The sequence below is a fragment of the Oryzias latipes genome, chromosome 13 (genome assembly GCF_053564925.1).
Source record: "Oryzias latipes strain Hd-rR chromosome 13, Olatipes_Hd-rR_3.1".
Lineage (NCBI taxonomy): Eukaryota > Metazoa > Chordata > Actinopteri > Beloniformes > Adrianichthyidae > Oryzias > Oryzias latipes.
In genome coordinates this window covers 18547629-18619717 of record NC_136249.1, presented here as the reverse complement: position 1 = coordinate 18619717, position 72089 = coordinate 18547629, and the positions used below count along the sequence as shown (strand labels likewise).

The 72089-nt window shown below is 40.8% G+C and overlaps 1 protein-coding gene and 2 long non-coding RNA genes across 4 annotated transcripts; 2 read left to right on the top strand and 1 right to left on the bottom strand.

Annotated features, from left to right (window-relative positions):
* The first annotated feature begins 3075 nt into the window (after positions 1 to 3075).
* Positions 3076 to 4537, top strand: LOC111948442 (uncharacterized). The gene is made up of 3 exons (XR_002874454.2): positions 3076 to 3202; positions 3878 to 3989; positions 4400 to 4537. It is a non-coding gene; the product is annotated as an uncharacterized LOC111948442 (long non-coding RNA).
* Positions 4538 to 18903: 14366 nt separating this feature from the next.
* LOC105355439 (uncharacterized) lies at positions 18904 to 28484 on the top strand. Its single transcript, XR_909855.4, has 5 exons — positions 18904 to 19230; positions 20325 to 21497; positions 23587 to 23657; positions 24208 to 24294; positions 26724 to 28484. It is a non-coding gene; the product is annotated as an uncharacterized LOC105355439 (long non-coding RNA).
* Positions 28485 to 29900: 1416 nt separating this feature from the next.
* sgsm2 (small G protein signaling modulator 2) lies at positions 29901 to 71441 on the bottom strand. Of its 2 annotated transcripts, XM_023961627.2 has the most exons (24): positions 70976 to 71441; positions 65418 to 65493; positions 57965 to 58133; positions 55571 to 55738; positions 53865 to 53932; positions 52348 to 52496; positions 52111 to 52245; positions 50813 to 50937; positions 50656 to 50723; positions 50405 to 50568; positions 48390 to 48522; positions 45301 to 45435; positions 40845 to 41019; positions 40525 to 40589; positions 39443 to 39588; positions 38234 to 38362; positions 37906 to 38088; positions 35687 to 36043; positions 35448 to 35572; positions 34221 to 34303; positions 32900 to 33009; positions 32715 to 32811; positions 32325 to 32492; positions 29901 to 31900 (listed from the first exon to the last, which is right to left on the bottom strand). In XM_023961627.2, exons 1-24 carry the CDS (start codon positions 71024 to 71026, stop codon positions 31812 to 31814), a joined length of 3168 nt encoding a protein of 1055 aa, XP_023817395.1. In that variant the 5' UTR covers positions 71027 to 71441; the 3' UTR covers positions 29901 to 31811. The 2 variants fall into 2 exon arrangements, with proteins under 2 accessions (XP_023817395.1, XP_023817396.1); XM_023961628.2 differs by lacking the exon at positions 45301 to 45435.
* Positions 71442 to 72089: the final 648 nt, after the last annotated feature.

Here is a 72089-nt window from a genome sequence, read left to right as displayed (position 1 = left end):
GCTGAGCTTAATGAAACGAATGTTTCGTGTCTTTTTAACTACATCGATTGACATTGATGTAGTAAAAAATTGTTTATTTTAGTAAAATAAATTTTAATATAACTCAACTGTATTCATGTGGGAATGCAGAAGCATTGAGTTTTTGTAAGTATTAGAGAATTGTAAATGAATTACAATAAGCACATCCTAAAATGACCAGTTAAAAAACATTTCCTTATACAAAGCAAACAAAACTCTAATGAATCCGAGTACAGTTAGAGGATATATAAACATAATTAGATTCAGCACTGAATTGAGTTTGGACTCAGACTGGATGAAACATCAGTATGTTTTGTTCTCAGGTGTCTCCACATGCTGGACTCTTTCTACTTCCTTCCATTATTTTTCTCCAAAGTGCTTTATTTCTAAAACCTAATTACAAGAGGCAAGACTTCACAAATACAGTGGTTTTCACTGGAGTTACAATCTCAAAATGACCCGCACTAAGTGAAATCTGTGAAGTAATAAACCTTATTTTGTACAATATTTATAAATGTTTAAGGCTGCAAAACCTCTCACACTTCTCTCTCTTGTTTAAACTCTCAAAGTTCAAACCTTAATAGAAAACCAGTCCAGAATTATTGAACAAAAACAAAGATCACCTTTGCAAGCTGAAAACATTTTGTGGCGTAGACATGTTACAGATGAGATTGATTGAACCAGTCAAAATAAATAAAAAATATAGCAAAAAGCATGAAAAATTGCACAAAAACATCTATGAAGCAGCAAAAAAGGAACTGTGTTTTAGTGATACACCATTGTAAACATCAGAAATGCTCTGCCAGTAACAAGTGTTCATGAGCCAGCCATTAGAAAAAACAGAGAGGAAAAAAAGAATCCCCCGCTGGAAATAATTTCCATTTTGTAAAACCGTGGATTTTCAAATCAACAGGATTACCACATTGCTTCCTTTCATTAAACTATAATTCTGGGGAGTATGAAAACAACCGAGACGATTCGGAACAGTTGCTGACGTAATGGAACGTGAAATGAAAGTCACGTGACCTCCTCTGTTTGATCAGAGCTCGGAAAAACGTTTCGAAACAGAAGTTCCACTGAAGTTTCAAAACTTTCCGGAACAGGAGCTCAATCTTGCCATTACTGTAATGGTTATTAAAGTATTCTAAAGATCTTCTCTCCATCTTGCCATCTTGTCCTGCGTCTGGGTCATCCTGATACACCGTGACAAAGAATTGGGGTGAGGACGGGGGAATTTGGAGAAGGCAGAATCACTGCCTTTTGCAGGTGTGATTTAAAAGCTGCTCTGATTCCTTCTATGGCTTCTGATTTCAGTAGATGTATTTTTTGGCATGGGGGAAAATCTGACTTTGGTGTTATAACCACAGAAGGGGGCATTCTTTACATCATGTGGTAAAGATGCCAAGAGATCTGAAGGGCCAGTAGCCAAGTCAGAAGCCACTGAAGATGGCAAAAGAGGTGTTTAGGAGACATGGATTAAAACGTTATCAGCTATCAGCCGGACGGTTCTCTGGCAGGGAGTTACCGGTTTGCTAAAACCCTCCTAGCAAGGCGAACAGGATTGCAGTGTCAAAAGGTGACTGCCAATTTTTGTATTTGTATTTATTTATTTAAGGGACAATGCATACAACAAACAGTGTAGAATACTCTAAAGGTAATGAGACACTGTAAATATGCAGGATTGTAGCAATCATGTGCCTGCAGCTCTTTGGTGACAAAGGGTCCTAAATCCTTACTCTCAGCAGAGGGGAATTTAGAAAATGACACATGAGGGGAAGTTTGGGGGCTAAACACTTCCTTCTGAGCGAGTGTTATGCATTTTAAAGTCCGTTTTCAAATATTTCCTTGAAAAACGTTTACCTGAACTACAAATTAGGCTTATCACGACAAAAGTAAGAAGTGCAGTGCACATCCTCATCCATCATTACATCTGACCCAGGCTGGACTCTGGTCTGGGCAAAGATCAAGCCAGTGCAATGAGATGGGGGAACTTCCAATCTGTGTATTTAGCAAGTGTTTGTGTGAACTTGAAGCCTGCTTGTTTGTGTGTCTGCTTCTACATGTGGGTTTCCACGTAGTAGATCTAAAAATTAAAAAAAGCAAAACAAAACACTACCTGTTGTGTTATCTGTAGAGACAAATATCCCCTCTATTTTATAAAAATGTTAAAAGTTGAAACTTGTGTCTTTAAAGTTGTGGGTGTGCTATGCATGCAGACCTCTGGATGGCGCTGTTGGCACCCCTGTGGACGGTGCAGTAACGAGGTAAGCACAGCTTCAGAATTACAGGAAATTGTTACTCATGCTTTTGTGTTTTACACTCTAAATTATTATTAATTGAAAAGATTTTACTAGAACATTTTGACACTCAACGATACAGATTCTAAAAACGGAATTTCTAATTGGAAAATATTATGTTAAACAGATAAATTTAGTGTCAGACCTGTAGTGAGAAAGCTATGAACCCCCCATAAATGTTCTTCACTCATCATGAACTTTCCCTAGAGTTTACTTTTGAACTTGGCACCTACCTTCCTGTCTCTGCATGATCAGGCCTGTGTTGAATTGATGCACTGTGCTTAGATGTCTGGCTAGAGTGAAAAGTGACTTCTTGACTAATACAGATCATTTCTTCCAAAATATGATCCATATCTATGCTTGTTGGATCAGTGGACGTTGACTACTTAGACCAGAACTCACAGGTAGAAGTTGCTTCACTGTCCTGTAGTCTCATGGCCGGCCCTCCCTATACGCGAATTACGCAGCCGCGTAGGGCCCCCGTCACCAGCAGGGCCCCGAAGTGGCGACAAAAATTAAATTAAAAAAGACCCAAATCTGGCAACCCATTTCATAGAACATCTTTTCCAACGTGTGCTCTCAATGTTGTGCAAAAGAAAGTTGCCTGCACTTTAATGATCCCCCCTGTCAGCACACATGAACCAATTTGGCAACCCAAATAATGACGTTACACCATTTAGCAACGATTGGTCAACATAATTGCATCTGAGTCTGGCACGGTGTGCATTTACGAGCGCATTTTGTTTCAATAAGGTTGGGGAAAAGAAAAAAAAACAGCACATTTTGTCACGCTGATCAAAGCGACAACAAGAAAACGTCATGCCTCAGAGACTTTATCCACCACCAGGAGCTAAAAAAAGATAAAGAACTTCAACATCAATCACAAGGTAAGTTTGGAGGATGTTGGGGCTTTATTTTTACATTATCCAGCATTTCTGTGCAGCTGCGCAATTTACGTAAAATACGAAGCGATCTGAGGTGAAGTTTGCACATAAACGACCCCCTTTGTCGTAATTTCCCATGGAAAACTCGAAAATAATTTTGATACCCAAGTTTCCAAGATGAGGTTGGACATGACCTTCTAAAACGGCGGAAAGTAAAGAAAAGTAAATAATGACAACGATATGATGGCTGAAAAATGTTTTAACTCACGTTATCGTTTTGTTTCATTGTTTTGCTAACACATATTTAGTGCGTTCTGCATTCTCCGGTTTATTACAGCATAAAAACTGCTGTTTATCTGTTATAGACAGGTAGTCAGGTAGTCTGAGTTTTACAACAATGAGTGTGTCATAAATCTTGCATTGGCATGAAATATGGAGAATAAAAACTACCAAATACATAGGAAATAAAGGTTCTCATCTATAAATGACAAACAAAATAAATGTACTAATTTTAAAATTATGAACATACAAAATAATACAAAAAGAAGTGTATAAAAGGCTTATATTTCCACTTATTCTCAAATTAGTGTTCACGTTTTATTATTTATAAGTAGGTACATTTATTTCTTATTTGTATTTTGCAGTTTTGATTCTACATAATGATGATGTTTTGCACAGTTCCGTCTCAGCCGACAGTTTCTTCTGCTCTCAAAAAGCATCAAAAGTATTGGAGGTGGTGCAGCGTCCACATCCCAAGATGTTCCTGACTTCATTGAAGATTTCATCTCAGGTAATTTTAAAAGCATGTAAAGTAATAAAAAAAAACAGTGTCTGCATAAACCCTTTTTTTCATAAACAGCAGCTGAAGAGTATGGAGCTCCAAACTGTTCATAATTAAATTAATGAAATATGACCTTATGCAAATATACAATCAAACAATAAACCTCTCATAAATATATCAAAAGATCATGAAATTGTGAAAAACCTGCACACAGATTTTAAATGAGCCACTAAAGTATTATTAGTATTCTGCTAAAGATATTTTATTAGCTTTATCATTGATTATTGTATAATAATAATTCTTGTTTTTTAGCTGCAGAAGAAACTGCTGTCACCACATCTACTGTTGAAAGGGGAAACATTTGACTGTTTGACTTTTCACTGTTTGCTTTTATTGAAGTTCTGTCTTTTATGTTCCAGGGGCTCCAAGAGAGGCGTATATGGAAGAGGAGCCGACTGGATCCAAAATTCCACCTACCTCAAATCCAGTTGGTCCAGCTGAATGTCTAACCACACTCTCTGATCCAGTAAGAATGGATTTGGTGCAAAGAGGTCCTTTTCAGACTGAGAAAGACTCTGACTTTCCAAACTCCCCCTCATTGAGCTGTTGTTTTCTTTATGTTGGATTGTTTTATTGTCATTTGATTTGCTATTAAGTTGCTGTTTTTAATAAGTTGGAGTTTTGTGAATGTCATTTGTTGACTGCCTAATAATACATTAAAAAATATATATCTATATATCTATATACATTTGTCATTGATTTTTTTTCTTTGCATTTAAAATTTGTTTGGCACCACTTAATGTGCATCCAACATCCAGGCAATATACTGTATTCAATTATTTGGCAGCAACCATAATTCACAAATGTATTAATAGAGAGATCTCATTTATATTACAACAACAGTTGCGTTTTTTGGTGCTGCTGACCAGTTAGAGGGCCCACAAATTAAATTTCGCTTAGGGCCCCCAGAAGACCAGGGCCGGCCCTGTGTAGTCTCATCAGTTCTTTGTTGGGCAGCAGCTTCTCTCTCTGTCCCCTGTTGTCCCCAACTCTCTCTCTCTCTCTGGTGGCTCTGAGTCCGAGTGGAGCTGCAAAGACGGAAGCAGCTCAGAACCTCTGATTACAAGAAAATCGTTTTGATACAATACTGAGGGAATTTGTAACCACATTTTTTCTTGTATCTCTTAACAGAGATTTATTAATGTCGATACCAAAAACAGAAAAAGAAAAAAAGGGCAGGTGCTCAATAAGGGTGCACGTGTCTGGTTCTACTGGTTCCAAGAACCAAATGCAAGTTTTGGTGATGAGCGTGTGTTTGCTGTGCTGGCTTCTAAACATTGACTGTAAATACCAACTGGACATGCCGACCCCTCCCCCATCGTGTACCAAATAGGAAGTACCTGCTGGCTTTAAGAAGCTAAAAACACGTAGATATGGATTAGATCGACTAAATCACGGTCACGGTTGTGAAAAAATGGCAACTTAATTGGCTTCATTTGTCTGGAATCGGTACCGTCGATCTACGGTCTATGCTTCTAAACTTTGAACTTCCACCAAAGAAGCCTTAATCCGCTATACACTCCGGGCAATTACTCTCACGCACACTCGCACATGCACACCTGAGGACACTAAGAGTAACCAATTAACCTATAAAACGTGTTTTTGGACTGTGGAAGGATGAGAAAACGAGTTTTTTTTTCAATGGAATTATTGAAATGAAAACACTTCCATGTGATTCTAATTTTTGGAAAAGGTCTGGATATGCCTCAGACTTCAAGGGAAATGATAGCTTCAGATGTCCCCCTGGTGGCCTGAAGAGGTAAAACCATTGGGATAAAACCTGATGCACTAATTGTTTGCAAATAAATCTCCCAAGTGAATCAAGTTTTTTTTTAATAGTTCATTTTTAAATATCTTATGTTTTGAACACTTTTTTACAGAAATTTTGCATTGATTAATCTAACCCTTATACTCTGAAAAATTTAATCAATTTAATCAATTTTTTTTAATAAAGCAAAAAAAAAAACACATACAGTGGTGGACAAAATTGTATATACCCCTCAGTTAAAAAAAGAAAGTCTAAAAAACTCAATGAAATGACTTTAACTGCTCAAAAGTAACAAGTTACTTGATGGTACCCATAACTTAACATTTTGTTTCACAACCTTTTGAGGCAATCACTGCAAGGAAACGGTTTCTGTATTTGTCAATGAGCCTTCTGCACCTGTCCACAGGTATCTTGCCCCACTCCTCATGAGCAAACTGCTCCAGTTGTCTCAGGTTTGACGGGTGTCTTCTCCAAATGGCATGTTTCAGCTACTTCCACAGATGTTCAATGGGATTCAGATCTGGGCTCATAGAATCCACTTCAGAATAGTCCAACGCTTTTCTCTTGGTCATTCTTTGGTGTTTTTTTGGTTGTGTATTTTCCATCGTTGTCCTGTTGGAAGATCCATGACCTGCGACTGAGACCAAGCTTTCTGACACTAGGCAGCACATTTCTATCCAGAATGCCTTGATAATTTTGAGATTTCATTTTACCTTGCACAACTTCAAGACACCCTGTGCCAGATGCAGCAAAGCAGCCCCAAAACAGAATGAGCCTCCTCCATGTTTCACAGTAGGGACAGTGTTCTTTTCGTTCTATGCTTCATTTTTGAGTCTACAAACATAGAGCTGATGTGCCTTACCAAAAGGCTCCAGTTTTGTCTCATATGTCCAAAGGACATTTTCCCAGAAGCTTTGTGGCTTGTCAACATGCATTTTTGCAAATTCCAGTCTCGCTTTTTTATGATTTCCTTTCAACAGTGGTGTCTTCCTTGGTCGTCTCCCATGAAGTCCACTCTGGCTCAAACACCGACGAATGGTGCGATCTGACACTGATGTACATTGATCTAGGAGTTCACCTTTAACCTCTTTGGAGGTTGTTCTGGGCTCTTTGGATACAGTTCCAACTATTGGATACAGTTCGAACTATCCTCAATTTGTCATCAATTTTCCTCTTCCGGCCACGTCCAGGGAGGTTGCCTACTGTCCCGTGGGTCTTAAACTTCTGAATAATATGTGCCACTGTTGTCACAGGAGCTTCAAGCTGCCTAGAGATGGTTTTATAGCCTTTACCTTTACAATATTTGTCTATGATTTTGTTTCTAATGTCCTGGGACAATTCTCTCCTTCGCTTTGTGTTATCCATGTTCAATGTGGTACACACCTTTACACCAAACAGCAACGTGACTATTTGTCTCCCTTTAAATAGTCAGACTGACTGATTATGGGTTTGAAAACAGCTGTGATGTCAATGAAAGGGACATACCTGAGCTCATCATGACCCCCTGGGTAATTAGTTCTCAGTCTTTAATGGAGGTACCAACATTTTTGTCCAGCCCTATTTCATTAGTTTGTTTTTTAAAATAACTCTGTTAATCAAAAACTCAAAAGTAATGGCTGATTTTGATTATTTCATTTTCAATAAGTTTTAATTTATTACTTTTGAATGTTTCAAGTCATTTTAGTGAGCATTGTGGACTTTCTTTCTTTAACTGAGGCATACCAACAATTTTGTCCACCACTTTATAATTCATATGTATTATGAAAATGAATGAATGCAAAGCAGTATCAAATTTTCCTAAAGAATAGACTTTGTGGCACCTACCAGATTTTGACTTGGAAGAAACTAAATAGCTCTTTTACTGTTAAATATTGCAGATCCCTGAGTTAGGTAATATTGCAAACATGACACACAAACACCGTTAAACATTTGGAAAAGTGACAGTAGATGAAAATTCCTATGAGGACGTTAAATTATTACTAAAAGTGATTTTTTTTTTTAAGAAAATTTGGACTCCTCCCGAGGTTAAAAGTCAACAAAGCTATGAATGGGGTTTTAAAATTAACAATGTTCAGATCGCTCCAAAACGTCTTTTGGAAATCGCCTAACTCAGACCACCAGAGAGAGAGAGGGGGCTCTTTACCAAAACAAAACACCACAAAGCACATCAAAATGAGCAACCCCCCCCCCCCCAAAAAAACATGATGCAGGAGCTCCGTGAATTCTGTATAATTGTTGGGGATTTCTATAAGAAAACAACCGAGAACTACCGAGCCCAGGGCTGAGCCCTGACCTCAGTGCAGGCTTTGCCAGCATATTTTTTTTGATCTTTGGATTTGGAGAATACGGCCAAATCTTTCAAGTCAGAGGGGCTAAAGTCCAAGTCACTTTAATTTAGTTACTGCTGTTGAAGTCCAATTCGAGTCTAAGGTCGCCATATTCATGACTCGAGTCTCCCTCCCTCCCTCCTTCACCTCCACACCTCTGCCACTCACCCATTAAGGGCGGGTAGAAAGAGGGCTTTGTTGGGGAGGCGGGGGCAGTCATGTAGAAGCCTCTCAAGTAGAGAGGGGGCTGCGATGTTGGGGCAGGTAGCTATATAACGTCACTTGTGGCTTTCTTTACAAATTGTATCTAATCTGCTAATTGGCTCCTCTGTTCGACACCTATAGTGTTGAATGCTTTGATGTATACGTTTGATCACAAAATCATGACATAGTTAAGGGCAAGCCTCATTGGATACTCTTTTAGATGGAATGTTGTATAAGGAAGAAAAGAATATCCTTACAAAACTCTTTCCAACTCACAACCCTTTTGAAGACCAAAGTGGGATGACAGACTTCACAGGGGCTAAAGCTCAAGTTAAAAGTCAGTGAAATGCATGTGCAAACACACATGTACAACCACATGCCTGCAGCAGAGGTCACTAGTTAATAATCTGTTCGGACCAGACTGGGTTAAAGTTACATAAAGCGCGTGTCCTGAAAAATCACTAAAGACAGCTTTTAATAAGCCTCACAAGTTCACTTAATTTATCACATAACTTTCTGAGAAGTCTTTACTCATTATTCTTAATGCCTCTCTGTCTCCATTTTTATTCCCATTAGCAGAGTGAAAGCTCACTGTCTAACTAAAAATCTTTTTTAGACCTAAAATTAAAAGAACATTGCCAGTGATTTAACCTTTTGTAATTTTAGTTCACACAAACATTGATTATGAACCTGCATTCAAGGTTTTGTTCAACTGCTTCCAGGCTTATGAGGAGTCCGGCCGTTCTCCTCTGACCTCTGACATCAACAAGTAATTTCCACCCACAGAACTGCCGCTCACTCTTTTTTTTGGACCATTCTCTGTAAACCCTACAGATGGTTGGGGGTGAAAATTCCTCTAGATCAGCAGTTTCTGAAATACTCAGACCAGCCCATCTGGCACCAACAACCATGCCACATTCATCTTTCTTCCCCATTCTAATGCTCGGTTTGAACTGCAGCAGATTGTCTTGACCATGTCTACAGGTGTGTGTTATGAAGCAGCCAGAAAGTGTATACAGACAAACACACATACTCACACACTACTACTACGATATACATGTTTTGCATACTTCTTTATTTTGCTGACATTTTTACTCACAGGCTTTCTGCAAAATGTCACACACTTTTATTTTAATGTTTATGATTTCAGTAGATGTGTTACTAGGGAAAATGAAGGTTCGAGAAGCTTTGGACTGGACTGAACCAACTGGATGGAAGGCTTCAATGCTTAATGAAACTTCATGCACCCATCACTTATCAATTTTGTACTCTGTAGGAAACTTCTGAATCATCCTAACCATCTGGAACAGCAGAGAAATAGGGAGTAACATTATTTCAAGAGGGGGTTGCAGAAACACAATGGAGCATTTGACACATACGTTGAAATGTAGAACTCTAATCTAGGACATCTAATACAAATATGCCAGCCAAAAATCAAATCCAAGGTAGAGATGTTGGGAAAACAACAGTTCAGAATTCCAGGCAAGCAATGGGGACAAGGATATGTGCTGGAGGCAAGACATACAACCCTCACACTCTGGCAACATGATTGAACAAGATATTCTTAAAAGAGAGGAACAAAAAGGTGAAGTGAATTAAATAATCAGAAAAAGGTGCATAGAGCAAAGAAAGACTGAGTGAGGGAGCAAAGCCGCCAACCAAGACAAAAAGACTGAGATAATTTCAATAAAATAACTTTTTAATTTTTCATGATGCATTACTCAACATTCAGTTAGCATATCAACTAGTACAAAACTGTTTGGTTGTTCATTTCCTGTTGACAATTTTGATTATGTCAAAGTGTATTTTTAAGTTTTAGTTGTACTTCAAGTTAGCTTTAGTTGCTGTTCTTATTGATTGCACACATTAATTGTTTTTCTTTTTTACAATTGTTTTAAATAAGATATTCCCATATCTGCTCCACCTCACTATCTCCTTGAGATGTTTAGACAAAAACATAGGAATTGGCACACAAAAAAATGTAACAAATTTTAATTAATTAAAATTTTTACTTGGCCAAAAAAGGGTTTTTAGGATGTAGAAGATCGTGTCTTCACTCTCCTGCTTCATCAGAATGCACAGGCACAAACCACAGCCACCACCAGTATGTTGCCAATGGTTGCTAGCACAGCAATCCACAGCCAAATGGTGTCACTGGAAACTTTTCCGTCATCTTCAGGTTCTGAGGGTCGGGAATAGCTGGCACTGAGGTTAGACATGGATGTCTGCAGGGATGTGTTTCCATTGTATGGAGAATCCATGAAAGCCACTGCTGGAGTTTCTACCATTGAGAGAAAAGAGAAACAATTCAGAGGCTTTAGTATTTGTACATTTATTTCTATTACACAGATATTGTGGTAGCAAAGACAAACAAAAGCTTTTCAATTGAATTTCTTTCATTTGAGAAAAAAAAAACTGCTCCCATAATAGATAATAAAACACCAGACGGAGGACACAAATACAGTATTCCCCCTTTATTCGCGGGGGTTAGGAAGAATTCCATACACGCCATGGAATTCAGGAGCAACTGGTGACAGATTTCCATTCTCTGGAGATATTTTGCAGAGTTTGCACAATTTCATGGCTTTTATCACTTCACCAGCAGCCCAAAACATCCACAAAGTAATAGTGAAGCTGAAAGAGCCGTCAAGATCATTACATGGGGGTATTCCAGAAAGCAGGTTATGCTAGTTACCACAGTAAGTTTGATGGTAAGGAAGCAGATAACCTCAGCTTTCGGATCCAAAAACAGAGGTATGTTTCAGGGTATGTCAAGTTGCTATAGCAACTCATGCTCTGAACATAACCTGGTCTGGAGCAGGTTTAGTTGAAGGTTAGTTTATGTTCAGAGAGGGGAAGCAGCATGGCGTGTCCATTTGAAGATCATTTAGTGGATGAAAAAGCTCAGATAATCCTTTTTCCACAATGAGAGAGTGATAAGACCACATATGGATGTTGGAAAAATAAACTTTTTTACATTAATCTAACTTAATTATTTGCTTCAGTTAAGATAAATCATTTTTTTTAGTTCAGTCAACCTAAAAATAACACGTAGTTATCAGACATTTATATTACTTTCATTCAAATTAATTCAATTAAGTAGGTGTAACTGTGGTGCTGCTGTTAGATTGGCAGTGCAAGGAATTGTGGGATACCATTCCCTTTGCCTGTCTGGACGGATTTGGGTTTAAGTGTGGGTTTTTGACCAAATGTGTTTAGTTTTTTAGCTATTTTACTGTGTTTTGCTGGGTTATTTTATCATGTTTAATCCTTCCTGCGCCATGAGTGAGAGGGAGGGAGAGAATGATGAAATTATTTGGCACCACTAGTGATTCTCTGAATTTCAAGAACTTGAGTTAAAGTCAGTCATGTTTGATAGATACCTTTTTCATGTTGGAAATCCGCATTGAATCATTCATTTTAATGTTATAAAACTGAGAAGTAGACATTTGAGAGTCCAAGAAGTGGAATAAATTAAAATGGAAAAATACATAATTGAACTGGAGTAATATTACATTGAATTTGATAAATATGTAAATTTGAGTCATATAAACAAGTATTGAGTTGGATAGACATAAGAAATTTGGTTGAATAAATTTATCTCAATCACTTGTTCCCAATTGAAGAAATTCATTTAAGTTGGATAATATATATATATATATATATATATATATATATATATATATATACACACAAGCGTCACAATGAAAATAGAAATGAGATAGAAACTCATGCGTTTACTTTGTCCGTTATTTTTCTCCAAGCAGAAACGTTTTCTTTTGCTGATAATGTAGCCGTTTTCCTTTTTTATGGGTGTATACTCTTCATACACCGTCATTTAAATCTCTGACTCCGTCTCACTAAGGTATAGCACTCTCTTTTTTCCATGGTGACTAGGGATATCGGCGATCCATTGAGAATGTCTTCATTTACTTGCCGTGCACGCGCATTAGCCCAGGGTTACCAAGTCGATCGTAATTAAGCTAAATCATATCCGGTCTTTTGGAACCGACATACCCAGAGTAAGCAAGTTTAGGCGGATTTCAGCCAGAGTTCAGGGTTAAAGTCAGGGTAGTTTAAACACGCTTTCTGGAATACCCCCCAGGTCTCATAAAGAAAGCTGCTGATCCCTATTTTGTAATGCTTGCATACAGATCTAGTCTACTGCAGGATGGTTACAGGCCTGCTGAGCTTCTCATTGGTAGGAGGCTTCGCACCACAGTGCCAACTTTCCAGCCTGACAGAAGTTGTGATGCAGAAACTGGAATGGGTGGGCCAAAGTCTTCCTACCCTGCATCAACTCAGAGACAAATTTCTATTAAACTACTTCCGCCCTGCACAAACTTTGTCCTAGGAAATGACAGGTTGTTTGACCACAGGGAACGCTTTTACAGCAGATCCAAATATGATTGGTGGAGACTTTAAAAGGTGAGTTTCAATACCTTTTAAGTCTCTAAGTTTACTGACTTCTTAGGTTGTCAACAGCAATTAGTGAATGTCAGCAAAAAAAAATTCCAGTCTCATCCTTACAAGCACAGGGGCTCCTCAAATATCTGTGCAAGGTTCCCTCCTCTTCACCTTGCTGATACCTGACTGCATCACACAGCTCCACTGTTCTAGTTTTGTTTGCAGAAGACTCAAATGGTAGGTCTTTTCAACAATGACATCGCACATCGCAAAGTCAGCTGCCTTGTCAAGTGGGGCAGTGCAATAATGTCTTTCTGAACATGGAGAAAATAAAGGAATTTGTTGTGGATTTCAAGATAAAACACACCCTGAATGCCCCTCTAACCATCAAATACTGTTTGAAACTGATGGTGTTTGACCCAAAATGCAGGAGACCGGGCTTGTGGCATAAAACTCAAAGGTTTGAGGAAAAAAAACTTGAACATGACAAAACCATGAACTAAGGGAGCAAAAAAGAGTGATAAAACAAATGACTTGAAGCCGTCTCCTGAGGTTTGTTGTAAGGAAAGTCAATGACAAAAAAGTAAACCTCTCCTTAGGACAAATCACTAATCATGCGACTCACCTGGGGGACCAAAACATATTCTAACAGTGGCTCAAGCCTCCCTCTATAGGGGGTTCCTGCCTTAAGTCTTATTTGCAAAAAAAGGGCATCAACAAGATTAAGAATGCATAAATATTTATCAACGTATCCCTGGAAGGCATCTGTATTTAGGAAGCTGAAAAAAATCCAGCTGGCCCTTGGTTTAGCCAGCAAAGTGACCCTTTAGAATCTCCAGATTAAAATATGTGGCCTTTTTCTGCAACTCTAATAGAGCAAAATCCTGCTTTTTTTCTCCTTTAATGGCATCCCTTTGACCTCTACCCCACTATGACTCCACAAGGCAACTTCTGCATGACAAGTGTTCTTTTTAAAAAGCACAACTTAAAGGCTACATTTGAATTATCAAGTGAGGAGCAGACAAAATCTAAAATAGGCATACAAACCGCAGTACATCAAAAGAGTAAATTGGAGCAGAAAAAAAGCAACCTTTCCAATCTGTTCACACAGATTGCATTCTGGTTAGCATTTTTTTCTTCTGATTTAATCTTTTGTGTTCTCATTGTTTTCTTTATAAGGCATTAAATTCATAATTAATGATTTCTAAAATAAAAGTAGTCTAAATAGAAAAACTGTTAATACCCATTCAACACAAATAATTAAAAAACTTTTTATATAGAAATTTTAGACTATATAAGAAATAGATCAATTTTTTGTATAATAAAAAAAATCACTTGCCTCCATGTTTGGGTTTGCAATTTTGAATAAACTTATAAGAAGTTTAGTTATCTATTTTCAAAATCCTTTGTTAATACTTTAGTATAGTTGTATTTATATTTATATAAAAAGTCCAAATCTTAACCGTTTAGGACATTACAAAGTTATAAAGTTAGGTCAAAGGATCAGTGGAAATACCAGTTATGAGCCACTTTATCTTAAATCTCATTTGAACTGATTTTTCTAATATGGTAAAAGGTCCTTCAAACGAACAGTAATTACTTAAATCTGATCTATGTGATTCTCATTTCTGCTTTAATTTTCAGTTGTTTGGTAAGTCAGAGCTTAAAATTGTTTCTATTATCTGGAAATGTATTCCTAAATAAACAAAACAAAAGTATCTATTTACACACAGATACAGAATACAATTCTAATTATTTGAACAGAGATCTACAAGGAACACAGCTTAAGGGAGGACAACTTACACCCAGCAGTATGAAGAAAAAGATGAGTTGTTGAATGGCTCCGTGCTACAACTCGTGTGAGCGTAATCAAAGACAGAAAAGCGCAGGCAGGGCTTACAGAGAAAGAAACTCAACTCTGCTTAACAGACGGAGGGAGATGAGGGAGTGTTTGCTAAGAGCAAGAGACATCTCTCTGAGCCAGAGCCAGAGCTGTGACGTGGTGGTTGGGGCAGATTTATAGCTGCATTAGTATGTCTGCAAACAAGGGGGAATAAGAGCAAAAATTGTTAAATCAGCCATGATCCATTGCACCCCTACTAAATGTGCAAATAATTGTTTTGTTTTGATTTGTTTTTTTGTTTTTCTTCTTTTTTAACTTGTTCTGTCCAACAGCTGAGCAAACAGATTAGAGCTAAAGGCTTTTTGTGTTGGACAGGTTTTACTATCACAAAAAGAGGTTATATAGCTTTGAGAAACCAGGGTGTAGATCTGTACAAACCCCTTTTTGTTGTATTATTTTTTATTTATTTGTTACATTTAGTGTGTGGGGGGAGGAAGAGGGGAAGAATGTGAGGGGGGGGGATGGTGAAAGGAGAAGAGGTGAGAAGGTGGGGGATACAAGTACTGATTTGAATAAGTTATTATTTTAAGTTGTAACAATTATACCAGATCTGCTGGAAAGACAAATATTACATCAAAGGTGAAATTCTGACACTTAGATGAGTGGAAAACATCTGTCCATCAATACACTGTGGGTTAGGAGGAGAGATGAAGCAGACAGGGAGCAGTGTGGCAGTGTGCACGTGCACGTGGGGGTGGAGATACATGCATGCTGCCGAAGTGAACCGTGTGTTCATAAGGGGAACCAGATCCCACCCAGCCAGACCAGCCAGACCAGGAGAGGGGAGGAGAGACCCCCAGGCCAGGAACCCCCCCGGCACCGGACCCAGGTAGCCCGGGAGGGGGGGGAGGAGGGGATCGCCCACCCACCCAGCCAGGCACAGAGAGTGCCCCCCTACAGGGGCCCCCCCGAACGCCCAAAGGCATAAGCGAACCCGGCGTCCGGCCCCAAGACCACAGGACAGGAGCGCTTGGCCGTACCAGGCGCCAGCCATGGGGGCCACCGGGCACCGGACACCGAGACAAGGGCCAGGGACGACGCCAGGGCCCCGAGAACCCATGAGCCGCCAAACACCCAACCGGCACCCCGCCTCCGCGAGCCAGCCCCAGCACCCGGCCCGAGCATCCCAGAGATCGCCGCGCACCCACAGCCACCCCCCATAAACCTACCCTCTACAACCCTCCTCCCCCGCCATATTATCTAAGCCCCCCTCCCCAACCCCCTTAGTGCCCTCCCCCCTCTGTGATGGGGAGGGAGAGCCCCAGAGGATCCCAGCGAGCCAGCCCCCAGGTCCGTCCCACCCATGCACTCTCGCACACATACTCACAATCTTCTGGTTACCCCCCACCGCCACGCAGTAACCCCCTCCGGCCGACCGACCCCCCAGCGCCGCACACCCGACCAATTACCGCAGCCGACAGGATACCCACAAGCCCGGCCGCCCTGAGAGAACCAGGCGGGTGAAGACCGCCAACCCCCCCCCCCCCCCCGACCCCACCTATGTATGGAGGTGTGGGTGTGCTGTGTGTGTGCTGCAGGAAAAATACGAGGTGTCCAGTGTGGGGGGCCCCAACGCTGCCAAGCCACAGAGCCCCCCCACTCCGGGATCCCTCTGTGTGTGGTGGGTATTTGCTGTGTGTGTGCTGCTAACATGCAGTGTGTGTGTCTAAAGTGGAAGTTAAAATTGTGGGGGGGGGGACCAGTGAAAGATGAGCACGGATGTTTCACCGTGACCCCTCCACCCAATGTGCAAATTATTAACTGTAAAAATGGGTGTTTACATTTGCCTAGACAGCTCATGTCGTTATTTTGCAAGTAATTTGGAGTTAAATATCATTCAATATATCTAGATTAAAAAGATGAAATTGATTGACAGCTCTTCCTATTCAAGGGTTAAAGTATAAAAGAATAATACTTAGTTATACATAAACAGTAGGAACAGAAAAATGACATAGCATGTAGTAGTGTGTTGATTTCATTTGCAGTTGATTTTCATTTGCAGTTCATTTGCATAATTACAACCAAGACAAGCCTGAGGCTTCCTTGTCCCATCTGTCTGCAGTATTTTCTACTGTGCTGACTTAAGTCTCAGGGGGAGCTTGTATAAATCTTATTTACCTTGGCAAGGTTAGTGAGCATGCTTTTGTCTCAGGAAGGAGTATCACAGATGTCCAAAGTCATGCACACCTGAGCATTACTGCCTTAAATTTTTCATCTTAGAGTTGCAGAGGTCAGAATCTGCAAATAAAGCCTCATTGTGAAACCAAAGCCCAGTGCAATGGTATAAATGAAAAAATAACAAGTTAAAGGCTGATCGTAGATACTATCCACAAACAATTTTTACATCAGCTTCCCATAACTACTTTATTCCGTTTAACCTGTTAAACCTATTATAAAGTAACTAACGTGAAAAGATTTCAAAGAAAATGAGCACTGGATCTGTGGACATTACCAAATCATTTTAATGAACCTCTGTTTTTTTAATAGCCATGCACTGGCTAATCATTTTTTAAACTTTGAGTGATTATCTTAAATATGACTCCTTTTTCAGCTTGAGCTCATTCTTGTCAGAACTTCTTTACTGTGAATGAAGGAGCCAATTAAAATGAGCCAATGCATTCCAGAGAGACTTGAGGGCAATAATGAATTACATTAAAGCTTGGGTGGTTTTTGCCAGCAGATGACTTAGCGGTGGTATTATTGTCCAATTTTAACAATTTAAGACAGTCTTGACCTTAAAAAGGCAGGATGGGGTTTTGAATTAATCTTTTGTTCACATTTTCTAAATAAAAAAATAAAGATGGCCTATCATTGACATGAAAACAAACCAGTTAAGTTCAGAATGTAAAAGTGATCGCCCAAAATCTCTTTTTTGTTCCCCTACATTTATTATTGTTTGTTGTATGTTTTAGAAGCTCATTGCACCCGCAAAATAAAAGAAAGACAAGTCCTAAAGAATTGTGATTGAATCAAATAGACTGAAGTTTTACTCTGGTTTAAAAAAATGTGATAATGTTCCTCTATACTATTGCTAGATAAATCTTAATATCTATATATAACTGATCTGTAATTAAAAAGAATATCTGAAGAAAAGGTTGTTTTCCTGCAAAATACGTAACCCTTGTGCTATCCTAGGCACTTTAACATTGGGAGTTGGGTCATCTAGACCCACTAGACAGTGCTCTGAACCTTTTTTCTTCAATGATTTGTGATCTTCACTGGTGTCCATGGATTACATGAAATCTTTCCATCTTTATCCACCTTTGTCATAGTAGGGAGAACACATCAAAGTAAGGGTGGGGTCATCTTAGATAGCACAAGGGTTAAAATAGTAAATGACTAAATTATTTCTACTAATGTATCAAATGAACACTGCCAAAAATGCACCAAAATAAATTATTTCGCTTTAATATTATCAATGATTTTTTTTTTCATTGAATGTGTTTTTGTTTTTTTTCGTTTGTTAATGTTCTGGGTTACTGTTGCAGTTCTTGTTCGACAGAGTCCTGGAGTCTCATGAAGCCCCATGGGCATCTGTGAAACATCAATTTCCTAAAATACATAAAGATATGTCATAGATCAGTGTCCAGACAGCAGTTAACATGGGACACATGGGCCAAAGCAATGCTGTTGCTGGAACTGAAGATAGGTGGGTGATCTTGTCCTCTAACACACCTCCAAAGAATGGTTGAAGTGTATAAATATGTAAATATGCATTATGCACATATTGTACACATGTGTGAAGCTGAAAAAAGTATACTAAAATTATTCAAAGAAAGTGTATATTATTGTGCATTCTTGAACCTGAAATTGGGATGACTACTCAGGCAATCATTGAAGCACAAAGATGATGACTTTGCTGACTTTTCCATACATGCATTGGAATGCAAAACGTTTTCCTTATTAAATGCAGAAAAGATGTGTTTCATGTTGTCTCTATCATTTCAGTATTATTCATTTGGAAATCAATTTTGGAATGTTGCTTATAGGCTTGCAAGCATTCAAATACCATTGATGGGTGTTTCTTTTACACAGAGATGTTTCATTTTTTGTCAGCCTAAAGGTGCAGAGAGTAGGCTGTGTGTGTTTCTACGTGCTTTCATCAGTGAGGATAGGAATGACTTTGCGAGTGCATTATTTATGTTGTAGCATTATGTGTGGTGTTAACATGTCCCCTTAGACTACTGCATTCTGGTAGATTCTCTCAGAGAGGGAGGGGTGGAAAATCCAAATGTAAGATGGAGAATGGGAGACTGGGAGGAGAAATGGTGATGGAGAGAGCAGAAACCTAGCATGGGGTAGGGATATGTGGAAAGATAGAAGAAAAAGAAGTGGGGAAGAGCGAACATATGAGAAAGAGGGAAACGTTAGGCAGAGGAAGGCAAATGTAAGAGAGAAAGCGAGTGTGGTGGGTGGAAAGGGGTCGAGCGAGAGATGAGGAGGGAAGTATGATGCTGCCTTTTTGTGGTAGCACAAAGTGTGGCACCAGCAGCAAGACAGGGAGCGATGAGAAAGGTAGAATTAAGCAGGAAAGAGCTTTGACTGATTTGACTGGGCGAGCTCGTCAGGATTCCCAAACAGGTAAAACATCAAAGAATGCAAAAATGTCTTTTTCATCTGCAACAGTTTTGTCAGCAGAGAGCAGGAGGGGATCTTTACTTCCATGACAGCAGCATGAAAGACAAAAAGAAGGATGTCGTAGAGTAGTCAACGTGCCAAACCCCTAACAAAAAATTCATGCTCCATCCATTCTCCATTCCTTCCTTTCTCCCTTCACATTACTACATTACTTTTCAGTTCCCATGTTTGCTTTACTTCTAATCATTCTCAAAATATTTCCATTACATCCACACACAAACTCCCTTCTGTGTCCCCTTCCTTCACTCAGTTAGCATCTCCTCTGCTGTCACCTCCACAGTCCCTAAAGGCAACTCGCTTTTCCATCCTTTTCTAAATCTTCATCTCTTTCGGCTTGTTTTTTTTTATTTTGAAACGCATGTGAGCATTTGTTGATCTGATCCCATTTGTTAACAGGGAAAAGCTGAGCAAATTTGCAGTAGAGAGTGATGAAAAGAGTTTAGTGAGAAGAGTATCCATGTAAAGTTAGTCATTTATCAGAAGCTAGAATAAAAAGTCGTAAGTCCTCCCTCTACCGGGTACAAAGTGTGACTCTTTAGATTTTCTGCCTGACTTTCTGTCTACAGGCTATACTTCTGCTCGTCTCAGCAGAGTGCAAAGGAATCCTTCTGGTGCTTGAAAATAAAAAATAATCCTAACCAACACTGACATGATTTTGGAAGAAAAGACCACTAAAAACAAAAGGGAACTGAACGACTCAGAGCACAGCAGCTAAAATACAAGGCATTCTGCAAACAGAAGAAGAGAGGCATGGGGACAGAAACAGAAAGTGTGAAGGTAAAACAGAATGATGCTCTCATCAGGCAGGCGAAGGACAAGAAAATGACATAACATGGCAAACATAGGAGAGAAGGAAAAGTGAATCAGAGTGCTTTAGGAGAAGGGATCCAAGAGGTTGAAAACTTAAACATTCAGTATGATTCAATTCTGGTGAGGGAAGGTTGAGTGACGGATTGCTGTTAGGCACACTTGAATAAGGTCATATAGTTGATTCAGCTCCTAAATAGGGAGCTCTGATTTACTGTCTCTTCTTACAGGAATAACCAAACAGATGGAAGAAGAAGCTTGTTGAGGACTGACCTCAGACACACATAAAAGCCTAGACAGAAGAAGCCTTCAAAAACAGACCAGTGATGTCATGTAAATGAAAAGGAAAAGGGTCCACATTTAAGGAAAACGTGAGATCAAACTGCGATAAGATGAACAGTAAAAACTACTATTTTCAAATCAAGGGACATCCAGCAGACACTGCTGGAAAAGTGACAAAAACACACCAAGTACCTCCAATTAAACACTGATGCTGAGAGGCCACTTGGGAAAGACATGATCATACGTCATCCAGCTTAGAAGAAACCAGATGGACAATAATTTGTGCTGTGTTTTCTAAAGAAACAGGAAAACCTCATTGTACAATAACCAAATGCTTACAAGTGGATGTTCACCCATAATAAGACAAGGCTTAAGAATAAGTCAGATGTGGGTTCGTAATGGTTTCCATGCCAGGCAACAGAGGGAAGTCAAAAGGAGGAAGTGAATAAAATTGAGCTGATGTTTATCACAAAAACAGTACTGGACTGACAGCCCTGGCTAAGTCTGACAGCAGCTTCACACCACTTCCAGATCAGATGAAGCAACACACCCGAGGCCAATCTTTCATTTTTTTGTTCTGAATCGAGTGCAGCTTTTTATCATCTCAGATGACAATCTTATTACAGAAATTGACATAAAGAGGACAAGCCGAGCTTGCACATTCGTCCGTACTAGAGAAAAATGCCCTCTTACGGTTTTTTTCACCCACGATTGGACAAATTGTGAATGTCATTGAAACACTGAGTTAGCGCTGCTATATCCCCAATTAAAATGACTGGATTCCACAGTTGCACAGTCCAGCTCTGTGTGTGTTTGTTTGGTGTAAGGATGAGGGAGCGAGTGCTGTCACACAGCAGCTTGTGTGAATGTGAGTGCAGACACAGCTGTATCTGAGCATATCTTTCAGTAACCCCGAGGTCTGTGCGTGCTGTGTGACTTGGATTTTCCTCACCATTGACGGGACTCGACTTGAATACCAGTGGAAGACAAGAGAAGGAAGGAGAAACACGAGAAAGAGAAGTGAAAGACACTTGCATGAAGGAGCAGAAGAAAAAACATGGTTGGATAAAAGAAAAAAGAATGCAGCAAAGACTTTGGCTGCCCCCCTGGTGCAATGTGTGGTGAGTATACATTTTTGTTTTAGTGTCCTACACAAGTGTGTGCGAGCAAATCTTTCATCAGGCTTAGATGAGACGGCTTAAGCAGATCAGGAGAATGATTTGATGGAGCTTATGTAACGTGATAAGATAATAAGGCGATGTGGAGAAGGTATTGTGACCCATTACGCTTTCACCCTCAGATCCAAACTCTTTAATGGAGGAACCATGACAGCAATATGTGGGTCATGTGGCTCCCAGCCTGGGAGCCAAGTAAAAATAGAATGTAACAGTGTCACTGTTAGAGGATTCATTATGTGTATGATGAATTAGGCATGAAGGAAAACTGTCATTTAGGTGAAAACAAATGTTTTTTCTGTGTATTTTGTCAAAGAAAGAGTTTTTCGAATTTTAAAAAATGTCCTCCAAAGGAATTGTTGGATCCAAAAAAGACCAAAAACATTTTTTTTTTGTGTGTTACTGACTTTTGTTTGGCTCCTATGAATGTAAAGTCACAGTCTTGAAATGAGCTCACAGTCCTCTACACATGCACAAAGATGGAGGACACGTGACAGTTGCTTGATGGGTGCTGGGGTTAAATTCAGTGCTGGCCATCTGAGCTTGTAATCCGGCTGCAGAATATTATAATGTCACAAGGATCTGGCTCCCTCACACTATCACTCTGCAAATCAGCTGAGAGGATCTGAGAGAATTGGTAAACAAAACGTCTTACTGCTCTAAATCTCCACAGAGACCTTTTTTCTAAGGCTGTCTGTGAAATCACTGACAGCAGTGTTTAATCGATCCAAGCTTGAGTTAAATGGCACTTTTACACTTTATACGCACTTATTTATATGACTTTGTTTCCTATAGCTAAGAAGAAGTTGCAAGTGAAAAACCCAAAGCAAATAAAGTGTTAGTTTCATAAGGTTATAAAAATCTGGTCTGCATGCAAAATGTAGTGAGAAAGCCGGACATAAAACAGTAAATGTAGTTAATGTAACCACAAGGGGCGCAATCTAGTACTTTTGCGTGCAGGGTAAATGCAAAGGTCAATTAATCGTGCAACTAAAATAAAATAAACTTTCATCCTGGATCCATCCGAAATTTGAGTACAAAACAGGAGAGGAGGAAGGTGTTTTCATAGGCAGAGAGAGAAAAGTTCAGGCAGGAGTGTTGGACTTCAAGTAGGAACTTTAAATGTAAAGACAGAAGCAAGGTTCATAGATTCAGGTAAAGGATGTTTTAAAATAATATAGATGACAAGAGAATCATAGTAGGAGCAACCTGCATGCACAATGTTTCAAGAAGAGGAGGACATCCTGTGCCTGCCACATACTCTTAAAAAGATCGTGGCTTGGGTGGGTTTAGCAAGACAGAACAGTGGTGCGGAGGATGACTTTGGTGGTGAGGAAGATGAAGAGGGCAAAGGTGGAGCTAAGAACCAGTTGGTGAAAGTTGAAAAAGGTAGAGTGCTGTTTAGCAGGGTTATACAGCATAAAAAAAACAACAGCATCAATAATTATATGTTAACTATCTCATTGCTGATAATTCTCCTTAATGCTGGACGTTACTTTAACAATCTTTTCTGTATTTTTGTTTACATTTTTAAATTAAACGAAAAAGTCCTTCACTCACTGCCTCTGAATACTGATGCAGTGTTGAGCACCTTAAGGGGGACCAGATCTTTAATCTGACAGTTTTATCATGTATATTTAACAGGATTGTATACATAAAAGAAAAAAGACTTGCAATCTAGAGTCAACTCAATCACAAAAGTGATCATAAAAAGTAATGTCTGTTATCAAAAGGAAACAGACAGTTTAGTGAAATGTTCACTGTTTTAATTCCAGTCATGGTGTCAGTTAGGCTCCTGCAGTATCCTCCTTTTTGAAAACAATAGAAAAACATGATCAGACTGTTAATTCAAATATTCAGCATTAAGCATTTTCTGCAACAATCAGAATTATTGAAAGAAATACGAGAAGAATGTGATTATATCAATTTGAAAGGATGCCTCTACTCTGTCTTTCTCCCTTAAATATATTTATGTTTGGTGCATTTCTCCAGTCGTAGGTGAGTCTTCAAGGCAAATCTTTCTCCTTCTCCACAGGCTTTCAGGGAATAGATCTATATTGGAAGATGCAAAATCTACAGGATTAGGCACAGCCATGGACTCTTCAGGTAGAGATAAAGTACTGACTTAACCCTTGTGCTATCCTAGGCACTTTAACATTGGGAGTTGGGTCATCTATACCCACTAGACAGTGCTCTGAACAATTTTTCTTCAATGATTTGTGATCTTCACTGGTGTCCATGGATTACATGAAATCTTTCCACCTTTATCCACCTTTGTCATGGTAGGGAGAACACGTCAAAGTAAGGGTGGGGTCATCTAAGATAGCACAAGGGTTAAAATGGCTGAAGGTTTAGAACAGAGATGTCAGAATTCGGGTCTCGAGAGGCGGCGTTTGCCTTCCAACCTGCCATTGAAGCTCCTTATTGGATAATCACACATGATTCCGGCAATTAGCATCAAATATGGTAGGATTTTTGGAAAACCAACAGGAGGCTGGCCCTCGAGGCCTAGAGTTTGACACCCCTGGTTTAGAGGATGAATGGTTGAAGGTTAACAGGGAAGAAAGCCTACATCACTGAACCTTGCTGGTGTCAGGGCTGCTAAAGGACATCCATTTCACTTCCTACTCAACTGGTTCCTCTTCTGCATCCCCAGGTTGCCTCAGAGTGCATGTTTGATGTCTGCAAACTGCTGTAATCTGCAGTTCTCCCTCAGGAGAGAAAGGAAATCTCGATGCAACCTGTGAGTATGTACAGATTCATCCTTCTCCAGCTATGCCGCGTAAACAGGGAGATCCCAAGCACATTTACCAATCACGTTAATATCTCGCTCCCAGTCATCAGAATAGAACTCATCTCCTTTTTACAGACATAATAATTTTACACATTGATGGAAGTGTGTTGTGTTTTTTCCTGCTGACATTCCTACATTTCTGGAATACAGGTGGTAACTCTCTTCTAAAGCTACGTTCACACCGGCCGCGGCAGCTGGGATTTAAGCAACTACTTTCAATGAAAAGTCTATGTAAACCCGCGTCTTGGGCTTTTGCGTTCAAAATTCTTGCATTCATGCGTTGCTGCGCAAGTTTCTAAGTCCTAAACCCATGCTGAATGCAAGAAGCTGAACCTTTGACTGCTGGAACGCCAAACAGCTAAACCTGGATCGATAAGTGACATGTGGATAGCATCCTTTTCAAAACACGGAAGTGACAACCATTGTAAAGATGATGATGGAGGAGAAATGAATAATTTTCTTTTTCTGTCCAGCTGAAATTCTGGGACACTAAGTATTTCAAAGTTTACAATAGAGCTGTGAAAGAAAAAGCCTGGAGCAAAATTTGACATTTCACACCAAGCCTCTTACAACTGGTGATGGACATGTGAAAGTAAATGGTAGAAAAATAAAAGAAGAAAAAGTTCCTCCCTTTCGCTCCCTGCTTGTCCGGTGCAGGTCTGGCGTGAACTCCACGGCCTAAATTTGCGCTCGTGAAACCACATATAGCATGTTCTTGAACGTGCAACACATGCCCGGTGTGAATATAGCTTGATGTTGAACACAGGTTCCAAACGTATTGGGAGTGTGACAATGATGGTCGATCATTGGCGAGTTAGCCAAAAACTGGGTCAGCAGGCAGTCTTCTAGAACAACTTTACATGAGTTCATACAGTGCAAAAACTGAAGCCTCAGTCAGGGTAAAGTTACAAACATGGATGCAGTGTGTGGTCCTGGCTTTTCACACGGCTAGCAACTGCGCAAACTTTTTAAATAAATTTCGTCTCAAAATGAGGATCTTGATGTATGTGCCTATATCGCAGGAAGCCATGACACAACAGCAGCGGTTCTTGCTTTATGATCAGTAGGCGTATGGCCAGGGCAAAACTTGGTGAATTGATTTAGGTAGTTCAAAATGTCCTTTGTATTGCTACCTTTAGGTGTAAGGTTAAAAAACGGTGCAAAGTAATTCAAGCAGTCTGTATTTTTTTTGTTCACTAATTGACAAAAAGCTCTGCTTGAATGAGCTGCATAGACACAGCAACTACAAGTTTTAATCCTGGTTTCCACCTCTGCAGTCAAGTGGCCAATAGAACTGAGATCTAATGTGGTCAGGGATTCCCTTGATCCCGAGATAGCTCAAGTCATCATGCACTTTTCAGAACAAGCAAACACAATTCTGTCATTTTTAAATTGCCATCCATGACCGGTAGCGTCTAACGTTGCAGTTGTTAAAACATCTGCCAAGGGATTGTAGTCAGTCACTACAACATATGTGGAGCTATATAAATATTAATGAAACTAATTAACAACACTCAATTTTTGGGTTAAAAAAACTCCAGTTTATAGGGTGGATGTCTGCATTTGCTGAAAAAAACCACAGCTGGCATATGCTATGATACCCAATTTTCCCAATTGCTTTTGGTAAAGAGCAGCACAAAGGTCAGTGGTGGTGGCTGTGGTGTGCAGAGTTTATGGGTGGTTAGGATTTGCAAAGCCAAGGAATGGGGCAGTGTTAAATTTGTCAACAGGAGTGTCAAAAGCAGTGCAATGTTCACCACAATACAGTTTTGGGTCTTGTTTTGATATGGTAGAAGGTATTTTGTGATCACAACTTCAGGTTGGCACAAATCCTTCAGGAGCTTGGCAATGGCAGCATAGCCTTGTAACCCTCGTGCTATCCTATGGGGTCCAGATGACCCGATCCTTACATTGACGTGTTCTCCCTACCATGATAAAGCTGGATAAAGGTGGAGAGGATTTCATGTAATCCATGGACAGTGAAGATCACATATCATTGAAGAAAAAAAGTTTAGCGCACTGTCTTGTGGGGTCTAGATGACCCAACTCCCAATGTTAAAGTGTCTAGGATAGCACAAGGGTTAGAGTGTATGGTTGTCTCTCGTACACCTTCCAATGACAAGCAGAAAAAATGACTTTAGAATATAAACTAGTCTGAGTTTTTCCAATTTAATGGGAAAAGTATATGTTTTAAATGAAGTTTGGTGTGAATGTACTGCACATTCATGCAGGACAAAATGTGCATGTACGTCATAGACAGTTAATGTATAAATTATTGAATTGCTCTTTTACTTTTTGCCTCATATACCCAGCTGTTTTTTTTAATCAATTTTCCTTTTGTCCTTCCTAATACTACTGCTGTCCCTTTTCTCTTTCAGGCATCAGACTTTTTGGGGGTAGGGTTCTGTGATAGTAACCATGTTCCCCAGCGGCCATTATGTCTGCAGTGCTCACGCAGGAGATGATGACTCTACAAATGATCAAGAAGAGCGTATCTTAGCTGTGCTGGGAATCATTGGAACCATTCTGAATCTTTTAGTGGTTATTTTTGTCTATATCTACACCTCTGTTACCTAATGTGTTTTATAATGTCCTCACACTGCCACCTTCCCTTTTTAGGGATTTAGTCTTCAAAGTTGCTGTTCTTGGTAAACAGTGAATCCTTAAGAGTATTTGTCTGACTGAAGCTGGAAACTACTGCCTCTTTTCTTTTTTCAGTGATAAAGGAATAAAAGCACAAGTGGTACTATTTTTAAACCATATTTTGTTGTTTAGTCAGTGATCCACATCTATTTATCTTTGCTCAAACTTATCCATGAGTTTTTCTAATGCAATCATCTTGACCAGCTGCAGTGGAACTTTGTAAAGGTCTATTTCATGTTTCATCCTCTACTTTTGCAACTCTCAAGTTCATAGCTCCATTGCTATTGAGAAATGGGAGATCATATCTAAAGCAAATCAACCCAACTGTAAACAAGAAGACTGTAAGTCTAAATGCACCTGTAATTCTAGAGATTAACAAAAGCACATCTGTTAAAATCCCCAATTTTTCAAATATTCATTTAAAAATATCCAACAGGTTTTAGATGGAAGAAATATCTAAGAACAGCCAGTTCTGGCTGTGCCAGGAGTCAAGGACATCACACTAACTCACTGTAGCTTATCTGTGTATATATATTAGGGGTGTAAGGATCAATCAATTCATCAATTTTCCCAACCTGAGGTTAGCTGTTCATCAAATCAAACTAAGTCATGAGAAAATAGTTTCTAAATGAAATAAACAAATTTTGGAAAAAATCATTTGGATTGAGACGTGGTAGGGCGGTCGACCCATGATCATAAGATTGCGGGTTCAATTCCCGCCTTGCACACTCATGTGTCAAAGTGTCCTTGGGCAAGACACTGAACCCCACCTTGCCTCTGGTGGTAGGTTGGCTCCAGTCTTCAGCAGTGGAGCCTCCACCAGTGTGTGACTGTGTGAATAGGTCTGTGACTATGAAGCGCTTTGGGCATTGTAGATAGAAAAGCGCTATATAAGTATAAGCCATTTACCAAGTGGATCGGTGAAGTTCAGCAGTCGACACACATGTGATGGCAGCAAAAAATAATCAAATCATCATTCCAGTCCAATTTGTGGAAGCACTTTGAATTTTGTAGAAAGACTTGACCATACAGTGTGGTAGATCCAATCAGATTGTTCAAAACTAATGAACCAATATTTAAGTTATGATATAAATCACCTCATTGTTAAATGTGTGTGTGTGTGTGTGTGTGTGTGTGTGTATGCATGCATCTGATCCATCTATCAGATTGAAGTTCTTTTTTGAACCTATATTATATATGCACTTATTGAATATGCAACACATACTTTTATCTTTCATTGATGTTGGTACTTAGAGTGAAAGAGTAAAGTGATGGAGGTGAAAAAATCAAGAAAATTAAAAATAAAGAAACCTTTAACAACTTCATTTGGAAAAAGACTTTACAAAATTATGTCTGACTTTTTATGTTATATGTGCTTTTCTAAGTGTACAAATGTCCACCTTGTATGCCTTCATTGAAATGACAGCTGACAAAAGTCAGTGAAATAATGCTTCTATTTTTTCCTGTAATAAAATCTGCAATAAAACCTGCAATAATCTCTTATCATATACTGAATGGTATGAAATTTTAGACTATGCAGAAGCCTTGCATGTCAGTAAAGGTCACTCATTTGTTTGTTTTCAAATCGAACATAGCAATGTGGATCATCTGAAAAAGCACAGTAAAGCTATCTAAACAGCCCCCCGCCCTGTTTCAAAACTCATTAGTGACTAAAGACTGAACTCTGCAGTGGGGTTGAGCATCATCTGCTGGAGCCAAGCCTGGGGTTGGGGCTCGCAATCCCAGAAAATTGATTACTATTAACTAATGTGAAAAGCTACTGAAAAGAACTCAAATCAAAACATACCCCCACCATCCCCCTAAAATAAAAACACATATTGAATAATTAATTGAAAATCAAATAAAAAAATTACTATAGAGTGTGATACTTACCAGGAGGGTTGAAATTTGGAGTTCAGGCAGGTAGACGGATGGACAGACAGATGGACGGACGGACGGATGGAGTGTACACTGACTCTGCATTCATATTGATAGAGGAGTCCAAATGCTTTTCTTTTCTAACCATAACCCAATCCTTTTCTTTGCTCTATAAACGCCCTCTTTTTGTTTTGTTTTTTACATTCTAATATCACCCCCAAAATTTGATCAGCAATAAGAATTTTAATTTCATCAGTTAAATTTTACATACTTAAAATAATGTGGAGAAAAGAAAACATTTTAAAAAACACCCCAAAAAATAACATTGAAATACTTTTAGAACTAAATATCTTATTAACTATACATTTATGTTGATAGAATAACAAACGTTGATTCAGAAAAATAAATCCCCATATGGGACACACTTGCTCTGGACAGCACTGCTCCTATGATCCCTCAAGCTTTCACAACACAACGTCAAGGTTGTGGTTTACGAAAGTTGGGCGGTTCAAGTGTTTAGTATTGTTTTAATGATGCAGTAAGATTTTTAGAATGTTTCTGAATGAAGTACGTTTTTTCTTATTTTAATTTAAGGCAGCGAACTCTGGTAGTCTAGCTTAGTTTGTTTTAACTAGTCTATTTTGCAGACTAGTTAAAACTGTCAGTAATTAGTCTGTCAGTAATTAGTCCTTTTTGGTTGTTTCTTTTTCTATTGTAATGTGATGTTTAGTTTTCCGTTATCTGTTTGTTTTTTTTCTGTCACAGATACATCTTTACTGGTAATGATTAACTACTGAATACCTCTGGCTGACATCCGCTGTTCTGTTTCTATGTTGTCTTTTGTTTTTCCCAGGCCAATTTGGAGGTGTTGTCTTATAACAGCACTTCCTCTAGATACCCTGTCAAATCTTACATATCATCTCAAAAGACATTGTATCTAAAACCTAAGGATAGAACTTGCATCAAAGTTCCATTGGAGTATTATTATAAAAAATCTGTCGTTGTTTGGAGCTGAAAAGACACCGTCACACAGATCAACTAACTGTGGTTTAATACTTTACATTCAAAGCCAAGGACACTTCCTCACAGCACATGTTCAGCATTCGAAAAAGTCAGTGCAGCGCCTGAACAAAGAACATCATAGGCTGAAGCAACTGAAAAATAGATGTTGAAATAAAAGTCATATTCGTTATACAAACTCTGGGCTAATATGCACACAACATAGACCCTGATGGACAGCAAAGTCCTCAAGAAACTGGAAGGAAACAGTCTTCAGGATGCAGGCTGCACCTTATTATGGTACCACAGAGGGCGCTGTTTCAAGGTTTTGGTCACTGTCTTGATTGGAAGAAAAAGCTCCCATGGTGGGGGGCAGTAACCCTTACTTGGATCAGTCTAACAAAGGGAGCAAAACCACTGGAGTACACATCAGGTCTGGGAAGACTCTTGGCACTTAAATCATAGGAGGTTCGTGCAAACTGACCAATCACACATACAAGGAAATGACAGCAGGCTTTGCTAATGTCGTAAAAACAGCTAACTGCAACACTCAGGTGAGAGAGGGAGGCTGTAAAATGCCCTCTTCTTCTGTAAATGTAGATCTGTTCATATAGCGCTAGACCTGCAGGACTCAGACTCTAGGAGAACCAAGACTTAAGAGTTGCACAGAACCCTATATCAAACTCTGCTCTAGTTATCTGAACACAGTGCTTCCTGGGTTGCTGTTAAGTACCTAAGGTTTTGGATGGGAGGCCTCACTTTTAAACCTTAAAAATTAATCACTATAAAAAAAATAAAATATTTATATGACAAACGTTTGGATAGGTTCATCTAAGGATCTGGGAAAATGCAGCATATATGCAGCAGAGAGCACTGCAAACTATAGAGGGATGATGCTCTACACCTGAAACCTCAGAAGCTGCAAGGTTGTTTTTTTTTTTGTGTATAAGCAGAAGGGAAGATATGCACCAGTCACCTTAACACTCTTGGGTTCCCTGAATGTGCAGGCCTCTTATCCAACATCAAGATCGTTCTCGGTGAATCAGGGGAACAGGTATTCAGCAGCATTTACACTCTGGGAAACGATCGACCACATGTTCAGCTCTAGGTTGCAGCTTAGAAGTTCTGCTGCAAAGAGGTGCCGTCGGGCTGCAGCTGTGCTGGAGGTAGCTGAAAGATTCTGGGTGTACTTTGCTGAGTGGGATGGAAATGAGTCTAAAACTTGAGTTCCGGCTGCCTGTCTTGCTTCTTTGACTTCATCAGCTGGGCTCCATGGTAACACCTGCTGGAAGAATTCCCCCCCGTCTCCCTGCAGGTCTCTGCCTGGTGATGAAGGCAGCTGTGGCTGTCACGTCACTGCTTTCAGAACCACAAAGCCGTGTGCTTTATTTGTCTTGCTGTGCTGTTCGTCGGACGAGCCACGACTGCTGCAAACACTGACTGTATCAATCCCTCCCTGCTTCCCAAAGTCTTTGGTGTCTCCGGCCCCAGCATCTGTAGTGAGGCCATCACTAACACAACACAGGAACCCGCAAACAAAGTGCATGTGAGTACCTTGGGCTGTTACTAACAGAAGGCAACATTCGTGTCATAATGGTCTTTTAGAGCAAACTGGGTAAAAACACACATGCTTGGAGTATAAAACACTCAGAAAGGTGGTTGGCACAGTCTATTTGGTCACTAATGAGAACGTGGCAAAGTCATCCGCTGCTGTCTGTGTGTGTGTTTGTTTGTTTGTTTCTTATGCACGCACAGAGTGTGATCAGTCACGAGCATGCACACAGATCCACACAGAAACCAGAGCATTCCACGTGAAGGAATATGTAAACAGACTTCCAGAGCAGAGACCCAGACCCCTCAGCCTGCTCTGGAAGTGGTGGGGTGGGGAGTAGGGCAGAGCTGTCTGTGATGAGGCATCCAGAACCCTCATTTTCCTCCTCCAACAGTCACTTGTTGTCCATTAGAGATTGGACCTTGTGTACCAGTTCGCGTGCTACCTTCAGGATGTGTTGGACATCGTGGCGTTCAGCCATTTCTGTGGATTAGAGACAGATGCGGTAAGCCATCAGGCTGACAGAGAAAAACATTTTATAACTTCTGAGGGCAAGTTCAGGTTTTCTTTTCGTAAAGTTAGTCAAAGTTCCAATGCAGTCTCAAACGATAAACGGAAATTTGTATTCTGAATTTGAAATTTCCCCACAGTAGTTATGAGCTGCAGTCACAGTCTTGTCTGGCAACCATTTTGGTAGTTTAAATATTGTCATTGATCAATTATAATCCAAAGTATTGCAACAAATACCATCTACATCTAAATAACATCTGGAGAAAAAATGTGGACCCTTTTGTCTGGCCTTTGGAAAATGGTATCAGAAAGATAGAACCTAAAACATTGTGCTGGGACTGCTTCCCTGCCGTGATAGATAAACCATTAAATGAGCATGCACAGGTGAGGCCAGTACCATTGAAGAACTTGATGATGTCAGTGAAGTCCATGTTGTTGTCTATGATGATCTCTCTGTACACAGTGACGAGTGCAAGAGCCAGGAACAGGACAAAGTGCTGCGAGGAGATCCTGGGAGAAACCCAGATTACCTCCCATACTGCAAACACGTCCTCGTATAGGAGCTCTGCACACACATATTATAGGATTAGCAACAGGCAACTTCCTTCAGCACATGGCAGAAACTTTGTCTTTTTCCTTTAAATGGCTTGAGAACACTGAACACTTTTGCCATCACTAGCAGGCTAGGCTTTGACTCTGTTAGCTGAATGCTTTGGCCTCTGACAGTACTGATGAGGAGGAGGAGCTCTGCAGGCTTCTGTTAAGAGGACAAAGTACGAAGACTCACCTCTCTTAAAGTCTAGCAGAAACCAGCGGTAGCAGAAGTAGAAGTGAGTGTAATCTCCGTTTTGATGCATCAACTCAAAGAGCTCAGAGTCCAAGATCTGATGGGAACACAGCCCAGTTATTTGCAATGTCATACATGTGTACATCCAGAAAACACACCAAACAATCAAGAGTGTGATCCATCACCTGGATAAGAGATCTCATGTTAGCAAAGTGTGCATCCATTGCTCCACCATTGGGGAAGTTCTGACTCATCCTCTTCATCAGCTGAGTGAAACAGCTGTACGCCAGGCACTCTACAAAACACAAAATGCATGGACATTTGCATACGCAGATAGAAAGAACATGAATTTCAACACTGTAAAATTGAAGCACCGCTTTTTCAGGTCTTGCTGAATCTAGATGCTTGCAGTTATCAGTTGATTGGTGAAGCTCTGGCATCATTTCACTAAGGGAGATCGGTTGTGTTTGTCATCACATTCTCCTGAGCTGCTATCATTTCAACTCACCTGCTGTCATTTAATTTTTTTCTCTGTACTCCTGTCTGACAGTTACACAGCACACACTTTTCCAGTTAGCAATGCAATTCAAGTTTGGATTCATCCAGAATTAGAAGCCGTTTCAGTTGTTTCAACTCCTGGCTCCACTCATTTCTGACATCTACTGTAGTGCTCATAAAATCTCCTTGTTGTGTGTTTTGAAAACATATGCTTTGTACATTCGGTCTCCTGCTAACATGTTCATGCTGACCGGAAGTCTCTCTAACTCAAAACTTTGTGTTATGGTGTTGGAAAATATATACAAGTTATCTCATATTTGCTTTTATGCATTACCTAGCTATATAGGTAATATCATCATACATGCAGAAGTGTTTGTGTCCAAGTTCTGTTTCACAGGAAGGTGAAGTTGAACTCTTGGGAGGAAACCGACTATCTTAGCGTCTTCCCAGCATCGGCATGAGAACTATGTGTTATCTGTGTCAAGACCGGAATCAAAGGATGCTCTGTGTCAGTTATCCGTGAGAAAAGAAATTGCAGGTCCAAAGATGATGTGGGAAGACTGTGAAAAGCAGGCATGTTGCAATTAATGTTTTCTGAGCACTGAAGCTGTGTTTTATCCGTTTCCCCTCCCTTAGAGCTCAGCGCATATGTAAATTAGGGAATAACCAACAAACTTAATAAAAGAGGAGGCGACAGATTATGCGCCAGAGCGGAGAGAAATTGTTGCTGGGTATGATCTGTTCGTTCTCCTCGTAAAAGGTACCTCTGGTCTGTTGTCTTTCCTTATGTTTTCATTCTGATGTTGCAGGTTGTTTTGACCCAACATATGGTTTATATTGGTGGCGGTGGTCTTTGCATTTTCATTTTCTGTTACATAGAGATTCTCTCTCATTTACAGTTTCGATCCAGCTTCAACTGTAGCAGCGCAGTTACTTCTACTGGTGCAGTGAAGCTGTTGCTGCCAAAAGAATGAACTGTGACAGAAGAGCGTGAGGATGGGTTCTCACCATCGTCCAGGATGACCATGAGTGGAGCGAGCAGGTCACACATTCCCTGAACGTAGCCCATATCGAGGTGCTCCCACACATAGCTGCATAAAAATGAACATCATTTGTCACTTGTCTCCTTGATCATTCTTACATGTCTTTGTTGATTCAATTGTTCATCAAACAAATCTTTTGTTATGTTTGTTTTTTCACATCCATTCATTATTTCTGTCTTTCATTTGTTTATTCACCGAGGAGTCGAGCTGAAAAGTCTATTTCTACTCTTTGAATTTAGGAGCATTTATTGGAAAGTTTTGTCCACAGTTGTTAACAGATTATTTACTTTTCATATGGGAAATGAGCAGTTTGGTGTCTCCCAAAGAGAGATACAATAGCTGTCTAACCTGAGACTTTGACAAAAACTGAACTAAGACTACAGTCTAATCCAAAAATGCACGACCTAAATGAAAGTTTTTCAGCAAATTCAGCAGGTGGCGGTGCGGCGGCATTTTTTAAATCAAGAGGCATCAGTCGCTTTTTTAACACACCGCGTGGTGACCACAGAGGTTTTAAGAAAAAAGTTTAAATTGAATGGCGAGAGGGATAGTTTTTTAACATCGGTCAATGGTCGTCTGGGCACATTTGAAGGTCGCACGGTGGCAGTCCAGTGGCAGGAAAGCAGCAGCGTGCTAATTGATGTCTGAAATCGTCTGATGATCAACCGCTTTCAGACAGCCACCCTCCAACCACCCCCCTCCCCTCATGCTGCCATCTCACTGACCGGACGTCAATCTGGCGATCCCAGCCACCAGGGATCCTGTTTATAAATGGGTAGACAGCATTGAAGCTGCACAAAACTCATCATGGCCTTGATAGCACCTCTGAAACTTGCATCTTGACAAATTGCAGTTGATGCTACGAAAATTATACTGTGTGCCGCTTTTTTGTATACCCTCGGGCTACAGGGCAGCTGGTGGATCTCGATGTGGATGGCTGCCACATCGAGAGTCGTCTGATTACATAATGGTGTTATCTCCGCCTGACTGACTGACTGATGCCTGTTGGCCGCCATCTACATTCATGACCATGCTAACGATTTTCAGAAAGATCAGCTGGCAGCATGACATCTTAAAGAGTCTGTCGATGCCTGTACGGTGGCTGTTGTATTTGTGACTGTAACATAACTTAAAAAAACTGCAATATTCCACAGCCAGCATGCACATAAGAGTGTGTTGGGATGTTTTGTACCTGCACATGATGTTGCGCAGCTTCTCCAAGTTAGCCGTGGTGAAGTAGTAGTAGTTGCGATCACAGCGCTGGACGTCTTTGTCAATTCTATGGAGGTTCAGGGCCACTGTATCCAGCAGCTCGATCTGAGCAGAAGAACATCATCTTCATGTTTCTGAATGCAGAAGTGATTACAGGGGTGCAACTCACACACCGCTGCCAGACATCAAAGTCCCTAAGCTCCTGAGGAGTTTTCTCACCGTGTAGGAGGACAGGGAGGCCAGACTCCCCTCAGTGGCGGCTCCACTTGTCACCAGTTTATCCAGCTGATGGCACACCCTGCTCTCACTTAGGGAGTCCTGAAACTCTCTTCCTGGAGCCTCCTCCTCTGTGCTCTGACCCTCATCCATGCTGGAGGAGATCTGAGAGTGGGCTGATGTCACTGAGTAGTTTCTGGAAGAAGGGAGGCCTGAGTCGGGGGAGTCAAACTCCACCAGAGGGCGTTCTTCAGGCGGGAGGGCAACAGGAGGGGCCAGGGTGGTCATGGTAGGAGTGTTATCATCGGCACTGGGGGTTTCCTGACTCCCTGCATCTGGCTCATCCACTGACATGAACACCTATAGGTTGGGGGAAACAGGGTGTCAGACATGAAATACGAGTCCAAATGGAGTATATCTTATTTACTCCAACGCTGTGTCTCTGTGTGAACAACATGTACGAAAACGCCGACAGCTGCAGACACAAGTATATGTACAAAAAGATGTGTACAACACAGGCGTAAGCACTCAAATGTGAAAAAAGCAGATGTGAATTCATTGATGTAAACTGACGGGTGTGACCACACAGTTGCGAACAACACATGTGTAAACACATGTAACATGTCTGTTCTGACGTAACTTAATCATCTGTGTAAAGAGTCTTGATGGTTCTATGACGTTTCTTTATGCTGACGATTAGCTATAGTGGAATAATGTGGCATGTTACCAATTCAGAATAGAGTTAGTTACCAATTCTAAGATTGTTAAAGGATTTGGTTTAAATCCGATTTTAGTCTTGTAGTGAGCCACTGCCTGACTTAAACTCTGTGAAAAAATGTGATTTCATATGACTAAGAAATAAAAATCAACAATTAACAACCGGTAATTTGTTAGATATTCTTAACTTTAAGGCGGCAGTGGTGCAGCAGCAGGGCAGTCAACCCATGATCGTTAGATCGCAGGTTCGATTCCCGCCTTGCACACCCATGTGTCGAAGTGTCCTTGGGCAAGACACTGAACCCCACCTTGCCTCTCATGGGAGGTTGGTGCCATGTTGGTGTGAATGTCTGTGTGACTGGGTGAATGGGTCTGTGACTGTAAAGCGCCTTGGGCCTTCGAGTAAGGTAGAAAAGCGCTATACAAGTATACGCCATTTAACTTTTACTTTACTTGCTGAATTTGCAAGATTTCAAGTTTGAATATGGAGGAAGCACAAACTGGGAAACATGCATTACATGGTTCCTTTTAAATCGACTAATCCTGACACATAGGATCATGAATAGACTATAGCTTTATGTTTCACAGCGTGTCTGGTTATAAGGTTTGAAGAAGACAGCCATGTTTGAAAAAACAGATTTTTTTCATCTCTACAGTTAAATTGATTTGCCGTATTACTATTTACAAAAACATATTGGCTCATACACAACAATCACATGAAACATTATGCAAAGACTGAAAATGGTGATGATTTGGAGAATGTCAAACCAACTGAATTAGTCCAAGTTGTTATATTTATTTTTAACTGTTAACAATTTTACTACCATGGGAAAAAGAAAAAAAATTATTTGAGTTTAAAGACCCACTCCAATAAAAATAGCGTTTTTGGTGTTTTTAACATCTTCTTGTAGGGGTTTTCATGATGGAAGACATTAAGAAAAGTACGATAAAAATTGTATTTTTGAGTATTTCTTCATTCAAATCGAGATAATCAGGAACAGATGAAAAAACGGTTTGAAAAAGCTTGTAGATGTTATATACAAACTACAATCGGTGTGACCACAAGCTCCCCGCTCTGCTCCAATTCTGATGGACTTATAGATACGTTAACTTTTTCATTTTCCTCATCTGAGCTGGCATCTGTTTTAAAACAGTATGGCTGAAAATCTCAGATATTGCTCGCCATTTTTGCTGAACCGTTAATGTCAGCTTGGGGTTGTGAGGGGCTGTAAGCTAGTGCTCTTCAACAGCCCCGCCCACAACTCATGATGCTTATTTCTAATGAACTCCTGCCGCTCTGCAGAAATAATGTCCTAGAAAATGACACAGGTTTTTTTTAGGCATTTACGCTAGATCAAAAGATGATCAGAGTGGAACTTTAAGGTCAGCTATTGAACAGAAAGTAGAACAGAAAACTCTTTGATCCAAAAATCTATTGCCTTTATGTCTCTACAGCAGTGCATGGATTGCTGCTTATTTATTTGTCAATAATAGTGAAAAATCACCTCGTTGCTGATAGTGGAGTCTCTGTGCGCAAGCCGCAACACATGACTGTCAATACTGCTTCCGGATGACAGCTTGGAAAAAATGGCTGATTGCATCTCTTTTTCGCGCTGCTTGACGATGAGCTCACAGGCCTTCCACTCCTTCATAACCTGTTGGTATCGCTCGCTGATCTTTGCATTGATCTGTACAAAGAGGGACATTTTCAAAGAAGAATTTGAGCCAACATTAGGGCCTATCGGGGCACGTCCTTGTGCATGCCTGTGCGGGGGGGTAGACGTGTGTTATGTGTATGCAGTTACCTGTGTGGGGGGGAGGGGTTATGTTTACCTGACTCATGTCATTTTTTCCCATCCCAAACTTGTAGTGTCCCAGCAGGAAAGGCCAGACTTCTTTCCTGATGCCATGTTCCACTCCACCATAGTAAACCAGCCGGAGCAGTTCCAGCTCCTTGTAATTCTGCACACACATGTTAATAACAACTGTGTCAGGAAAAGAAGGGTGTTACAGAAGGGTATTAAGAGAAAATGCATCGTTTAGAAAATGGACTCAGATTCTAACGAGGGTGACAGAAGATTGATGAAGACAAAGGAAGAGTAAAAAGCAATTTAGTGTTCCAGTGAGAGATGATGCCCCCTTCACAGTCCTGCCACACATTAATTCACTGAATTATTTAAATGTGTCCAAACCATTGTGATGTGGCATCCCTGCACTTATCCTCAAGACACTTGGCTGTCACAGGGTTGGTGTTGTTTGGTCTTAATGTTTTTGTTTCTGCTTCTCCAGAGACTACTGTGGCTCCTTCTGCAGAGCCGAATGGTTTGATATTTCAGACAAATTGTGGTACGAGCACCAAATTTGGCATGGATGTAACCTAGGATCCCCTCTTACAGGAAAGCATGTAAGCCACAACAGAAAAATCAAAAATGGCGGCCATTTGTAAAGAAGAAAAAGACACCTTGAAGGTTTACCTGGTCTGGAACATGAGGTGTTTTCACTCCAAGCTAATCAATATTTAAGATGGGTGATGATTGGTTGAAGCCATCACTTCAGGGATTAAGGGATTCTAGACTATTGTTAGAGTATTTTTTTATTAACTTATCTTAAATATACTCAAGTTTAAAAAAATATTGGCATAACAAAAATATCCAATTTTATATGCATTTCTTTTTAAAGATAATGCATCAATGACTGTTCAATCATAATTTAATCACAGGGCATCATCTGGGTGACATCTTAAAAATTAGTTTTTTATTTTATTTCTGGTTAACATCTGCAAAATAGACATGCTTTCTTGGAACAGACAAATATGATCCTAACTCCCTGAATCCTGGGAAAGAAAAGCTCTCGTCATGTCTGGAAACTGCCTGTTTGAGAAATGTGCTATATAAATAAAGTGGATTGGATTGGATTGAAGCAGAGTAATGTAACGAACCTTCACCAAAAAGAATTAAAAAAGGCTGTACCAGAGAACCACGTCGGCCTCTGCTAAGTGTTTTTGTAGATCATGTGGTTTGTGGGCGTCACAAGCTCACTCACCTTACAGTCTTTCTGGTATTTACTCCACACCTCTTTGCTAAGCCCACCAGATGCCTCACCAGGTCTGTCAGGGGGTACAATGTTGTGGTTGACCAGAGCCGACAGGTGGGTACGCACAGTGGACAGATGTCGGCAGTATGCCAGCCCTGGCGGACACGTGGAATGCAATTAAAAGGAAGCCCTTGAACTGCATAAATGCCTAAGATTTATGTAATAATTGCGTATAAACTACATGAAATACGCATAAACTGCTTAATCCTAGACCGACGAAAAACCTTTGAGTACCAGTATCTCAAAACCGAATTAACATAAAGACGTGTCGGCCTAAACCCTCAACGGACATCTGCGCTCATCGACAAATGGCGAACGCAAGAGACCCTTACGAATTACGTATATCACAGATGTATCACAAAAGACCCAAATTTCATATACGGAAAATGTGCAAAATATAGTGGATGTGTGACACAACCTTTAGACTGGGTAGATGACTGTCGGGAAGCTGCAGAGTCCTGCATTAAAACTTAGGAGTTCCGTAGTCATTGCATTAGATAAACTAACATCCATAGTCAAAAGCATTAATATTCTTTGAAAGGTTGATACATGTCTAAAACTGATGTCTAAGGATAAATTTAATAAAATTGTTCCTCTTTTAGGTGATGACACTTGTTTCTGTTAATCTGAGGTCACCAAAATTAATCTGCAATTATACAAAAATAACATTGGACTGAGTGGTTTCTAAAGGCCCTTGCCAAATTATATCAATGAGGACATGTTTAGCTGCATGCTATCCTTTAACAACTAGCAGTTCAGAGGATATTCAGAAAAGTTGTAGGCTATATTAATAACTGGAAAAGCTCATTAAGACTCAGGGTTGACGCTTTAACCCCTTCGCCATTTCTAAAGCCTCAGATTTTAAGCTTCTGCAATTGGAGTGAATGGAGCTTTATTACATACAGGTTAAGCACAATAGCAAACCAATGAAAAACAAAATACTGCTGCCACACATTACTACATATGTCAGACATGACTAAACATTGCCAAAGCAGCTTTAACACACAGTAGAAGGAGCCTGGTGTACTCACATCCATAGAAAGCTCGAGAGACGATCTGCTTCTTCATGTTATGGCAAAGCATCTTCAAAGGGATTCTGTGGAAACACAATATCCGCTCGTTCAATTTTTCAGACTAGTCACACCTTTAACTACATAGTGTTCAAAAAGTGTGTTCAGAGAAGGAAGGCCTCTGCTGATGCTGCTGTGTGAGCTGGTCTTAGATCTGCTAGACTGTTGTCTTGTGCATGTCTGTTGAGTCTAACATCTCAGTTGTCCCGCAGACTGAAATCCCTGGTTCTGACCCTGATGCAGACTCAGCACAGGATCCAGCAGAGGCTCTTACTGCGTACATGTGAATATCTGATGGTTGCTGCGTGCAGGTACAGCTTGCTGCATAGTCAAATGACGTGTTGCTGCCGAGTGTGGAACATGAGTGGCACAGGGATTCCTGAGCTGCTGCCTCAGCCAGTTGCCACGACAACGGACTGCATCCAAAAGCCTGGCTCTCCATCACCTCCCCGTGGTCTGAAGAAGGCAGAACGACAGTAAGAAGGCAAAAGTGTCAATAATTGCACAAATAACTCATATTCCTATTTTTTAAACCCCTTTATTCTGCCTTGATGTAGTGTCTTGCATATTATGACCTCGGCTCCTCAGCTCAACCAAAAACACTTCTGCAAATGTATGGAGGAGATGGACGGGTGAATGAAGGGTTTGGAACTGTGGGGGAAGAAATACTGAGAGGGAAAGAAAACCAAAATGGAAGGCGGAAGAAGCAGGGGGAGAGCTCTGGGGGGAAATGCAGGAAGGATGCAAGGGGGTCCATGCTGTCTAAAAGGGGTGGGAAGCTGAGAAAGAACAGCACACAGATCAAAAGGAGGAAGACGCTGAGATTGGGACGGGGCAAAGCTCACAGTCAGACATTGCAGGAAACGAAACGACAGAAGAAGACAACAGACACTGAAAGAAGCAATAGAAACAAATGGACTTCACGGGGAGGCGGAGGGGGACACACAGGAGGGAGAAGAAAACCAGAGACTGTTAAATGCTCTTAACCTTAATTCTTCAGGTTGGAGCTGATGACCTGTTGTCATAAATATGAAGCTGTTCTGTGCCCCCCTCCCCCCGCCCATATGACGCAGATAATCAACAGGAAAAAAATGACCAAAACAACAGCTGGAGCAAGGCCCATATTTGCCCCCCCCCCCACCCCTTTCTAGGCATGACCAGAACTGGTTCTGGCCTCAGACCAGTTTCCTCGTCTCTACTACTGCGGAACCCCACAGGACCATCATGAGGGTGTAGGAAAGGACGGGGAGGGAGGGGGGCGGTGAAGAATTACAGTGAACAGCATTGCACACATAAACAACAAACAACCATGAAGGTTGGAGCAAGGAAACTTCTTCATCACAAGAACGGAGAGACATGATCCCACTTCAAACCAGAGAAACACAGAGACGATGCTGCATATCCTCATGCACAGACTGACAAGCATGTGGCTGGGGTAGGAAGGGCGAGGAACCACCAGAGTGGTTCGTCAAATGAAGTAAGGGGCAAATTGGAGGAAAAAGAAGCACTTTTTTTTTTAAACCCAACAGTGCTGAGGTGTTGTCCTGACAAAACCAAGGGGGACCAAGCAGAAACTAGCACCACAGATCCAAAGACTATAAAGACAAGCTGCTCCTGCATTTGTAAATATGTGAGTGTGTCACACAACTGCATTAAAATCCCGCAAAAACAGACTCAATCAGCATTGAGAACAAGACAGAGGGAGGAGTCAGATGTCCACAGAAGTGGTGCTCCATTCATCTCTCACTACAGTACAATATTGTAAACATTGTGTATACCTATATAGCTCTTCTCTGCCTTGATAGAATTCCCCAAAGGGTTACGTAGGTTCAGGTCCCCATTCAAGCCATTCACACACTGATGACAGCTCCACCGAAGTACAGCGCGCTAACCTGTAACCACCAGGAGCAATGTGAGGTTCAGACACTTCTAAATATGGGCAGGCAAGGCAGGAATTGAACCGGTGACCTTCTCAATCAGATGATTGCTCTACCTACCAACTAGCAGTCTGGTGAAATTAAGCATTTTTCGTTGAACCAAAACAGCACTGAACTGTTATATGTAGAGTGAAACTACTCAGATCTATCATTCCTGCCCTAAAAATGAAACGACAAAAGCAGCTGATTTAAACACATCAAAGTGGAACATTGGCAAACCATTTGAATCTGAAGTGCATCATCAGACTGATAAGGGCGTGCAGAAAAAAGATTGTATCAAACACCCATGACCCAATAAAAGGATCTGGGGGCCTCATTTATAAACGTTGCGTACGCACAAAAGAAGGCGTACGCCACTCTCTACGCAATAGTTGAGATTTATAAAAAGCAAACTTGACGGGAAAATGTGCGGTCCTCCACGCAAGCTCTGACCCAGGCGTACGCACAAAAACGGGTGAAATGAGAAACGGCGACACCGTCGGCAGATGGAAGAAACACGTGAAAGTGACAGTGTGTGCCAAATCGTGCCGGCATGTGCTGTGCTACACAATGTGGCACAGCCTAAAAACATGCCTCTACACCCCTGGCGCCGATTGCTGTGTTGGCCCCGACCCTGAACCCCATCCCCACGCATTTGAGCCAAATGCTGCTGTGCGCCAGCGTTTGGAAGTGATGCGTCGCTTGTGAAGAACAACAAAAGGTGTGGAAAATATTATTTATTTAAGAATTCCCTCATCGTGCAGTTTATTTCAGTCAGTCTTGATTTCGCCCAACTCCTTGGCCACCTCTCTGATTGAACTAATGACTTCCCGCTGCATTTCAAGGACTGCATCGGTGAGGACACGTCCAATGCTGGAGGGTTGAGAGCCGCGTGCCATGGAGACGCTGGGTCCCGACGGCTGCTCAGCTGCAGCATCGTAACCACTGGCCCCGCTGGAACACCCAGCAGCTAAAATAAAATTTTTCTATATTAATAATCTGTAATTGTGTAGCCCGCATACATGTGACTTGACTGCATTCATTTGAATTATTTCTCTTACCTGTGTCAGCCTGACCCTGGCGCGTCGGCGTCCCCTCCGTGACTGAGACGGAGGAGGACGCCGATAAGGGGGACTTAATAGGGATTCCCCAATAATAGCGGCCAGTTTCTCATCAAGAGGGGTCAGCTCCGGTCCCCCACCCCACCCCCCCCACCCCCCCGTGGCGGACACACTCTGCCGATGCAGCGCTAGACGTTTTTTTGCCTCGACTTTGATGTCCGATCATTTCTTATTTATTTCGGCCACGGTCCGAGGTTGTGAGGCTACAGCATTTACGGCGTCTGCCACCGTTTGCCGCTCACGTGCCTTTTTGGCATTAGCAATGCCCACACTGTGCCCTCCAAACAACACTTTTCTCCTCTTTTCCAGCTCGCCAAAGATAACTTCTACTTCACATTGAGTGAAGTTACGTTTTTTTGATTTCCCCTCTGTGTTTGCCATGATTTAGCAAGCCATAAATATTAATTTGTGGGCGTTTCACGGACTATTTATGGGCAACTATGGGCGTGTCATGTAGCCGCAAAAGCTGCGCTGCATTTAGAATCGGTTGTGATTTATAAAGGGAAAGATGCGTAGGATGTGCGTGCGCACGGTTTTATAAATCCGAATATTTCTGTGCGTACGCACGTCCTATGTTTCATCCGTACGCCACTTCTGACGCAAATCCTACGCAAAGTTTTATAAATGAGGCCCCTGGAGATGCATTTTTCTCACTTTGAAATGTTTTACTTTTGTGAGCAAAGACACAAGTATCCATCACATTGTTACTTATCCACAGATGCATTGTAAAACTTCCTATACTTGTTTACCTAAGAGCCTTATGACCTTCGAAGCTCAAACATTCTAATCATTTCTGATCATCCACAACCAGGATTAGCAACCATCTTTAAGAGGAGTTCATACAGATAAACTAAATCAACAATTTTATTTGTAACATCTTTCACCTGATAGCTAAAACTGTATGAAAATACATTGGTTGCTGCCATTCCCCAGCTGATCACGTCTTTTAACTTGAATGTAAATGAATTCAAGCCAGATTTATTTTCTTTTATTTGCATTGAAAAGTGAGTCACGCAGCTCACCATTACAAATGTTTCCTTCTCCTCTATGTGAACAACACTTTTACTTAAAAAATGTTTGGCATTTACAAGTGAAAACAGCTGGAAATTGTTGCAGCAACTAGCCAAAAGAGTCAAAAAGCAAAAAAGTGGACACTGGGAAATAAAGGTGGTTGTTGTACGTAGTCCCCTGAGTTGTAGATGTCAACATAATCCTTTGATGTACTTCTGTCAATAAAACACAGCCAATAAAAAATCCACTAGAAAAAAGGTACTAACCTCTTTCAAGCCCTTTCAGACCACCATAGACTATTATTCTTTGGGTTTTAGTGCTAAGCAGACTTCCTAGCCTCAGACCTCAACAATGAAGCTCTTGGGGAGAAATCTGGTTTTCATCTCTGTCCCATATGTAGTCTTAGATAAAAAGCTTTCATTGTTTTAGCAATCTCATGGTCAGTTTTTATTCATGACCCAAACCCTCATCACACACCTGCTGACATTAGTTTCTCATCACTGTTGGGCTTAGCTTCAGAAAGCATACACACAGTCCAGGCAGGCATAGATGGGTTGGGGAGTTGAATACAGCTCAGAAGGATGGCTAGATAGAAGACAATGGAGAGAGAAGAGGCAGGGAGCTTGTCTGAAGCTTGGTCTCAGGGTTGAGGAGATGGGGTTTGGTGGGTGTGTTCAGGTGATAAAAACCTTTCATGACATTAGGGTCTGTGAGGTTCCGCGAGCAGATCATTGAGATCATAGCATGGAGCCTATCTTCCTCTTCTTCGTCATCATCCAGTGATGGAGCACGGCTGCCCGTGGTGTGGTGGTAGTTTATGGTGACTGCTCACACCAGCAGAACAACAGAGATCACAGTTAGAAAAGAGGGTTCCTGTCAGCCTCTTCAGGATTGCTGTAGGACAGAAGCCATGACAGAGCCGTAACAGACACAGCAGGCAAAGAGGCTCAGTATGTCTCCATGTCCTACTCTTTCAGCTGCCCCTCAGGAGTAACCAAAGCAAATCATCTTCACCATCCTCTAATGTCTCTTTGAACTGTAAAGTTCAATACTCCATTGATTCCACAAGATAAATTCCGACTATTTCTTTATCACTGACCCCACAGGAACTATGACAAAGGGAGAACATGCCTTCACTAATTCCTTCACTATTCACTAAATAGTGCCATTTTGTAGTGTTGTCCGGATCCACAATTCCAAAATCAAGTGTCCTAGAAATTTCCCAGAAGACTCTGCGAAAAACTAGTGTGTTCATCTGTGTTTTCATCTTATGGTCGTCGCAAAACGCTCATATCAATGAGATTTTCACTTCGTGAATTTGATGACGTCATATCCGACGTTTAAAAAAAAAAGAAGTAGTGAGCATGGTGTCTGAATTTCCTTTAAAATCCAGGGCACTACATAGTCTCACACTTTATAGTTTTTTTGTAGTTAGGGAGCAGGGTGGGAATTCAGACATAGCCCATATGTTTAGTTTAGATATGTTTAGCTCTGTTTAGTTCATATCATTCAGGTTAGTTCAGCTCAGTTCTGTTATGTTTGTTTGAGTTTAGTTCAATGTGAGTCACTACAGATTAGTTCAATTCTTTTTGTTTCAGTTTAGGTTAAGATAGTTGGTCTTTCAGTTTGGTGAAATTCTGTTATGTTCAGTTTAGCTTAGTCAAGTTCAGTTTAGTTATATGAAATTCATTAGATTTGTTAAGTTTAGGGTTAGGATTCAATTCTGTTCAGTTTATTTAGTTTTAGTTAAGTTTAAAAAGTTTCTTCATCCTTTTATCTTCCGGTGAAGGGGGCAGCAGTCCTGGCAGAGATGCCCAGAGCTCCTTCTACACAGAAACTTCCTCCAATCCTGCTGGGGAACCTCAAGGCGCTACCAGACCATCTCAGAGACATAGTCTTTTCAGCTTGTCTGTGGTCTACACAGGGGCCTCCTGCCAGTGGGACAGGACAGGAATACCTCTCAAAGGGAGGCATCTTAAAGAAATTCCACAACCACCTAAACTAGCTCCTTTTGATGTGGAGGGGTACCAACTTTACTCCCACCCTATAGGGGAAGCTCTTTTCAGTCGCTTGTATCCAGGATCCCATCCTCTTTGACATGACCAAATGCTCATGACCATAGATGAGAGTAGGAACATAGTTGCTGCACCTTTTTTACCTGTCAAACTCCACTCATTCCCAACTTCCTAACAAGACTTAATGTCCTAGAAAACGACACAGGATTTTGTGATTGAACCTAAAACAGCATAATCATAAATAAATACAAAACATTCACAATGCTTTGTTAATAGATCAGAATATAACCGGAGAGGGGCTTTGGATGCAAACTACCATAGTGCACATTGAAGGTACTGATTTGATGAAACCAACAGAACATCATCATCTGCAAAAAGCAGAGATGAAATCCTGATGTCCTAGATCCAGACTCCCTCTGGGCTTTGGATGTGTCCAGAAATTCTGTCTATAAAAATTATGTACAAAGGGCATCCCTGTTAGAGTCCGACATGCACTGCCAATAGGTCCCACTTATTGTCAGCAATGCAAACCAAGCTCCTATTCTTGTACAAAGTTCTGAGGCCCTTAGTAAGGGGTCCGGGACCCAATATTCCCAGAGCACATAGCACAAAACACTGCGAGACACGAGATCAAGCATTTCTTTAAATGAATAACACTCATGTTGATTGGATGCCTGAACTCTTTAGGACCCCCAGCTACACTGTAAGGTGTAGAGCTAAACCTCCTTTCCACAAATGGGATGAAAATCCCATTGTACCTTCGAAATCAGAGGTTTGACTAATAGTTAGATTCTCTTTATTATTACTCTAGAGTGGACTTTTCCTTTAGCAGTTCCGACTCTGCCTTTGATTAATATGATCCCCCTGCAGTTTAAGCAGACAATCTGGTCTTCCCATTGCAGTATGCCAGTCATGGGGAACTGTCTCTAACAACCACGCGATGTCGCAAAAGACCACCTATTAGCTCCTGAGTGTGTCTGTGATTGCAGCTTACCACTTCCCTGGGGGATTGGTCAATGCAGAGAACAATTTAGCCAGACCAAGGTGTATGACAACTGGTGTGACTTAAATTTCAACTGCAGAGTAGAGGAGATTTCAACCACTCTCAATGAGTTGAGTTTCAAAGCCAAAGCACTAAGGGGAGCCGGAATATCTCCAGTATCTCCGGTATGTTTAGCCTAACCCTAACTCTAACCCTAGCCGCACAAGCTCAGGCTCTTTCCCACTCAGTCAGATGACGTTCCATGCACCAATGCTAATAGTTAATTTCCATTTATTGTCAAGACTGGACAAGATTGGACTGTCTGACCCTAACCCTTGGGTATGTTGATTGAGTTGATTTTGTTCTCCACTGTGCCTCAATGCTTTGAGTACTTTTAACTGAAGACCAAATGCAGAGCCAGCAAACCAGAAAGTTTGCAGATGCTGGTTTTGCTGTGAGAATTAGTTTTTATTATTGGGTTTCTTTTGTTGTTGTTTTTAAAGCAGACAAACCAGAAAATATGGTTTTGGTGTTATATAAAGCTTGATCAAAGATATAAAAAAATCTTTATGTTTATTTAACTGATTCATTGTGCTTGATTTATGTGTTATAACAGGACCAACGTACTGATGTATGCTTACTGATTTAAAATGTCAAAGACCAATCATTTGTAGGGAACTCATGTAGACATACTGAGCTTTAGCCACAAAAAGAAGAAGCAGCCTTTTGATTTTGAGATGTTTTGCAGCAGAGATCAAGGAATTTTAAGTGTTTTACTTACTGGCATCATATCGGTAACCGGGGTAAACTATGCGAAACACATAGTCAGCTGCTGTCTGCTCTTCACTGTTTCTGTCTTGGTCTATTAGCCTGGCAGCACTGCTCCTCTTCCTCAGTTTAGGGAACACTTTTCCCTGAAGACACAAGTAGTTCAGTTATTCAAGTGATAAAGTGTGGCCAAGTCACTGTGAACTGAGCTGTGTGTAGAGTTAAAAGTTATTTGTAATAAGGGTGAAGAACTAGGAAATGAAGTCATGGCAGCCCAATCCCACCTGTGGAAATGTATCACTTTGCTAGTTTTTCAGCTGTCTCTGTTCTGTCTGCTGCTGATTACTAAATTCTTTTTGTTTTGCTGTTAAAACCTAGAATCACCTGATGCTGGCAATTAGCAGCAGGTAGGTAAAGGCTACCAGCACTGGACAGCCATATTCAGTCAATTAAAACCACTTGTAAAAACATAAAAATAAAACTGATTGTGTGTGTTCTTCAGACAAATCTGAATTAAAAAAGATTATGGCATTTGTGAGTCTGCCTAATAATTTTTAAACAGGCTCAGACAATGTCACAATAATTACCTCTCTATATTGCCTTTTTATTGTTTGTATTAGTAGGTCAGTGCAGAGATAACACCATAAACTCTTCCACGTTATCTGTTGGAAGCTTATAGGAAAAAACACTATTCTTGAAATTATCTGGACTGAATTGGATCATATTGGTATTTTAGGTTTCTTAATTTGAGGTTTCTTGTATGTTGTGTGTTATCTTAAGACAAATGCCGTTGTGTATGGATGTTTCCAAAGTATACAGAGTTAAACTAAACTTAACTGTTGAAGAGTTTATTGTTTCTTTTTCTGTAAAAACTGTCCAATCACCAGGAGCACAGAGGGACATGTGATACCTTTTTGAGTTGTTAAAATAAGGTCAATGGGGGCATCTATTTATTCACACCCATACAGTGGCCTAGTGGTGGTGTGCTCTCCGTGAGGCTGATAGGTAAAAGGTTCACTGTCATGCCATAGGGCAAGATTAAAACCCCAAGGCTCCCTGCTTAAACAAACAAATGCTTTTACAGCCCAGATGTAACTGCAGCTTCAAGCTGGGTGCACTTCACTGCTGCTATTGACTCTTACCATAGATGTTCTTTCTCTTTTGGCTTTTCCCATCAGGGGTCGCCACAGTGAAACAACCTCTCCTCTGAGAATGAGTCTAGGTTAACTAGGCAATATTTTACGCCGGATGCCCTTCCTGACGCAACCCTCTCAATTGTAACCGGGCTTGGGACCGGCACAGAAGCGGAGATGGGAACAAGGAGCAGCCCGGATTCGAACCCTGGTTTCACGAACGGAAGGCGGAAAGCTAAACCGGCTCCCTGACTCTTACCATAGATGAGGGGGGAAAAAAGATTTTATTTTTTTTAACTTGTTCTGTCCAACAACTGAGCAAATTGATGAGAGCTGAAGGCTTTTTGTGTTGAACAGGTTTCACTATTACAAAAAGAGGTTATGTATCTTTGGGTAACCAGGGTGTAAATTTGTATAAACCCATTTTTGTTTTTTTATTAATTTTTATTTATTTGTTACATTTTATATTTTAAGTATCTATATATTCTTATTATGGAAAAAAATATTTTTATTAGACTGCAAGATTGTTCATTTCTGTTGTTAGTTTGAACTATTTTAAATAGAAGTGAATGAAGACTGACTTCATTCTACAATAAGCCTCCTAGTAGTAACCGGTACATGGTAAACTGAACTGGCTCCAGCTAGCCTCAAGTTGAAGGTGGAAGTGTCGGGTCAGCAGCCCTATTAGCCTGTAAAATCCACAGAATCATATTTTATTCCCTCACTAGTTGCACCTATAATCAACTCATTCTCAAAGTAATCAATTTTGGTACAAATTCTGTTTAAGAAAATATATTACCTACTACCTTTAGAAAGGGAACATCAAAAAAAAAACCTGGGAGCTTTGTAGCCATAATGTCCTAACTTACTTACTAACATAACTTTTATGCATTACCTTTCCCCTCTGGGACCAAAGGGGGGGCTCCAGCTGCCCTCGTGGAAGCAGGCCTGTTTCTAAACAAGAAAGGAAGGCAAGGAGGTGACCTCCTGCAGGAAAGTGCAGGGGGGGGCGCTGGATCCCATCCTGACTAACCAGAACCAGGGTGCCTCCAGAATCAGCTTTAGCACAGAACAGAAGGGAACATCAGAGCTGGCATCTAAAGGAGGACATGCAGTGGGTGAGGATGGGCAACAGAGGATGCTTACGTAGCTGATGACAGTGGATGCAGACAATCTGGCGCATGGGAACAGTCAATGCGTAGTCCCAGTAGATGCTAAAAGAAGCAGATGTCAGTGGGTCAGGAAAGCCTTCTGTCACATATTTAGCCAGTAAGTAGTTGAACTATCAGTTAGAACTGGTAACCTCTTCTCCAGGTCACAGTCCCCCATAGTGCCATTAATCAGCTGGTTAGGCGTCCACTTCAAAGTCAGGTTATCTCCTGCTTGGTGGAGCGACAAGTACCCCCGCAGCACCTCCATGTCCTTCTTCTACCAGGGTGGAGGTTGGAGAGAAAGCCAAAATGGTGAAAACAAACAAAAGGGAACAATTTTTAATAATTTGCTTGCTACTTTAGGGGGTGGAGGCTATAATAATGTATAGGCACATGTCTGGGCAATGCTGATTGGCTGCTTCATTGACCTACATCCCAACATTTCTTAAACCTGTTCTCCTTGTCATTGACAGATTATCCAAACCTGCTGGTTCATCCACTTTCAGAGTGTCACATTATCATATGTCCTCCTCTGACAAGAGCAAAGTCATAAACTTTTCCTCACTGACCCACGGGTTTATGTTGCTTGGAGACGGTAGAGCAGAGGTGTTTGGTTCTTTTCTTACTTGATCTTTCTGTTAGCTCAGTAGACAGAAACAGCCTTTTATATAGGATAGATTTATTGTTACAATAAGGGGTTATGTGGACTTAGGCCACACAAGGTGTATTTATGCATTAACTAATTTTTTTAAATTTGTTTAAAAAGAAAATAGTTATAATGTAAATCTTTGAGGTTTTTGACATGATCAAAAAGAGAAAGAGGGTGAAGAGGATGTTTAGGGTGATGGAGCGTAAGAAAGGAGTAACTGTCAGGAGTAAGAGCTCAGTCTACCCCTTCGGTCACCGGCGGGAGCCATCCCTGGACTATTGACTCACTACATCTCCCACTTGCCTCAGCACATAGTCCCTGGATACTGCTCACCTAAATTCTATTGACAATTATTTATCTGAAACTTTAGAGGCACACCGAGCCTCAACTCAATAGAAAATCTTTGGAGGGAGCTCAAACTCTGTGTTTCTCAGAGACAGCCCAGAAACCTGACTGATCTAGACAAGATCTGTGTGGAGGAGTGGGCCAAAATCCTCCTGCGGTGTGTACAATCCTGGTGAAACATGACAGGAAACGTTTGACCTATGTAACCGCAAACAAAGGCTACTGTACCAAATATTAACATTGATTTTCTCAGGTGTTTGAGTACTTATTCGCAGCAGGAGCATACAAATAAATGATTTAAAAATGTATGCAACGTAATTTTAAAACATTTTTTTAGATTATGTCTCTCACAGTGGACATACACCCAAGATGAAAATTTCAGATCCCCCCGTAATTTCTAAGTGGGAGAACTTTATAAGGCAGCACTGTAGCCAACAAGCAGGATGGTTGTCATACCGGTTGCACCAGGACATTGTTTTTGCCATACAGAAGGTGGGTTCTGGAGTTCTGGTGCAGAGACTCAACATACTCTCTGGCAGATGCAGCAAAACGGTCCTCTGACATGCTGCCGCTGGACTGTCTCTTCTGAATCTAGAGGAAATTTTACAGTCAGTTGAGGCGTATATTCACCCCACAAGGGAATGCTCGCCCAGACAGGCACTCAAAGACTACCAACACCTTCTAAACACTCACCCCAAGAGCGGGCCGACGGCTGGCAGGTACGTCCAGGGTTCGATGTGCCCCATGGATCCGGTGGCGCTGAACTAGCTCGTTAGCTGAGGGGTCAGTCCAGAAATGATCCGAAGTTTTCAACTTGGTATACTCCAGAGCACAAGGCCCCACTGAGAATGTAATACACCAAGATAGAGCTTTTAACCAGCAACTCCCATTAAGAACATTTCAGACTGGCAAGATGCAGCTTTAACTTTCTGTGTTTCAGTGACTTTGCATGTGGAGGCTGTCTGTACATAAACCTCGTCCTCTGGATGTGGGCAGATCTTCAGCTCACGACTTCTAGCAAATTAAAACTAATTAGTTGCACTCAGAAGTTCAGGACATTTGTCAAACATTAGTGTTCGTATGACGACCATGGAAAACAAAACAAAACCAAAAAAGCTTCTGCAACAGAAACCTGCTGACATCATGTCTGACTCATCTAAATTACCATCCATCCATTCATCCGATCTTTAGAACCTGCTGAATCCCTTTCATGGTCACGAGGTTGCTGAAGCCAACCCAGCTACTTTTGACAGTTTAGTCTGTTGCCGGACTCACATTCTCACCTAAGGACAATATAGAGACACCATTGAATCTATGAAGTACGTTTTTTGGCTGTGGGAGAAGACCGGAGTGCCCGGAGGAAACTCAGGCATGAACGAGGAGGACACGCAGACCCCACACAGAAAGATCCCAGCCGGGATTTGAAATCGCCAAATAACCGTATCTTGTAAAACGCAGCTGCCTGTTAAAGCAGGACCACAAGAAACTTGCTCGACCAGAAATCCTGCAGCTTTATCATCTCAACACCTTAACAAACATAATTCATATCATGCTGCTCATGGTCATGTTTTTGTTTCAGTTGAATTACTTTGTAACATTTGTGCACTTTTTTCTAAAGATGCACCATAGTTTTGGCATGATATTGATATGTGCAGATCTACAGCAATTTCAAACCTCATTTTTAAACCAAACATTTCCACACCAGCTCAACCACCTCCCTGCAGCCTTAAATCCAACATCCCCTCCATTTGATTTTCTCTATTATCCACACCTCACTCACCTCTGGTCTTGTTCTCACCCCCTTCAGAACAGCAGCCTTCTCTCATCTCATGAAAGAGCCAGGTTCAGATCCCACTGATTTAAACAAACTTTGTTCCATCTCCAACATACCTTTTCATATTACTTAAAAAAAACGCATTTCAACATCATTCCCAACTAACCAAGAACATATGAACAATTTCTTTCACTTTTTGCACCACCTTTCTGTGTGGAGTTTCCATGTTTTCCTGTGCGTGCATGGTTTTTCTCAAAGCACTACCGCTTCCTCTCACAGTCCAAAAACATGCTTCGTAGTTGAATTAGTGAATAACTTGTCCTGGGGGTGTGTACAATTGTCCATCTTGTGCGGCCCTGCAATGGACTGGCAATACTGTGACTCCAAACAGGAATAGGCGGATGTAGAACATGGAAGGATGGAAGTGAAACCTCACCAAGTAACGCAGCTAGGATAGGCCCGAAGACTGGATCGTGCATCAGAGCCTCCTTCTCATAGTATTTACTGCAGGGACAGAAAGAGAAGAAAGTATCAACCAGTAGACAAAGACCTATTACAACGTAGAAAAATATGCACACATTTGCCAATGCATTAAAGGGTATATGAACAGACGAATTAAAAAGTATATCATGTCATTTTTATCAAGTAACTACCATTTCAAAATTGGTACGAACACCACAATATGATTTTTATCCCTCTCGCCAATTGTTTTTTAATATATATATATATATTTTTTTTTGTTTTTTTATTTTTTTATTTATTATTATTATTATTATTATTAATAATAATAATAATAATATATATTTATTTACATCTAACATTAACATTCATGAATGCTAAAAAAAAAACATTCATAATAAAAAGGGACAACTCAAACAATGTAACTTTGTATTTTTGTTACTTTTTGCAAGTTGTGAATACAGTCCTCAAACAGTTTTCTCTGTGAAAATGCTACCTCATCCCAGTTTGATTAATAAATATTTTGGATTAGCCAGGTTTAGCTAATAACGACGTAAATCTACACCAGGGTTAAGCCTTAGTTACATGTTCCCATATGGGGATTGACCCGTATCATCTCCAATATTTTAACTGAAATGTGGCGTGCTAAAAATATATATTACAAACAAGTTACTGAAGCAGTAGACCAATCATTTATTTGCAGTAGAAAAGTGACAGATACATACATAGCACCACGACACATAAGAAATTTTTGAGACCATCCAATGTGGTCTTTTCAGTTTTGCAGTGTCACAGTACAGTGGTGTGGGCGTGGCTCTGACATGTTTGGACTTTTTTGTAGCTTTTAGATTTAACATATATATTTTTTTTATTAAGATTAAACATTTTCATTTTTTAAGTTTGCATTACATTAAACTTTCATGTTCACATTTTAGAAAGGTCATAGAAATCTGGCAAATGTTTGAAAAGTTGGCTAACTTTTTCAGGTAATTATTACAATTTGTTACCTGTCACAAATGTAAAAGGTAACTTGTACTGCAGCAGACCATACATGTGCAGATACATCTGAAATAGATGTCTCGATAAATATGTAGACACATGTTCAGAGACGTGCAGACATATAATATGCAGATTTATACTTACACCCATATTCAAAATGATTCAAAAACAAATAAAAAGAAAAATATGAAGATACATGTGAAAACACGCGTCTAGTGGTACATCTGAGATTATACATTCAGTATTGAGAAGACATATTTGAAAACAGATGGAATAATGAATATGAAGAGACGCATGTGCCGATATGTAAATTAAGACACGTGTTGACTTTTTTTTTTTTTTTTAAAGCTGATGTCTAGATATATATATGAGAACACATGAGGATAGACATGTCTTACATTCAGACATGTGCAAACTCGTTTGAAAGCAGGTGTCTAGACACATGCAGACACATGAGCAAATACATGTGCAGATATATGTTCACACACAACAGATATCTGAGCCAGATTAAAAAAATGAGCTTGATCCAACAAATCTGCCAACTATCAGTTTAGCCTGTTTTTTTTTTTAACTGTATGTGGTCTATACAGGAACAACAGATGAAACGTGACCAAAGGATGAGTACAAGCTCAGATGTGCACAAAAAGGAATGGGTCACCCAACAGAGGAATAGACACCACTCACCTGGAGTTGTCCACAATGACCTGAACAATCTTATCCAGAACTTTTTCAAAGAGAGCTGTTCGGACCCAAATATGCTTGATGGCCTGAGCAGAGAGCGGTTGAGGGGTACGGCTGGTTGTGGAGGAGCCCTGTCTCCTGAGAGCCTCTTGGCCCACACTCTGGAGTCTCCTAAAGACACAGAAGACAGCTGTGAGGAGCATGGAAAGCATTGGCAATGACAAAAGCCAGGAATAGCAGCAGTGAGCCGCCCCCATGAGTTCAGGGTGGAACGTTCAGGCCAACATTTGAGAGTGAACAGATGCTCCAGAACATCAAAATCCAGGCTAGGACCCATGTCCTACATGTTTCCCAACCAACCTGCCATTGACGCCCCTGATTGGCTAAGCACACCTGATTTAGGTCATCAGCAGCAGGTGAGACAGGATTTCTGGGTGGCCCTTGAGTCCTGGAGTTGGACACCCCTGCTCTAGAATAGGTGTCTCCAATACCTCTTGATCCTCGTGATCTCCTGCCCTGCTTGTTTAGCAGCTAACACTGCTTCAGTAATTGGCGATTAGCTGGATTGAGTGAGCCCCGTTTCTGATTGACTGAAAAGAACCCGATCCAGCTGACTGCTCTTGAAGACATTTCTTCTTTGACCTCTAGGAGACGGAGAGCATGAAAGCCTAATGGAACTGTGAGCATCAGGCTCTGCTGGTGAAGAGCTAGTAGAGGTTTTTGAACTTTGCTCATTGTTGGTACACTTTTATCGTTCATGACTTTTAAGGTGAAATCAAACAGCTTTGTATCCAGTTTTATACTAAGTCACACAAATGGGTGTAGACTTCTTTTTCACTGATGTTTCAAAAGAATTTTTTATTTTCAGAATTAATAAAAACGGAAAAATTGTTTAGACATTTTAGGGCTGCTTCCTCTGGGAGCATGTGGCTGGAGTGCATGACAATTTTGTGTTTTGTCATCATTTCTTTATTGTTTTTATTCACACCTATAATGATGAAGAGCCTAAAAACAAACCATAAAGAATACAGAGTTTTGATGTTCAAAGATAAAATAAAAACCCAAACGTTTGTCAGGGGCTTATCAGAGAATGGCTTAAGCTCATTCCCAACCAGGACCTTTAGTCTATTAGGCTACGAAAGCAATTGACCCCATTGCTTGGCCAGGGCTATATTTACCGTGTTACCCATGATGGACCTGGACATGGGTGTCTGCTCGGTAACAGCAGCAGCAGGATGAGTGAGAAGGTCTTACTTGCACATCTTTCCACTTGCAAACTTTATACAGAACTCAGTTTAATAAAAATGTGTCCTAAATCTTTTCATTAGTTTTTTGTGAGCAGCTTCAAGTATGTGCATGACGTCTTTGTTGGTCTCCTCAAGTCTGAAATTGTGTGGTTTCCTTCCATCGTAGCTTAATAAACAAACATGGTGTCTATGACAGTAATGGAAGTAGTGCTGTTGTCATTATGTCAGTCTTTGTCTCAGCTCCTGTCCTCTCTCTTTCCCATTGTTCTCCTTTTTTTTTTCTTTTTTTCTTTTTCCACCGCCAGTGGCGCATATCATGTTACTATGGAGACCAGAGCAAATGAGAGCTCTGATGTTGGAGGAGGATATTCACATGTGTGTGTGTGTGTGTATGCATGTGTGGCTCCTGGTACAGCAGGCTTTCAAGTTGTGTGCTCTGTGTGGGGAGATAGAGGCCAATGAGATGTGACAGTGTGGGGGGGGGGGGGGGGGGGGTAGCACCTCGTGTGCAGATGGGAGGTGATCTGCTTGCCTTTACGGTGTTTACCTCCACCAATCGCCAGCTCTGTCACTATGACTATGTTTTCCACCTTTACGGCTGCAGTAGTTGCTCGAGTACATACTGTACATGCTTGGTGCCAAAAACCAAACATGTATGTACTATTTTATTGCCAAAAAAGCAGCCTGGAGACACACAACCTGGTACACAATTAAACTGGAAAATGCTTGGTAAGTAGCATAGAGCTTGCAGAAAGCAGATAGTTGTGTATTTTGTGTCTACATCTACACACAGTATACACACCTCCATGTGCACACAACTGAGCTGGTCTTAAGACACATTACCCCGTGTACACATGGGTGATCTTGGGTAAACACTAATCTGAGCTGAGGTTCTGATGAGTACTCACTGAAAGGTACAGCTTTCATGCAAACTGGGCGGGACAGGCAAAAGTCTATTTATATGATTAAGACACTGATGTTCTAACATCTTCAATTGACACTGCCATCATGAAAAGACTGCTCTGAACCATACTTCTTCCTACATGCAGAATATTATTACAAACCAGTCTCTTTTGCTGCTCTATGAGAATTAAAACACTAATATGGGAATTTTGTGTGGGGAATACCGGCAGGCCCTCAGACGTCTCACCTGCTGAGATCAGCCTGCTGCTGCAGCTGTGCTTGAACCTTGCGGCAGACATCGGCGACGGTGTCATTCACTTTGCCCACCTTGGTGAAAAGGGCAGCAATCTTATCACTGCGCAGAAAACCAGCTGCTCTTCTCTTCAGCAGATGACCCAGACAGGCCTCGATGGTAGCTGTAGAGACAGGAGGAGTGTCAGTACTGACAGATTTTATTTGTATTGTATTACATAATAAATATACAGTCCGTTCCAAATTATTACGCAAATTGTATTTAAGTTTTGAAAAGATGAATTTCTTTGTTTTTCAATTAAACTCATGGCTTATATCATGTGTTGAGGCTCTTTGGCTCACTGTCATCAATTTCATCACCTGTGATAATTAGTTTGCCAGGTGTGTTCAATTAAAGGAATAACTAATAAAGAAGGACGATCCACATTATTGAGCAGACCAACATTTTCAAGCAATATCAGAAAATAAGCATCTCTCTGTTGCTGAAAGCGTCAAATAGTTAAATGCCTTGGACAAGGTATGAAAATGTTGGAGATTTCACAAAAACATAGATGTGATCATTGTACTATTAAGAGATGTGTGGCTGATTCAGAGCGCACACATACACATACGAGTTCTTGCAGATAAAAGCAGAATGAGGAAGGTTTCTGTCAGACAATTACATCATATTAAGAGAGCAGCTTCTATAAAACCATTACTAAGTAGAAAGCAAGCACATATATGAAGCTGCTGGTGTCTCTACACCTTGAACATCAAGGTGTAAGATCCTCCAGAGGCTTGCAGGAATACGTAAACCTTCTATTCGGCAACACTCACAAGCAGAAACAGCTGCAGTGGGCGCAGACATAGATGAAAACTCATTTTCTAACAGTCCCGTTCACTGATGAGTGCCGTGCAACCCTGGATGGTCCATATGGATGGAGTAGTGGGTGGTTGGTGGATGCCAACTATGTCCAAACAAGGCTGCTACATCAGAAAGGAGGTGGCGGAGTCGTGTTTTGGGCCAGAATCATGGGGAGAGAGCTGGTTGGATCCTTTCCGTAACAAAATCATCTTCATGCATGACAGTGCACCATCTCATGCTGCAAAGAAGACCTCTATCATTGGCTGCTATGGACATAAAAGGAGACACACTGATGGTGTGGCCCCCCCATCCTTCCCTGAACGCAGCCCTATTGAGAGCCTTTGGAGCATCCTCAAGCAAAATATCTATGAGGGTGGAGACAGTTAACATTCAAACAGGCTATTCTGACCTCCTGCAAAGAAATTCAAGCAGAAACTCTCCAAAAAGTCACAAGTTCAATGGATGCAAGAATTGTGAAGCTGCTACAAGATAAGCAGTCCTTTGTACAAATGTAACTTGACCTGTTGAAATGTTTTTGGTTGAAATATCTTTTGATTTCAGTAAATATGACCTCTTAATGCGACAAATTCAACAAATAACCATTTTCAGTTCTTTAAAATCTCTCAAATGTTGTGGAATCCTGTTGTACTTAATAATGTGGAATAGTTCTTTTGAAAGTTGTTATGTCTGAAAAAAATAGTGATATCTTTAGGAGGTGTGTATAATGACTTAAATATATACTCGAAAGGCCCGTACACACCGGGACGATTATTCGCCAGCCGTTTTTCGCCAGCGTTTTTTAAAACGTTTTTTGTGTTCACACCCAGGCGATTTTCGCTGACGATGAGCCGAGCGAACATGCAATTTCATTCCCTGACATTAGATGGCGCTTAATGTAAAACAGAAATACTCCTGTACACAAGGTGGCGCTGCGCAACTTTACGCTTCTTAACGTCGCTTTTCACTCAGAAGAAGAGAGCAAGTATTTACGCGATTGTCAGAATCATACAAAGAAAACATGAATATTTCAAGCACCAGTAGCTCCAGTTCCAGCGATGAAGAAATTATTGTTCTGTTGAATGATGAAAGACGCCGGAAAAGACGCCGATTTTGGGTACATCCCATAGTTACGAGAAGAGAAGAGCATGGGGAGTTTTATCGACTGGTACAAGAGCTGAAAATGTATCATGAGCGTTTTCGGGGATATTTTAGAATGTCCGTCATTATTTCTTTGCGGCAGTGTAGATGCTACTTGGCGTATATCTTCTTCGCTGGTTTGTGTGCTCAGAAAGGCAGTTTTTTGTTTGAGCGCCCCCAAGTTGTGTTTTACTGTAACTTCAGAAGCTCCAGACACGTGTGCAAAAGCGCCATTCGCATTGGTCGTATAGTTTTTGACGTGGCGCGTCAAACCAAAAAAACGAACCCGAGGCGTTTTTTAAAAAATGCCACTTTTACGCGTGGCGTTTTTCGCGTCGGTGTGCACACTCACATTGGTGCCCTTTGTTTAGTCACGAGGCGTCAAACGTCGGCGAATATCACGCGCGAAATTCATCCCGGTGTGTACGTGCCTTAATGGTTAGTGACTTCAAAATTTTAATGTCATTTCCACAGTCTTTTTCGGTTGAGTCTTGTCGGCTGACGTGAGAGGAAGCCTAGCCAAAGGCAGCTTGTTTGCAAATCCCAGACTTAGCTACAGAACTGGATTTTGGTTACATCATTCCCGAAGATGAAGCAGATCTTGTTTTAAAAGTTTTAATATAATACATTACAATTCCTCTTACTCTGTTTCCTCAAACCCCCCACCATGTTAAGGTGGGGGGTTTATAGCGGGATCAAATAGTACCCCTAAATTTTATTTGAAGCTCAAATCAGACATCCCTGCAAAGTTTTTTTTATTTTTCATCTTAAGGACACATCCATGCTTCTGCCCCTACCTGATCCTGAGAAGTTAGCCGACGTCTTTGTTTCCTCCAGACAGGATTATCGTAGCATCAAATAAAGTCCCCAGAAACTACAATATATCTAAAGCAGAGCTACCAAGATCTTCACAAGGAGCTAGAAATATCAGCTCTTCGTGTCTGTCTTCCAATTACTTTTAACTCACGTCTGTAAATAGTCTGGATTAGATTCTACCAGCTAAATCTATTTCTGGCACAATGAAGTCAAGTCTAGTCCAGATGGACTTCATCAAGTTCATTGATTCTCTACAAATTATTAAACATTACTTCATCTGAAGCCTGAATTTAAATAGACTAACGGCTATTTTTAGCCACTAAGGTGGCTTTCTTCCCTTCTGACTTCATGAGTCATGCTTCTCCTCCTGAGACCACTACAGACTAAAGTCAAAATAATTAAGGCTGACAAAGGATTGCTTTTAAGGACTAAAATAGATAGAGGGGAGACAGGGCAAAAAAGGGTAGAAAGATGATGGACTGAAGAAAAGACAAGGAACAACTTACTCTTTTTCTTTTGACAAAAATCCAGTTTTAAACACAGACTAAGCAGGAAAACATTTACCATCCATCCTTTCATGGTTGCATTTATTATCCTTCTAAACATCTACTCATTTGCAATGCATCCATTAGCTATTCATCTTCAATGACTCCGTTGGATCACAAAGACGGAAAAGAAGCTGCACAAATCTTCAATACATACACACAAATATATATATATATATATATATATAAATATACTACATGAGAGACGTTCAAGAGAGTTCAGGTGTGTCTTGCAGTTCCATTGAGCCTCAAGATCCTTTAGGGACACCATGAAAATGGAACGTACAATTGTCGTCCATTTGGTAAATGTATTTTGAAGTATTTGTGAGCATGATGTAAGTTACACACACTTGTGACGTATGGGTAATGCTGTCATACAGTGTCCTTGCGCTGCACTATAGTCATTAGTGGGGTGCAAGTACTGCCCGCGCACGTGATCCGTAAGTGCTCATAGGATACTCAGACAAACTACACTCTGGTTGTCTAATTTCCTCATTTCTAACAGTCAGGCTGCACACAAAGAATGTGCACTGATCACTTTAACATCATCAATGGTCCCAGTGCACAGAGATCAGAGGGTGGGAGGGGTGTAGAAAAAGTGAAATATCAGTACGACATGCCTGCATCTAACCTTACTGTATCCTTATGTTTTGTTAAAGTGTTTGCTATGACCTACTGCCTGCAGCATGCCCATAGAAACCAAACGGGCATGAATATGTTCACTTTCAGAAGCTTGAAAAGTACTCACCTGTGAGGGAACCAGTCGCCGGCTACTTTTTGATAAAGAAACAATAGTTTGATTTAATACTTTGCAGCAAATGATCTGTGTAAGCAGGGTCCCATATTAACACTTGGCACTCTCCAACTGCGAGCATGGTGAGTTAATGTTTGCGCTAAATTAGCCATGCATGTTAGCCCTCCTATTGTTGAATTTCTTTAATGCTTCTCCCTTACTGACCAGCGCGCGAGGTACACAAGCACACGCGACACATGAATTAAACTCTCCACTCCATCACTTCTGTTAATTCACCTCCATGTAGCGTTGGCTGATGAACCAGTTATGTTATAATTTCACATAAAAAGAAATCATCTGGGGGCAGAATTAGGAAAAGAGGGCATTTTGCCAATCTTACCCCCTCTTGAAAATCTGTGCTCATTTTCTGAGCATGTTTTAATTTAAATTTATAGTCAGATGACATTAAGGATGTATTTCAACAATCTATGAGTTACTTGTATGCAATTTCATTTTCGTTAACAACTTAAGAAAATCATTTTTGTAATCTTTACCTGGTTCCGACTACAGGTGACTGACTGACACAGCTCTGAAATAATGACCCCAGATGCCTAGAAAAAGGGCGCTATTTTTTTAAATTTTACCTGGGGGAGGACTCCCCCTAGATCTCCCATCAGTCAACGCCTCACGCCTGCAGTGTTCAGGTGGTAGCCTCCTACTCTGAAAACTTTTAAGGCCCCTGACTTCACTTCAAACCAAAAATTTTGTCCGGTTAATTTTTTTCAGAGCTTCTCAGCCCCTGACTTTACTTATCAGTCGACGATCTTAAACTTTTGCGTGGACCCCCTGCATGCCCCATACAGGCTTGCCCATTTTCCCCCTACTGACAGCCCATATCTACCTGTAAAGGCGATTGTGACTAAGGCATGGTGTCTGAATGCCTTTACCTACACACCTTTGTGTCTGTACACTACAACTAAGCAGAGGAGCATTGTCATAAGATGTCCACTATAAACCCACCCACTTTCACTGATTGACAGACAGACTCATTCTGCTGAAAAAGCTCTTCATGAAATAAATAAGTCATTCTGAAAAACAGCAATGTGAAATAAAAACAAAGCTACTTTGGAAAATATTGTTTTGGAAATCCGAGGTTCTGAAAAAAGACATAGAATTATAATAATATTCAACATGATTAAAATGAATATTTTAAAATGCTGTTTTAAAATAATGAACAGGTTTTTAAAGCAAAATGAAATATATTGAATGATCTTTTGTATATTTATCAGATATTAATTGGTTGATTGTGTATTTGCATGGGGTCATATTTATTTATTTAACTATGAACAGTACAGGACTCCATATCCAACAGCTAGAGCATTTCAGTCAGAATTCTTGGAACATTCTGTTCAGAGCTCTGCTTCAGTTTCAGACCCAGAGGAAGATCAGACGCTGTTCTAAGTCTAGCCCACCTTCTGTCTGTTTTGTCTTGAACCTTGCAAGACAAACTCAGAAGCAAAATGTTCCACTGTGCAGACTAGTTTAAAAGGAGCAGAGCTTCACTGCCACAATGTTATTGTACCTATGATGACCTCATGAGGAGCTCCTCTAGGTTTGGTTCTTGGGACACCTTGGGTTTTGTCAGCATAGCTACGTTACATCATTCAGCAAACAAAGATGTGAGTTAGTTACTGCAGGTTCTAAAGACAGACCAAAGAACCAGGCTATAAGAAGAGATGTTCCAGACTATGCCATAAAGAAACCAGCACACAACACCAACACAACACCCTCTTTAGTAACAGAAGAGCAGCTAAGTAAAACTGCTGGTTAGAGTGAAACTGAGGAAGACTTCCCTATTTCAAAATGAGTTTTAAACACTAAATGGAAATCTAAAATTTTTACTTTTCAGGAGAATTTCCTGTTTATTATATAGGTTCTGTTCAACCTTTTGTTGTTGGTTTTGTTGGCACATGTACATTACAGAGTCCCAGTCAGTGAACCATGTTTGTCATGAAATGAAAAACTGAAGCTCATCCCCTGTTAGATCATGAAATCAGCAACTCTCTCCTCACAGAGCAAGTATCTCTAAGGGGGGTATTTCTGTTGCTAGGCAACAGAAATAGTCTTCTTCTGGACTAAGAGAGAGTAGAGCATGGATGAAAAAAACCATTAGAGAAAGATGTAAAAGGCTGGTGATAAAGAACATTGACTTGACTTCCATGAGAGCCTCATACAGCAAAAAGCTGGAGGTTTGGGTGTATGTATCAAACTTGGAAATGCATCAATCCCAGCAGAAACCTACTGTTTTTGCCTTAACTAAAGCTTAATCTAACAGTTCCTTCTTCAAAGACATAATTCTCACATTGGACCTTGATAAATTCAAGAAGACACTGTTGTTGCTACTGGCAACATCTTAGCAAATGACTAAATTTCACTGAAGCTAACTTTGAAACTAAAACTTAAGTGAATAATTTAACAGGCACTAACTTCAACAAAACTGTCGTTAACTCAGCAGATAAAAGGGGAATTCACATTGCAACCCGCATACCAACATCAAAACATTGTTGCAGTATGTAAAAATGAACCTAACAATATCACCAACACTAAATTTGAAATACCCCAAAGCCTCTCCATCTACCAAGATGAGTGATACAGTTCACATACTGTAAAATGTATTAGTGAAATAATAAACCAATGGATCATTAACACCATACAGTGTTATATTATTTTTCAAACAGAGAAGCCCCAAAAAAAATTATGTTCTGCCTCTCCAAAGGGGCGTTGCAGGTGGAGCTTGCACTGTAGCATTATACTTTATTCAAGGAGATTGTAGCAAAAACCAGTGCTTTAGACCACAAATAGTTACTTTAAAAAATGTTTCCTTAAAAGAGTTTGGAAAATGAATGCCTGTCAGTATATAAAGCTGTTCAACTAGGCAGCAATGTACGTTTAGGTCAACCGATCATTAGCATTACCCGCCCCTTATGGGAAATTCCATTATACATTAGCATGAAGCTAGTGAACTTTTTAACTGTTATTATGTGTTAGGTCACCAGAAAAGGAAAGGCATAAAAGATTAATCTCTACTGTTATGGATCGATTGTTGGTTTATAAAGCTTGGATCGATTCAGATTGATTAACTGACCTTATCAACCCAGCCCTAACTGCATCTCATCATCATTTATAACCCAATACTAACTTTGAAAATATCCTTAAGACAAACTCTGCAGCAAAAACAGCAGCTAAGATCCAAGTTAGAAATGTCTAGTCATTTTGCACTGATGCAACAACTCTCACTGAGAATTTAAAGAATGTCCTTGATGTTCATGTGAGTGTGTGCATGTCTGTGCATGAGTACAGCTTTAGGACTCACCACACAGAGCGATGACATGGCTGCTGTCCTCATGGACAAACTTCTTGGTGACAGCTTCCTCCATTAACTGCTTCACCTGTAAAGCAGAATCGGTTGATATCAGACTATCTTGACGCCAAACTAAAGGATCAAAACTGATCATAAAATTGGAGATTTTATTTTTAGCCCATACCGCCCAGCCCTAACTTGTTGTATCACCTGTAAAAAGTAAAGTCTTCAGCTTCTCCAGGCCATGTCCCACAGCCACTATTTAAGCATATTGCACAGATAAAAGTTGGTCATATGTGAATATACATGGTAAAAGTGAGAAAAGTTGTGGTCTTTACATGAAATTTTCACAGATGTATCACAAATGAATGAGCAAATAGCAGAGCAAAAGAGCTGTAAGAAAAGCAGACCATTATCCATATACCTTGTCAGTTTATCAAACAGAATAAAATCTTCAGTTTCCAGGCATCACAAGGGGATTTATTGTTTGCTGTCCCTGGCTCCACTCAAACTCTTTCTTATAAGCCAAGGCATGACGTCAAATACAGAGGCTATATTTACTGCTTCTATTAGCTGCAAGATCTCCCAAACTTCTGCAAGATGTCCCATGGGGTCCAGGAGTTGTTGCCATTGGAAGACAGGTGGCCAGAGCGACCTGAAGAGTCATGCTCCCCCTCAAAAAATCCTGCCCCAGCTGAACAACAAAAGCAAAGACTACACGCATCCAAAAAACTGCTCAAGAAGCACGGTTACCGCACAGAGGGAAAGAATCTTTATATACAAATAACTGAAGCAACACCAACCACCCTCATGTCATCTTTCTCTACATTCATAAACCTCCTCTTTGGTCTTCCTCTAGACCTTTTTCCTGACAGCTCCAACCTCAGCATCCTTTTACCAAAATCATCTCTGTCCCTCCTCTCAATGTGTCCAAACACTCCATTTGCTTCCCTGCATTTATCTCCAAAACATCCAGCATGATCTGTTCCTCTGATGGATTCATTTCTAAACCTATGCCTCCTGGTCCTAAAACCTCAACATCTTCATCTCTGCTCCCTCCAGCTCTGCCTCCTGTCTCTTTGGCCGCATTTACACTGCATGGTTCAAGTGACCCAATTCTGATTTTTTTACTCTCATGCGCATGGATTCCGTTTTTCTCAGATCGGATACAGGCCTCATTCATATGTGGAAATAAATCGGATATGAATCGGATACGTGCATTTGGGTGTGCCATGAAAGCGGACAAATCGGATATTCCCCAGTAAATGTGAGTCGTACGTCAGTGACATCAACTTTTGTGCGCTGATTTTGCTGTGAGCGTGTTACCTTTCAGCCTCAGGCTTCAGACCCTAGTCGGAAACCACTATTATTCCCGGTCCGGTCCCGGTCGGGACGCAAACGGTAAATAATCAAGCGGGACACCGTTGCTCTGGAACAGGCTAGAAGCTGTTTATTTCTTTGCTTGTGTTGCGGAGTGGGGGCGTGTATGATGGGGACCGCGCGTGCTGTGTGTGTGTGTGTGTGTGTGTGTGTGTGTGTGTGTGTGTAAGGAGAGGAGAGGGGAACTGTAAATTAAAAATAAGGTGTCTCCCCCAAAAGTTTTGGAGTCTTTCTTAACCCACTCTGGAGGCTGAGGGTTCAGAACGGGAAAGTGAACCCCGAAGGAGAATCCGCCTTCGGCCCTGGAGAAAATCTCCCGTGCATTTCTGACCACGGTTGGAAAAAGAGAAGTCATCGCGCAGGACAGGTTCAACACTTGGATCAAACTGTTAGTGCAGCACGTCTGCAAAAACTTCCTCATTCAAAATTCAGAGAGAGACGAGCAGCCCTCCTTTTTCCCCTCCCCTCTGGAGCGCCCAAGGCAACGCCTCCTTCGTCGCTGAGTTGCCTCCATGACAACCGCAGTCACAAAAGTCTGAAGGAGGTCCGCGGAAGGCGGAAATGCTGCTACGTAGACCTCAGAATGTCTACGTTTGATAGTTTCAGCATTGTATAGTGTAAATGCAAAAATCAGATACAGGTCACTTTTAAAAGATGATTTAAGCGGGTCGTCAAAAAAATCGGATATAGTTAGAAAATCGGATATGAGCATCAAGACCTGCAGTGTAAATGCAGCCTTAGAGTCTCTTAACCAGTCTTCACCAGTATTCTCCACATTTCCTTTAATTCTTTGGTCACGCATCACACCTGAACCCTCCGTCCACCTTTATCTTTCTACTTAGATCTAGATCAGGGGTCTGCATCCTTCAACACTTTAAGAGCCATTCAGGTCTAATTATCACTGACCACAACCCCCAGCAGACAGAAAGTTTTACTTCACTTTTTAGAAAAAACGGAGGTACATTAATATTATTGATACTAAGAAATATTCCATAAACTGTTGGGATTTTTTGCACAAATTAAACGTAATTTTTTTTTTTTTGTGAAATTTCTTTACAGAGATTCATATGGCTTATTTTCAAAATAAAAGACACCCTGTCCCACATTGGACCATCTCAATGCAGCAAATATAATAGTTGGCAGTGTGATGTTATAAGTGAAAAAAAAGTTCTCCCACTTAAATAGATGTAATTGTCATCATAGGAATACATCAACTATAAGAGACAAAATGAGAAAAAAAAATCACATTGTCTGATTTTTAAAGGATTTATTTGTAAATTGTGGTGGAAACTAAATATTTGGTCAATAACAAAAGTTCAACACAATACTTTGTTATTTACTATATATTGGTAATGACAGCAGTCAATTGTTTTCGGTAAGTCTTCACAAGGTTTTCACAAACTGGTATTTTGGCCCATTCCTCCATACATATCACCTCTACAGCAGTGCTGATTTGGCTAGACCACTCGAGGACTTTGAAATGCTTCTTATGAATCCTTGGTTACCCGGGCTGTGTGTTTGGGATTGTTGTCATGCTGAAAGAACTAGTCACGTTTCATCTTCATTGCCCTTGCTGATGGAAGGAGGTTTTCCCTCAAAATCTGATAATACCTAGCCCCAATATTTCTTTCCTTTACATGGATCAGTCATCCGGGTTCCTTTGCTGAAAAACAACCCCAAAGCATGATGTGCTTTACAGTAGGTATGGTGTCGTTTGGATTCAACTCAGCATTCTTTATTCTACAAACACGACGAGTAGAGTTCTTCCCAAAAAGTTCTATTTTGGTTTCATCTGATCATAGGACATTCTCCCAAACCTCTTCTGGATCATCCAACTGCTCTTTAGCAAACTTTAGACGGGCCTGCACATATACTGGATTTAGCAGGGGGACACTTCTGGCGCTGCAGGACTTGAGCCCCTGGTAGCGTAGTGTTACCAATGGTAGCCTTTGTTATTTTGGTCCCAGCTCTCTGCAGGTCATTCACTAGGTCCCCAAGTGTGGTTCTGGGATATTTGCTCACCGTTCTTGTGATCATCCTGACCCCTTGGGGTGAGATCTTGCAGGGAGCCCCAGATGGAGAGAGATTATCAGTGGTCTTGTATGTCTTCCATTTCCTAATAATTGCTCCCACAGTAGATTTCTTCACACCAAGCTGTTTACCTATTGCAGATTCAGTCTTCCCAGCCTGGTGCAGATCAATAATTTGGTTTCTGGTGTCCTTAGACAGCTCTTTGGTCTTGGCCATAGTGGAGTTTGGAGTGTGACTAATTGAGGTTGTGTTAAAGGTGTCTTATATTTTCATAACCAGTTCAAACAGGTGCCATGAATACAGGTAACGAGTGGAGGACAGAGGATCCTCTTACAGAAGAAGTTACAGGTCTGTGAGAGCCAGAAATCTTGCTTGTTTGTGGGTGACCAAATACTGATTTTTCAACCATAATTTGTAAGTAAATTCTTTAAAAATAAGACAATGGGATTTTCTGGATTTTTTTTCTCATTTTGTATCTCGGAGTTAAGAAATACCTATGATGAAAATTTCAGACTCAACTTTTTAAGTGGGAGAACTTACACACACTCACACACACATCTATCTATCTAGACAGACAGACAGACAGACAGACAGACAGACAGACAGACAGACAGACAGACAGACAGACAGACAGACAGACAGACAGACAGACAGACAGACAGACAGACAGACAGACAGACAGACAGACAGATAGATAGATTATTTTATAATTGTGGGTGCATCTCTACCATTAATTTGTAAATCTAATAAGATTCAATTAAATCAGAGCTAACTACATTTTTTACATTTTCAATTCCAAACAGTCCACCTTAAAATCCTGGTTGCACAAACTAACCTCAAATTGAATTACTGTGGTACACGGCACTCATAGATCTGTCAAAAGGTGAGGCTTTGGAAAGAAAAACAGCTTGATGCATTGTTGGAACATTATGGGTACTGTTACAGTTTCTGTTTCTTTGCCCTTGTGCCTGGTTTCCTTTTTGTTCTGTGATGTTTTGAGTTTAACTTCCTGTTTTATTTTGTAGTGTTTCCTGGTTTGTTGTAGTTTTGAGTTTTACTTTGGTCCCCATCCTTCCTGAGTGTTTCCACCTGTGTCTCGTTTGTCTGTATGTATTTAAGTCTTGTCATTCCCTTCCTCCTGTGCTGGTCCATAGTATGTAAGTTTGCTCTCCCTGTTTCGAGTCTTTCGAGTGTTTAGTGTTTCAAGTTTCTAGCCTGCCGTATGCAGTGGTTTTGGTTTTGTGTCTTTAGTTTTGTTTATTAAAGCCCCCGTTCCCCTGCAACCTCCTGCCTCCTCTCCTTCTCTGCACCTGGGTACTCCTTCATCCGCTCCCCGTGACAGGGTACTATAGTCAAAGCCTTGCAGATTGACCCGTACTGCTTCAACTGTTTGTGAATGAGTTGAATATTTGACTTATCTGTCTGTTTGGTTTGCCTGATGCACTGCATAGTCTGAAAATATGTTACTTTATAAAATTAAAACATTTTGTTTTCTTATTTTGAAATAGCAAATTGAACTGTCAATTGAGAATGAAATATTACTTTGAAATATGTGTAGGGGGGGGAAACTTCCATACTACTGCTTGAAATAATGAACATTCTCGAGTTTTAGGTTCAGTTTTGATCTATTGTAATTACAAATTGGACGAATGAACATAGTGACTGACACTTTAAAAAATAATTACAGGCAACATTTCAATAAACGCTTTATTTTATTTTATCATTTTATCTTAAAAGGGGTACATAAAAAGCAAAGAATCTGAAATCAAGCCCCATCATTTACAGTTGGTATAACCCAATTCTGTAATTGGGAAGTTTTCATCTATACTCTGATGCAAGAGTAAACTATATTTGTGGTTATGGAAGTGGCAATCACGATGATCTAAATCAGTAAGATGATAATAATCCTCAGTATCGAACGGGTTCAATCAATGATTAATTCTGATGTCAAGGCGATGCAGCTGCCTGCTGCCTCTGTTTTCATGTCAGACTAAAATTGTTACGTAACCAAAGCTAGTGAAGGACTTGGACACGCGCACGCGCACAATCTTTACAGTATACATTCTGACTTGTCACATAATCAGACGCGGGGGGGGGGGGGGGTGATCGATAACTCTATGACAGTAAATCCCACATGAAGCGGGTGCGTAAGAGCTCACCTCCCGCTTTACGCTCCATAGCAACTTCTCTTTGATCTCGTCCTCCTCCATCTCCGCGCGTGCAAGAGCCTGTGCGCAGTCGGGTCAGCCCGATCCGCTCCTCCCAGCCGTCCAGAACTGCGGTGCCGCTCGTTTCCTTGTCGTGTCTTCGCCTCTTCCCGGAGTGTCACGCAGCCAGGTCGCGGTAGGATCCGCCCCCTCCTCACGCATCACAGGAGGGCGGGCGGCCGGTGCGGGTCCCCGCAGAGAAACCTGCGAGCTTTTTTCAGCATCTGCTTAATCTCCTGTCTGGGAGGATGATGTCTAAGCTTTTTTGCTTCCCCTCCGGTGTGACGAACCATTACGGACTCAGTTTGGTTCTGACAAGTCTCAGTCTGTTGTCAGCGGTGATTTAGGCTCGTGCGCCATCTCCATAGCAGCCCCTCCCGTCATCGTGTGGCACGAGGCTTCTTTTGCAGCCTTCAATGAACATTGACGTCATTAGAAACAGGAGGAAAATGTTACCCAGCATGCAGCGAGGCGTCAGAAGTCAGGATGGTCTGAAATGAAGCATTGAAAATAGAGTCTCTCTTTAGTGAGGCTCAACCTGATTTTCTGTCATCTTCATTTCCTATTCAGAGAAGGTTCAGTTCAGTCACTTGCAGACCACCGGTTGACAGATATACTGGACTTCGGGCTGCTGTTTTGCAGGACGACAAAACTAAATTAAGTAAAATTAGGTGTAAAGGCAATGTTGCCAAAGAAAAAAAGGAGAGAAGTTTAAGTCTCCTATCTTAAATATATACCCTCAGCGTCATCATAAAACCTACAAAGACAGATTAGTTATCTCAACGTCGAGTTACAATAACAGTTACAGTTGTTATAAAACCTTTACTAAAACTAACAGTAAAAACCTATAACATAATTTCCTTAAAAAGTTTTAGATTAAAAGTGATGATTGTTGAAACTGATCAAGTGAAAAATTTATGCAATCATTAACAACAAAAACAGCAGTATTGAAATAAACGTTTGTATGTGCTACAAAGACTAGAAAATGAGCTTGATGCTACAGCTATGTTCACACCAGCCTCTACAAAGCACATCCAAGCAACCACTTCCAATGAAGTCTATGTAG

What these genes read in the sequence shown, in the direction of transcription:
- sgsm2 (XM_023961627.2), bottom strand. Translation starts at nt 71,026, where the DNA reads ATGGAGGAGGACGAGATCAAAGAGAAGTTGCTATGGAGCGTAAAGCGG. An exon ending in CAACCATCAGATATTCACAT is followed by an intron (nt 40,590 to 40,844) that starts GTACGCAGTAAG and finishes GTGTTTCCACAG; the next exon opens with AATCCCTTTGAAGATGCTTT. An exon ending in ACATGAGATCTCTTATCCAG is followed by an intron (nt 32,812 to 32,899) that starts GTGATGGATCAC and finishes TGTTCCCATCAG; the next exon opens with ATCTTGGACTCTGAGCTCTT.